Source organism: Gossypium hirsutum, chromosome A11 (assembly GCF_007990345.1).
Source record: "Gossypium hirsutum isolate 1008001.06 chromosome A11, Gossypium_hirsutum_v2.1, whole genome shotgun sequence".
Classification (NCBI taxonomy): domain Eukaryota; kingdom Viridiplantae; phylum Streptophyta; class Magnoliopsida; order Malvales; family Malvaceae; genus Gossypium; species Gossypium hirsutum.
In genome coordinates this window covers 99,183,605-99,255,693 of record NC_053434.1, presented here as the reverse complement: position 1 = coordinate 99,255,693, position 72,089 = coordinate 99,183,605, and the positions used below count along the sequence as shown (strand labels likewise).

Genomic DNA, 72,089 nt, shown 5'->3' with positions numbered 1-72,089 from the left:
ACAAGTTGAGAAGAAGAAACCCAATAAAAAGAGGGCAAGATCAAATGCTTTCTTTGTGACAGTCCACATTTATAGAAGAAATGTCTAGAGAAATTCGCGCTTTCTAAGAAGGACAAGTTGGAAGTAAGGCCGTGAGACTTGGTTTGAGCGCAAGAGGTGCCGAAGCCAAGGAAGCTAAAAATGAGAAGAAGCCAGTAGAGTGCTTCCTGTGTCATGGTCCGCATAGGTTGTGGAAATATCCAAGAAAGTCTACCATCAAAGGGAATGATGCATCAGACAAGGAGCCCAAGAAACTTAGTTCGAGTAACGGAAAATTCGAAGCTAATAAGGTAAAAAAGAGCAAAAAGAAGCGAGTAAAGTGCTTCTTTTACCGTGGTTCACATGAGTTGCAGAACTATCCAAAACAAGCTGTGTTCAAAGAGAAAGCAACATTGGAGCTCGTTGAGTCATCAGAAAGGATTCCACCCAAGAAAGAGGTGAACTTATCATTGGACTTAGGGGAAAAAGAAACAATAAAAAAAATTGAAGCTAGGACCAATGGGGCTCAATTAAAGGAAAGTGATAGAGTTTTTCGAGTTATCGGTGAAGCTTCCACCCATGAAAGAGGTGAGTTTAGCATCAGACTTAGGGGAAAAAGTAGTGATGCAAGCTTTCAAGTGAGGATCAATGAGGCTCACTTCTATTGATTCATCAGAAAAGGTACCACTTATGGGAAATGTGAGTTGTGCATCAAACTTTGGGAAAGTGGTGATGCAAGTTGGGCAGTTAACTCAAGTAAATGTAATTAGTAAGGTACATTCTAAACACCATAGTAGTGTTTTGTAGCTTGTTAGCTTCATAAGAACGTAGAGGCCCTTTCAATGTTCTTAAATAATGAGGCCAAAGGACTGGCAATTTGAGGTCAACTGGTGTAAATCAAATGGATCCAGTTCGAAGTGAGTTAGAATGTGGGCAAGAGAGAGCCGTTGCTTCTTGCTATTGAGATGTACCAATGAGTGAGATGGTTTGAGTTAAGAGATGATAAAAGTCGAGGAAAAAATTCTAAAAGAAGGGATGACCAGATATTGAGACTAGTTGAGAAAATGCTAAGGCGTTGAGACGAGATCGAGACGAATCAAGTTAGTGCCATTTTGAAGGCAAAATGAAGGCATTCTGAGAATGGGTGGGGGAGAATGTCACAGGCCGCAGTTCAAAGCCCATGACCATCGTACACAAGGTATCCCATGAAAGTCTATCATTGACATGTAAACCATTTTTCTCACAAGAGCTTGCCCGATTCAAAGAGCTATTGGAGAACCTTGTCAAATTAAAGCTTGGGTGGCCCAATAATAAAGTCATGGCAACATAGGCTACCTTGGTAAATAGAGAAACTAATGTTAGAAGATTGAATGGAATTATATTTTGTAAGATTAGATTGGATTTGATTATGTAAATTGATTATGTAATCTTGTAAATCCCTTAATTTAAGGGATAAACTAATCTCGTTCGTCGATGTAACTTAATCTAGACAGTTGGTTTTGAGAGAGCTCAACTATAAATTGCGAGCTTCCCCATCACTTGTAACTCACTTTATTCTTTTATTGTATCTTGTATTCTTTGAGAGAAAGTAATACAATTTAGAGTATTTACTCAAACACCCATCGTGCACAGTTGTCTATTGCTTTCTGTTCTTTTGTGCCTTCTTTTGGCTAAGTTGCTTCCGTTATATAAATTGGCGCATTGGAGGAATTCTTTGTGAATCATCAATTGTTTGGTGGTTAAGCTGACTTAAACGTGTTTGCATCGAAAGGATTGCCTAAGGTTACATGAAACACGAGACGAAAGTTGACACTTGTACTATGGACAACTAGAAGTCCATAGGAATCATACGAGTAATGACAAATAGACACCACTATGATAAAATCACCTTGTACGCTTATCGCATGTTGATCACTTAAACCTTCCGTAATCTTGCGAGTGAATAATGAAAAATAGACCCACCTCAATAACCCCACATCTCGCAAGCATTGCAGTGTTAATGACAAAAAGTCTTCCACAGCCGTGTGATCGCGTAATGCCAAATAGACCCACCATAATAATGTGACAACCTCGCGATTATCGACTACAATCCACAAATCTGCGCGAGTTCTTGCGTGTCTCTATGATGCGGCCCATGCCATTTAATTAATTCAAATCAATCCATCATATTTGTGAAAAGTAATTCACCTAAACATACTTTTTATCGAAAAAAGAATAAGCTACTTACCTTTTCATCTTTTTCCTTGATCTTAATTAATATATATGTTATCACAGAACCAAAATATTTATAATCTATCTTTTTCTTTTCTAGATTTAAAAAACTTGAGAAAGAAAAATATAAATGTTTCAAGTTGGATTTCAATTATTATTATTTAATTTGTCGGTAATGAGTGCAACAACCATTTAATTCAATTGGGAGTTATTTGATTCAAATGATAATTATACATTCATTTCAAAAGCACCAATCCTATAAGATAAACATAGTAGATTTTTGTAATTTACTATCTAAAGAGGCTAGCCTGAATGCAATTCATTCTTTCATGTAAACTTACATGTTTTTATAAAATTATAAATACAATATTCTGGCATGTGTTTAGCTTTTAATTTTCTATCAATATCTTGTTTGGTTTAACAATTGATTATTTTCTTTTACCAAAAAAAATATAATTCTTGCCACAACAATGCAGAAACAATAGATCATATTTTATAAAAATTAAAGATGCAATATTCATAAAGTAGTCTATTAAATAGATTAAAGTTCAGAGAAAATTGATTTAAGTCTTGATGTTGTCGATATACAATCAAGCTTTTAACAACCGAGATAGATTCAAATAATTTATATGAACTTACAGGTAAAGATCAAATGATATAAAAAAATGGAATCATCTTTTACCATATTGATGTACACACATGCAAAACACCACTTCCTGGTCATATATTGACAAAACTATAGCTTTAAGTTAAATATAAATATAAATAAAGAGATGCTGAAACTAAAATTTTAGCTCAGAAGGATAAACTCGAAATCATCGATAGGGAGGTTGAATTGGCCTTTGAGAAATTGTGGTGGAAGCAATGAAAAATATGCAACAAAGAACACAATTATTTATAGTGGTTCGGCCCCAATTGCTTACTCCACTACTTCAGCTTACCACTACTAAGGATTTTCCCAAATTCACTAATTTGGCAACCTTTGATGATAATGTTTAACCTTACAATCTATCTTAAGATTTACGGTCTAAAATCTTAAGATACAACTCCCATAAGGTTTCTATCCAAACCTTAAGAATTAACCTTTTCTCGAAGAGAAACAAATAAGCAAAAAAGGAAACAATCCTTATAAGATTGGGATGTTTGCCAATTAAACACAAATATAAAGAAGAACACTTCAGCTAAATGAATACAATGAAAGCTCACACATGTTTACAAGAAAATGCATGAAAGAATTAAGTTCTAGGTTGTTTTTATTGATATTTAAGATTTGCACATGTTTCTTGTTGTTGCGAAACCTTTCGAAGATGATATTTATACCCTCTAATTTATTTGCAACTGTTGTGGTTGTTGTATAAGTGAATATAGCTGTTGGGGATGAAATGCAAAGTCATTACTTCACCTGCAACAATGAGTATCAGTACCTACTAAAAGGGTATCAATATTTTTTGTAATTAATATTGATTTCAGTGACTATTGGAGTAGCAATATTGATACCTTAATAAAAGTACTAATACTGGATCAATACCTACCAGGGTTTGAAAATAGCAGAATGTCAATTTTGTATCAATATCTTGTAAAATATCGATACTTAAACAAAAAGTGTCGATACTTTTTTTGTCTTGGAGCAATTCTAATTCTTTTGAAAATGGTTAAAACATATTGAAAATATTTGACTTAATTGAAACCATTTCAACTTGATTTTTATGAAATTGCTCAACTTTAATTTTATTCAAAACACTTTAATTTGTTATATCAAAACATATTATCTAATAAGGCTTAGTTTAACAAAAAATTTAAAAAATTAGAAATTGAAGTAGTTAATGATGATTTTCTACATCGATACTCAATTCTATCAATTTCTTTCTCACCTGGATATGGATTGTAGCCATGTCCAGGGAAGAATGAATTTGAGATAATTGAGCATCAAATTGCAAAGCATCCACGATTATATATATAAACGAAGAAATTAAAGAAGCAATAGGGAGATATTGAGGACGAAGGTATTGGGAAAGCATTTGGATGTGGGAAGGAAGTCGGGAGTAGCCCTCCCCCTTTGTAGAACAAGAAGTTCTGATATCAACGTTGGTGAGGTGGGACTAGAGATGTTTCGGTTTCAAACACATGCCACATTTTTTATTTCTAAAAAAAATTAGTTCTGTTACTTTTAAATTTTTCATGTGACCATTTTAAATATAGAAAAAATTCACTTGGTAACCCATTTAACTAAAAAAAGGGCGTTGTAATAACCTAAATTTTAATAAAGTTAATAGCGTTACTAGTTGTTCCTGATTTTTAAAATCTAAAATGTAAAATGACCAAATTTCAAAAATAAAAAATACAATGACCAAATATATTTATTACTTAATTTTATTTGTCACTCTCATAATTGATGTGTCATAATGTAATAATATTATTTTAACTTAGGATTCTTGAACACAAGTTCTTTAAATCCAAAAGAAAATAAAAGGTAATTTGTTAGAGACAAATCTCAAAATTATACATGAACTTAGGATTATTTGCTATTGTTAGAGTTGTGTGACTCAAATTCTAAGAGATTGCTTGCAAGTCAAGTTAAACAAAATATATTTTCTTTTTAGAAGATTTAGTATTTATTAGTATAACACATTTAGCATTGATTAGCATAATTTATTTAACCTACGAATTTAGCTTATAAATAGGCTCTTTTACAACCTTAGAAAATATTTTGAGGGTTCATTAATTTCGAGTTTTAGGATTTAGTTTTTATCTTCATTTTTTGTATTCTTCGTTCTTTTCCCATTATAGTAAAATTATCTTTACTCGTGATTTTTATCCTTTTGAGGGGGTTTTCCACGTTAAATTTGTGTGTTCAATTTCTTAATTTCTTTCATTATTTGTACTTGTTCGTTACTTAATAGGTTAATTCCCAACAGGTGGTATCAGAGCTACTTTAATTCTTCATAAATCAGCCCATTTAGAAATGACAGCAATAAGGTTTGACATTGAGAAGTTCAATGGTGCCATAGATTTCAATCTGTGGCAAGTTTGGATGATGACAATTCTAGTTCAAACCAACTTGAAAAATATCATTACCAAGAAAAAACCTAAGAATCTAGATCAAATAAAATGTGAAAAGCTTGATAAAAAGGCCTTATCTGCAATCCAGTTGTGCCTTGTGAATAGGATATTGCAGGAGGTATTAATGGAGAAAACCTCATTTGCCTTGTAAAAAATGTTGAAACTCTTTATGCGACTAAGTCTCTAGCTAATCGTTTAGTGTTGAAACAACGTCTATTTACGTTTCGCATGAATGAATGTGATCTTATTAGAGATCACATTAGTTAATCTATTACTCTTTTGAATAATTTAAAGAATGTTGAGGTTAAGATTGAAGACGAAGATCAGGCTATACTATATTGTGCTCTCTATCCTCTTCATACAAGTTTTTTAGGGAGACCCTAATTAATGACAGAGACAAACTCTCGTTCGAGAATGTGAAGAGTCATTTGTTGAGTAAAGGCAAACTCAACAATGAGTTTGGTTCGGATAGTAAGGTAGATATGCAAGCTTCCATTTTGGTAGCACCAAAGAAGCGAGACAAAAGGTGTCACTATTGTAAGAAGTAAGGTCTTGTCAAAACAAATTGTTATAAACTGAAAAATAAAAGGGCTGCTAAAAGTAACTAGAAAGATGTAGCTGGTGCTAATTTGGCCCACGAAAGCAGTGATGATTTCCTGTTAGTGTCAACAAGCGATAGCTCCGAGCTCTGCATGTGTTCCAATAGAGAATGATTCTCCACAAACAGTTCGGTTGAAGGTGGAGTTGTACGCATGTGAAACGATTCATCCACTAAGGTAATTGGTATTGGTATTGTTAAAATTATGATGCACGATTGGATGATTAGACACTCTCAGATGTAAGGTATGTACTTGATTTACAAAAGAATCTCATCTACTTGAGTATTTTAGACTCAAAAGGTTGTAGAATCAACATTGAGTCAAGTAGCATTAAAGTGTCTCGTGGGGATCTCGTTTTCTTAAAAGGTAAAATAATAGACAATCTTTATATTCTGGAAGGTTCTATAGTGACCGATGAAACTGGATGTCCCTCATCCATTATGGAGTTGAAGTCAACTCATTTAGAGCGGAAGCAACTTGGTCATAGGAGGGAAAAATGTATGACTGTTTTGTTGAATAGAGGTTCTCTTTTGGATGCAAGTTTGGAAAAGTAAGGGCATTGCGTCTGTAAAAATTAGAGATGTGTTATTTTTGATTTGGCAATGCACAAGTCGAATGCTAGAAGTGTTCCAACTTCTAAGCACATATTTGACTTAGTTAATTCTATGCATAGTTTAAAATAGGCCCATGGCGGGCTTTGGCAAAGATGGTGTTGTGAGAATTCATGTCAAGGTGGAAGATTGTTAGAGTTGTGTGACCCAAATTCTAAGAGATTGCTTGCAAGTCAAGTTAAACAAAATATATTTTCTTTTTAGAAGATTTAGTATTTATTAGTATAATATATTTAACATTTATTAGCATAATTTATTTGACCTACGAATTTAGCTTATAAATAGGCTCTTTTACAATTTTAGAAAACACACCATTTAAAAGATTAGAACTCATAACACTTTTGGAGAATTTGGTGTTTAAGTTTTGAGGGTTCTTTCGGGATTTAGTTTTTATCTCCATCTTTTGTACTATTCGTTCTTTTTCCATTATAGTAAAATTATCTTTATCCGTGGTTTTTTATGTTTTTTTGAGGGGTTTTTCCACGTTAAATTTGAACGTTCAATTTCTCAATTTCTTCCGCTATTTTTACTTGTTCGTTGCTTAATCGGGTCAATTCCCAACAACTGCAATTGTACTTATGAAAATTTGATTGTGATTCAACTATATAAATGAAACTTTTATTTTGATTCAATTATACACATTTAAAGAAATAAATATATCAAATTATTTTTAGATTGGATAAACATGTCTATTTGTGTATACAATATATAAATGTAAATGATGTTTTATCAATATTTGTGTTAATAATTTGTTAGAATCAGATCAAATTAAAATTTCATATATAAAATTACACAAAATTAAAATTTATATATATACAGGGGCAAAGCTAGAAAATTTTTGAGGGGGGCTGAAATTAAATTGTATAATTTTACGATAGTAAAATATAAATTTACTATTTTAATAGTCTATATATTTATAATTTTTAAAGGATTAAATCAAATTTTTATCATTTAGAGTGTAAAGTGCAATTTTACCATTACAAAATAAAAATTTTAAGAGGCCTAAATGAAAATTTTTCATTTTAGGAGGGCTGGGCCCCTTGCTAGCCCCTAAATTCACCACTGATTATATATTAAATCAAAGTTAATGTATAATTTTAAAATTTATTCCTATTTAATCTTACTTTTGAATTGGACCCAACAACTTCATGGCAATCCTTCATACTAGTACTAGTAAGCATGAAGTTTTTCTCTGTTAACATTGTTTCTATAATTTGATTAGATCGATTGATCGAATTGAAAACCGACTTAAGTATTAGTCCAAAATAAGAGTTAAATTAATTGATTCGTGAACTGGTTGAATCGAGTAATCAAACTTATTGAACATATCATTGTTTCTATTTTTCTAATATTTTTATTTTTGAATTAATTATTTAATTAAACCGATTAAATCGATTGGATCGATAATTTGACTTATTTAATTACCGATATAATTTGGAAAGCCTTGTTTATTTATTTTGTTGTTTGGTTTATAGACTTATTTCAACATCAATTTTGTCAAATTAATCTTGCGTCATTATACATAGTAGGACATTTTAGACCAAGTTTACTACATGATAAATTTACTTATTAAAGTGCCTCATATTAATTATATTTTCAAAAATTTGCGACTTTATTTAAACTTTTAATTTTAATTCCTTAAAAAAAATAAACAAATTTAAATTGATATGCTTAATAAATTTTAATAAAAAAAATAGAAGAGGAAACACTAGGATTCATTCCTTAACACTCTGAACCCATTGCCATTTTTTCCACCTCATTTTATAAACTAAATTCTGTCTTCAATATATAGTAATAGTGTTTCCTCCCACCCAATCTAAAAATAACTAAAAAAGAAAAATCAAAAGTTGATAAAACCTGGATTCATAAATCAGAACACTTGTCTACAAGTTATTAAACTTGATGGTATCATTGCTTCGTAAAGCTTTTCTTATTCATGCTAAGGGTTTCAGAGATTGGAATTTAGGGATGAAACAAGGTGATCCTCAGCTTCAAAAACACCTAACATTCTCTTAATATAATCATTGATAATTTGGTCGTTTAAAGAGAGCATCCCATTCATTCTCTTCACCCGACCAACTTCTATTTCCATCTCTAGGATCGCACTTTCCATGATTGTTGTTTCCTCCATTATCCACTGTTTCAAGCACTTTGTATAGCCTTTCATTTCCGCAATCTCAACTTCTACCTTCCTAATTCTTTTCTTTGCTTTCTGTTTTGGACAAAATCCAAACATCAAGAACATTTCATATTATTAACCACAACATCATCAATCCATCTAACCTTGAATACTTTCAAGTTGTTTAGCTTTTTCTTTGAAATTCTGCCGCTGCTTTCCACCTTTTTCCTTATCTTTGTTTTTCCTCTTGGGTTCTCTGTATACATACAAATCTTTAGTTATATTAGCTGATCATTTGGTTTTCTATGTATCAAAGTTTTTTTTTTTTTAAAAAAGGTTTCGAGCACCAAATAAGAAATTGAAAACAAAAGAGAGAGGGGGAAGAAACCTCACCAGTTTTTGCCCCGAAAGATGAAGATTTCTTAATGCCTGCTTTCTCATCTCTTTCCGAAAAGCCCCCAAATGAACTGTAGCAATACAAGGAAAAAGCGGAGATGTTGCAAAGGCTACGGACATACAAGTTTCTTATAATGATTTTCTTACTAAAATCAAATAGAAAGTTCTTTTTTTTTTTTAAACTTGTAACGGAAGTAATTAAGGCTCTTCGGGGTTTAAGTAAATAAAAAAGGATCATTTTTATTTTCATTTTTAAAAAATGAAAATATTTAAAAAAACGTGTTTGATTATAAATTTTAAAATTAATATTGAAAAATAAAAAGTTATGCAAAAAATTAGAAAATAATAAAAAAGTTGTTTTTTGTTTTGTAAAATTCAAAATGATAAAAAAAAATTCTTTAAATTAATTGCTACTAATTCAAACCCACGTAATTATAATATATATTTTTTGTTTTTAATAATTTTTCAAATATTAAACGGAGTAAGCTAATTTAAATTTATATAATTCAGAATTTGTTTTTATTTATTTCTTACATTTTTAATATAGAAAAATATGTATCAAATTTTTTTTATTATTACAAATTTTTGTGTTTATTTATCAAATATAATTTCCAATTTTAGTAAAAAAATATTTTAGAAACAAACGAAGAAATTTATTAAGTACTAGATTGGACAAAGAAATTTACAATTTGGATTGATGTGACTTATATAATTATATAATGTAATTTAGATTTAAATATAAAATTATATAAAAATTAATATAAAAATTATTATTATTATAGTAAACAATAATTAAGTTTTTAGATAGAGCTAAGTTAGGAAAAAAATTTTAGGGCGTTAGAATTAAATTGTATATATTTATAATAATAAAAATATAATTTATTTATTTTAATAGTTTATATTTTTATAATTTTTAAAATATTAAATTAAAATTTTATAATATTTAGAGAGTAAAATATAACTTTATAATTATTAATTTAAAATTTTAGAAATTATAAAAAAATTTAAATAAAAAAAAATCTATTTTATGGTGTTGTCGACTGCTTCCAGGCCAACAGACTAGAAAACTAGAAATTTACATGCTATGCTTCAGTCCCACCTGTAAATAGCGGTGGTTTTGTTTTATTAATAATTTTAATATAAGTTAAATTTTATATTAATTATTATTTTTCTCATATTGTTATGGTCTTTTGGATGGATGTTTTTGTGCAGTTAAAAAATTAGTGTCTGAAAAGTTGTGATTAAACCACACTGTAAAGAATAGTAAAATGTGTATCACTGCCGAGGGAGACATAACTTCTGTATTGTTTTTCAAAAGTATTTTTAGCTCTAAAAACACTTTTGGAAGAAAAACTGTACAGAACAAATTGTTTTTGGTCGAAATTTTTAGCTTTTCAGAAGTGCTTTTTAAAAACACTTCTGAAAAGGAGAAGCTAAAATTTTTAGCTTTTTCTCTCCCAAAAATACTTTTAGTGCTTAATTACTTTTTCACCCCTTCAATAATATAGTACTTCTCTTTTTTTTTCTTGGTACTTAATTACAAATGTGTTAAAATCATTAATTAAAAATAAAAATATTTTTTAAAATACTAATTATAAATATTTAATAGTTATATTTAAATATTTAAAATATAGTTTATATATTCTAATTAAATTTTATAAATAATTAATATTTATTACTTAAAAATATTTAAAATTTATATTTTATATATTAAAATATTAACAAGAAGTTATAACAATTTTTTTATATTCTTACTAAAATATAATAATATTAACTAATTTAAATATTATTTAAATGTATATTTGTTACTTGACAATAACATGTTTAAAATGGACATTTTATTTCTCAAAAGTACTTTTTGACAGCAATACTAAACACTCAAATGTTAAACTAAATTTTTTAAAAGTACTTATCAAAAGTACTTTTCCACAACACTTTTTAAAAGCATTGCCAAACTAACCCGTAGTACTCTAACCTTCGCTGTTTCTGACGTGGCTGTTCCTCCACCATTTGTTCATCTGCCTTCATTGTTCTCATCTGACATTAAACAAAATTTAACAAACAATATCCTACATTTAAAAACAATTATTAAGGGTATGAGGGCAAAAAATTAAATTAAATCAAATTATCATTTACATTTCTAAGAAGTTTGAGTACAATTTTAAAAATTAAAATGAAAATAAAATACCTGGTGATGGTTTTTGAGGGTAATGGGAGAATGGGGTTTATTAAAAGGAAGAGCAAGGGGAGACTAGGTTCGGCTAAGCACTGCAATCACCTTTTTCCTCTCACTTACTTGTAACTTTCGCCCGCTTTCGGGCTGTACTCGCGATATCGCGCAATGTCGCGCGAGAACCCAGTTTTTTTCTGCGTCAAACGCTTATATCGAACGATTCTTCTCCTTTATTATTATTATTTACATTTGACTCATTTTAGATTGCATCTTTCTTTTAAACATCTTTCTTTTAAAAATGTTAATGAGGTGGAAAATTAATTTTTATATAATTTTACTGAATTGATTACCATTTACCCAAAATTTATATTTTTAAAAAGTTTAATAACTGTTTTATATTTTTAATAATTAAATTTTAATTTAAAAATATTTTTTATTAGCCGAAAGCAAAGATGACCCCCAACAGCCCAAATCAAAGATACAGGCCCGAGTAAATAACTATTAATCTATATTTTTCTTTTCATATATTTCAACAGCAGTCTATCAAAAAGAGAGAGAGAGTAGAAGATTGGTTACCACGTTTTTTAAAACCATTCAAACATGTGTGTTCTTACCACATTCTTTAACTGGGTTCAACCGAGTGGAACAAACGGGTTTTGATTTTAAAGATGAATTATATAAATGGGTAATCGTAATTCACTTGATAAAATTATTTTTATCTTATTAATCATTTACATTCAAAAAACAATTATATGATTAGTACTTAATAGAAAATTTTGATGAAATATTTATCAAAAGGATTATTTTACTCCCAAGGAGTTAATTTTTCCAATAAAGAACTCAAAAATACAATCTAATATATAGTATATAAGGGCTTTTATAGTGTTTTTTTATTGCTATTTTCCATTTTAATTTGTCTAAAAATCTGATTTTTCTTACCTAGTTGGTTTTTGAATTTGTATTCTTTCACATACTTTGGTACTTTTACACTATACCGTTAATTTGTGCTTACATGATATTGATAACCAATCACATGGTGACATGTGACAACTTATCATTATGACATGTAATAGTCATAAATAAATAATATTTAAAAATATTTAAATTAATAAAAAAATATATTTTTTCACATCAAGAATGAACTTGAATTATCATTTGTCAAGATTCATTCTAGTTGTGTTATTTCTAACAATTTTATATATATTTAATTTTTTTATAAATATTAGGTTACTTATATTATTATTTTGAAATTATAAAATATATAAAATTAAGAATATATAAGTTAACAAAAGAGTAAAAAAATTCACATCAAGAGTAAACCTAAACAAACTGTCATATTCAAATGAATTTAAACAACCATTTGTTCAATTTCATTCAAACCATGCTTTTTAGTAAATTTATAAAATCATATAAATTTATAAATTATAAATTATAATTTTTATACATTTTTCAAAATAATATTTATAAAAAAAGAAAATATATAAAATTACTAAAAACACATCTAGAATGGACCCAAACAAATATTTGTCTAACTTTATTTGAATCTAGATAATCATATTTGTCCAAGTTCATTAAATAATTTTTATATTTTTATTAATTATATTTTTATTTTATATATTTTCAATTTCAGAATAATATTATAAAAATGATATTTTGTAAAAAAAATTAAAACATATAAGTTGATAAAAGTAAATATGAAATGGATCTAGTTTCACTCTTAGATGTAAAAGTATATATATATTTTTATTAATTTATATATTTTAAAGATTTATTTTATTTATGTCTATGATATGCTATAATGAGAGTTTATCATGTGTCACTATGTGATTCACTGTTAGTGCCATGTCAACATAAACTAATGGTGTTAGTGTGGAAGTACTAAAGTGTGTGAGGGGATACAAGTTTAAGTACCAACTAGGTCTAGAAAAATAGGTGCCAACTAAATACTTTTAGATAAGTTCAAGTGATAAATTACATATTAATAATTATTTATTTATTTTGACATGATAGAAAAATTATTAAAAGAGACCAGTATTACACAAAATGATTTTTAGGTTGCATTTTGTTCATCAAATATAGCATTCCACTTATAATGTTATATTTTGGAATAATATTAAATTATTTGGATTCTCAATATTGTGGTCATCCCTTAATTTAATATTTTCAAATAGTGTAATATGTTAAAATATAGAGTGTAATCTCAACAACATGCATTCCTTAAATCATCCAATATTATAGGTGTAATCTAAAATTTTAATTAACTCTTTATTTTTATTATTTTAATCAGTTTCATCTGTTTTTCAAATAAAATTAAAATCTAATTAAAAATAAAAATCTTTCGTATTTTGAATAGCGAAATAGTAAATGTCATATTTTAAAATTATAATGATTATATTTATTCTAGATATTTATTTATTAGTCTATTAATTATGATTATAATTATAATTTTAAAATTATAGTTGTTGATGCAGTCACTTTTCATAAATTAATTAAAAGTTTAATAGTAAAGGCAATTTAATAAAAGATCACCACAACAAAAGTGAACTTTAACGGCATTTTGTTCGTGAGGGTTCAACAAACTAACGGCTGGCTTACAAAAAGAAAGGAATCAGTTTTACTTGGGCCAACGAAAAATGCCATCAAAAGCCCAATTTTTAAGCGCATTTTGCGCCCATTAAAATGAAAATACCAATAATTAGATAAATAAAAATTCAATTCAATTCTCTTTGTTTCATATTAAAATGAAAAACAACAGTAAGATTCTCTCCGTTGTTGATTTTCTCTATCCAATCGTATTAAATTAATCAAATCCGCCTTTTTTTAATTTGCTTCCAGATTGCTTTTTATTTATTTATTTGCTTTCAGTTTGCTTTTACATTTTTTATATGCTCATGATGTGTTGCTACAATTGATTCAATTCTTTCACTGTGTGTGCCACATGGCTGTGGGGCAGCCTGTGCCCCAGGTCGTGTGTATAAAAAATCAGCCAACATCATGTTTTTTTCGCTCCTAAATGCTTAGGTACCTAAACATACTCAATAATTCATGATTTCAAGGCTTAAAAATACATTTCAAAACATTCAAAAGCATGTCAAATAATCAACCTGAGGCCTAACCAATATGCCATCGATGACACCACAATTCAAAGACTTAAACAATTCATTACCTTAGCTAGATGCTCAAGCTACTAACACACTTTTTAAATGACTTACATTCATTTCCAAAGCACCATTCATGACTTCATGCTAAACTTACCATTTCAACCCATTCATTCACTCTACTTTAGCTTAACTATAGTCTAGCCATTCACATATAGCATGATTTAATCGAAAGAATAGAGAATTTGTTGTGGCCAAAGTAGGAAAAATAAAAAAGTTAAGAGTTACATAGTAGTGGTGGAAAGGAATGAAGGATTAAGAAGAAATTTAACCAAAGTAAAGTATGAGTCATCCTAGGAATTATAAAAGATGAAGAAAGATAAGACAGTAATTTTCCAAGTAGATACTTTTTGGACATAATGATTAGGGCTAAAGTGAAAAGATGGATAACTTAAGGACTTATTAGCAATTTGAACTTTTAAATAAAAAAGATTATATATATTTTATGGAATGGTGTAGAAAGTGGGAGAAAATATGAACATTTTCATCTTTTCAACAAGCTCACCGTCAATCATTCCCCAAGTTTCCATCTGATGGTCGCTAAACTAACTAAAAATTTGACTAAGGCAAGCGCACCTATCGAACAGTAGTATAGTTATGGTGAGACCGGAAATATCGTATCCACAAGGACTAAAAGTACTAGTAATTATTATCTTTTTATTATCTAGCCTAAGAATTAACGGAGGTTTTAAACTAAAACTAATTATTTAATTAACTAGGATTACGACAGAGATTAAAATTGGAAAATACTTTTGGAAAACTAATGGAGAAGATAATACCCAAGGAAGAATCCACCTAGACTTCACTTATTACTTCTAAATTAGAGGATTTATTCACTTGACTTAATCCGTAGAAATCCCTGATTTAGGTTAATATCTCTTTTGAGACGAAAAACAACTGACTCTAGGTTGATTAATTGAAATCTCTTTCTAATTAAAACCCCTATTGTCGCATTAACTCACTTTATGGCTTCCTTTATTAGATTTGACTCTAATCCGGCAGATTTATGTCGTCATATTTCTAGGATTGCATGCAACTCCGCTTAATTATGGGGATCTACTCTTAAACAGGGACTTTTGCTCCTCTAAATAAGCACATCAAAACCTGAATTAATACCTTGGAATATTAAAACAAGAATATAAAACTCACAATTAAGAATAAGAACAAGTGTTTATCATATAATTCAAATAGTAATAAGATCCGTCTTATGTTTCATCTCCCTTAGGTATTTAGGGAGTTTAGTTCATTATAATGGAAAATATATCAAAATTTGGAAAACAACAAAACATAAAGAATGTAATATCCTGAATTAGGGCTTAATCGGAATAGTGGTTTCGTGACCACAAATCTGAGATAGAAATAATTATTTTACAATGATTTTGATGTTTATGATATGATTGCATGATTGTGTGAAAATTTCGTGATGAAATTCTATGCCTAAAGTGCTTAAATTGAAAGTAGGGACTAAATCGAATAAGTTGCAAAACTTGCATTTTAGAAGTTTTTAGTATGAAATTGTTTTGGAATATTAATGAGGAGGTCTTAAATAGCAATTTGACCAATTTTAAGTTCATGGACAAAATTAGGACATGGAAGGAATTTTTGGAAAGTTTAGTAGTAAGGGTATTTTGGTCATTTAGTTATTAAAATGAATTAAAAACAAAATTAAAAGCCAATTTTTGTCCATCTTCTTCATTAGGCAGAAATTTCAAGGGTTCTCCATAGCTAGGGTTTGTTTCAAGCTTCCAAGCTCCATAGTAAGTGATTCCAAGCCCCGTTTTTAATGTTCTTTACGTTTTTGGAATCCCGGAAGCTCGATTAAGCTTATGCTAGCAATAATTCAACCTAGGGTTTATATTTGGAAAAATGCCTATATGTGAAATTTGTGTATTTTGATGTTTTATGATAGAATATGGGGTTTTAAATTATGTTAGACAACTTGTGCTACTCTGTTTTTAATGAAAACGAGTAAAAGGGCTTAATTGGCAAAAATACCTAATAGTCACAAGTATATGTTAGAGAGAGAATTTGATGTTTCCATAGAAGGGAAAAGTGATCAGCATGTTATAAAACATAAGAATAAGGAATAAAGTTTAATTCCTGAGCCTAGGGGCAAAAGTGTAATTATGCAAAAGTTTAAGGGAAAAGTGTAATTTTTTAAAGTTCGTATTAAATGCTGTTTTGATAAATGTATGTATTAAATAAGATTAATTTGGTATTATAGATCAAGAAAAACGAGATTCAAGTCGTGATCGAGGAAAAGAAAAGATTGTAGACTAAATTGCAAAATCTTTATATTTTGGTACCAAGGTAAGTTCATGTGTAAATAATGTAGCATAAATGTTATTTTTAAGTTATTAATGTTAATTATATGATATGCTGATTTTCAATCGTGAAATATTATGCTTTGTGGTTAATGTTGAGTAATATGCAAATTATGTTTACTACTTGATAAATATGAATTGCTACCGAGTATCGGTTCCGATATTCCATGGAAGACGGAAAATGTGGGATCGAGGGAAAAAGCCCGTTTGAACCGTAGGAATAGATTAGGATACAAGTGACATGTCACTAGGATGGTTGAGCATCCGAACTCGTTGAGTTGAGTCCGAGTTCACTTATGGATGCAAATGTCCGAACTCATTGAGTTGAGTCCGAGTTCGTGAGATGTAACTAGGCATCCGAACTCGTTGAGTTGAGTCAGAGTTCATTTATGGATGCGAACGCCCGAGCTTGTTGAGTTGAGTCCGAGTTCACTTAGGGGTGGGTTACATGATTTCTTGATTACATATGTGGCACTTATGTGCAAATTATCCATGCATCTTAGTTATATTCCGATGTGTTCAACGGGTGAAATTTCTAGTTTAATGGAAGAGCACTTAAGATATAAGTGACGTTTTGGGTAAGTGTTGTGAAATGGACACTTTGGACAGGTATGTTCTTAACCCTCGGGTTGAAAATAGATACAACAACGATAAGGTGGTAAGATGATGAATGATGTTTAAAGATGTGATATATGTTTTGGTGGTACCATGCTAAAGTTGTTTGGTATATTTGTATTGTTATGTTACTTGTTATTTACATATGAACTTACTAAGCATTTATGCTTACTCTTTCCTTTTCATTCACTGTAGTTTTGAACAAGCCGGCTCAGGAATCGGGACAGGTCGAAAGTTCGACACACTATCCAAAGGACTTTTATCTTGGTAAATGGCTTGTACAACTACTTAAGTATGGCATGTATAGCAATATACCTATTTTGTGTAAATAATTTTATGATATGGCCATGTTTGGTTGAGAAAATGTTTGATATTGATAAGTCATGGTGATGGCTAATTTAGATCATGTTTGATATCATGGAAGTTTAACAGGTTATCTAGTTCATAAAAATTCATGGAAAGATGAAACTTGCCTTAAAACAGAATATTGCTGCAGCAATGACATGAATTTGAAAAATCACTAAAATAGTATAAATAGAACTAAATGATGAGTAAGTTATGAAATTGAAGCTTAATGAGTATATTTTCATATGGATTGAACAAAACAGGAATATAAATTATGTTTTATGAGATATTTAAACTTTTACGAAACAGGACCAGAGTGATTTCTGGATCCCCTATTATGACTTTAAAAATTCATAATAATTTTTACTAAAATAATTAGAAGTTTTTATTTATATGTACAGATTCATTATTGAGTCTAGTTTTAATAGAAACAAACCTCATAGTCATTGAAATTTTGTATAGAGATATATCTGATTCGTAATACACAGAGGTCAGAGTAGTCAAACCCTGAAATAGGGGATAGTTTAATTAATAAACTGTACTAATTTTCCCAATAAAAAAATTCTAGAAAAAAATTAGTAAATATATATATGAGTCTAGATTCAGGAAAAATTTACGGATCTTGATTTCGAGTTTCGTAACTCGAGATATGATTTTTCTTGTAACTGTGACGCGAGTAGCTAGAAAGCTGTGAATGTAGAAACAAATGATTTGAAGTTCTTAAATTGATAAATTATGTTCGGTAACCCCTCAAGCTCGACTCCGGTGATGGTCTTGGGCGTGGGGGCATTACATTTAGTGGTATCAGAGCAGGTTTAGTCAGTTCTCGGACTACGTGTTGTATGTACGGATTTTGCTATACATGCCATATGTATGAATTGTGATAGTGTGACGACTTCTGACCTTTTTAAATGATTTTTATATAGTAAATGGATCCCGATCCAGCTGTGGCAGATGAAGTAGAGAGTAATTCGCCAGCTCCGGCTGAAGGGGCAGCGCCGATTGAAAACCCACCTCCTACTGTTGGTCAGGGAGGAGGAGAAAGGGATCGGGAAGCCTTTCTCCAAATGATGAGTGCATGGTACACTGAGTTCGTTCGTACGAACCCAAATGTACGACCTCCCCCACCTCCCCTAATTCCTCAACCTATGCCTCTAATGCCTCAAGGAGTGGATATGATAAAATTTCACAGAACCCCCGTTGATAGAATTCATAAACAAGGGGCTGAAGAATTTAGAGCAAATATTGATGATGATGCAGAGAAAGCAGAGTTCTGGCTTGAAAATTCTATCCGGGTATTTGATGAATTATCTTGTACACCTGAAGAATGTTTGAAATGTGCTACATCTTTGTTGAGAGATTCAGCCTATAATTGGTGGAAGACTTTGATTTCGGTGGTACCGAAAGAGAGGTTAACCTGGGAATTCTTTCAAGAAGAGTTTCGGAAGAAATATATTAGTGAAAGATTTATTGATCAGAAATGTAAAGAGTTTCTTGAGCTGAAGCAAGGTAATATGACAGTCTCAGAATATGAAAGAGAGTTTGTTCGATTGAGTAAGTATGCCAGGGAATATGTTCCTACAGAAGCCAAGATGTGCCGACAATTTGAAGACGGGCTCAACGAAGACATTAAAGTATTTGTCGGGATCCTTGAACTGAAAGAAATGGTAGTCCTAGTTGATTGAGCTTGTAAGGCTGAAGAACTACTTAAAGAGAAGAGGAAGGTAGAGGCTGAGACACGAAATTGGAAGAAAATGCCAATGAGTAAGGCACCTTCACAGCAACCCGGAAAGTCATGAAATATGAATCCTCGTTCCCAAGTTTCAGCTGGGCAATTATATGGAAATTTTAAGAAGCAAAATGTGGGTCCTAAATCTCAGAATACTTCTGCAGCCAGTGTAGGGAACTCGAGATTTGTTAAACCCGAGTGCCAGCGGTGTGGTAGAAATCATTTTGGTCCGTGCAGAGTAAATGAATGTTTTCGATGTGGTTCTCCGGATCATTTTATTAGAGACTGCCCAGAGAGAGCTGAGAAAGAAAAATTTCAGAGTGTAAAAGCTAGTGGTGCAAACTCGAGGGGAAGGTATTCGAGAAAAGCTGGAAGTGAAACAAGCAGTAAGAATGTAGCCAGAGATGCAGCAGTTAGATCTGAGGGAAGAGCTCCGGCTAGAACTTATGCTATTAAAGCGCGTGAAGATGCTTCCTCACCCGATGTGATTACCGGTACATTTTCTCTTTATGATATTAATGTTATTGCTTTGATTGATCCTGGTTCTACTCATTCATATGTATGCATTAAACTGGTGTCTAGTATGAATATACCTGTTGAGAACATAGAATTTATGATTAGAGTGTCGAACCCGTTAGGCAAATGCGTGATAGTTGATAAAGTAAGCAAGAAATGCCCTTTAATGATTCAGGGTCATTACTTTCCGGCCGACTTGATGTTGTTGCCGTTTGATGAATTTGATGTTATTTTGGGTATAGATTGGTTGACATTGCATGATGCTATAATAAATTGCAAAGAAAAGGTTATAGAATTAAAGTGTGAAAGTGGTGAAATTCTGCGGGTTGAGCCAGACAAATTAGAGGCATTATCTAGTATGATTTCTTCGATGTTGGCTCAGAGATATTTGAGAAAGGGTTATAAAGCTTATTTGGCGTATGTAATTAATACAAAAGAAGTTGAAAAGAAAGTTGAATCAGTGCCGGTTGTGTGTGAATTTGCGGACGTATTTCCAGAAGAATTGCCGGGTTTGCCTCCAGTTAGGGAAGTAGAATTTGGTATTGATTTAATACGGGGAACACCTCCGATCTCGATTGCTCCATATAGAATGGCACCAACGGAGTTGAAAGAATTAAAGTCGCAGTTGCAAGGGTTGACTGATAAAGGCTTTGTGAGATCGAGTTTTTCACCTTGGGGTGCTCCCGTGTTATTTGTGAAAAAGAAGGATGGTTCTATGAGATTATGTGTTGATTATCGGTAGTTAAACAAGAGGTGACAATCAAAAACAAGTATACGTTGTCAAGAATTGATGATTTGTTTGATCAGCTAAAAGGATCGACATGGTTTTCAAAGATTGACTTGAGATCTGGGTATTATCAGCTGCGAGTAAAAGAGTCAGATGTGCCTAAAGCTGCTTTTAGAACAAGGTACGGTCATTATGAATTTTTAGTTATGCCATTCGGGTTGACAAATGCTCCTGCTGTGTTTATGGATTTAATGAATTGCATATTTCGGCCATACTTGGACAGATTTGTTGTGGTGTTTATAGATGATATTTTAATTTATTCAAAAGATGAGACAGAGCATGCTGAGCATTTGAGGATAGTTTTGCAAACTTTGAGAGATAAGCAGTTGTATGCTAAGTTTAGTAAAAGTGAATTTTGGCTTCAAGAAGTTGGATTTTTGGGTCATATTGTTTCAGGTGATGGTATACGGGTTGATCCTAGTAAAATTTCAGCCATTGTTGATTGGAAACCACCGAAAAATGTAACTGAAGTTAGAAGTTTCTTGGGGCTAGCTGGGTATTATCAGCGGTTCGTAAATGGATTTTCTATAATTGCTGCTCCTATGACTAGACTACTCCGAAAGGATGCTAAATTTGAATGGACGGAAGAATGTCAATAGAGTTTCAAAGAATTGAAAAAGTTATTAACTGAAGCACCAGTGTTGATACAACCCGAATCAGGTAAAGAATTTGTGGTGTATAGTGCTGCTTCTCTAAATGGTTTGGGGTGTGTACTCATGCAAGAAGGAAAAGTGGTGGCTTATGCTTCGAGACAGTTAAAACCTCATGAGAAGAATTATCCTACTCACGATTTGGAATTGGCTGCGGTGGTATTTGCTTTGAAGATTTGGCGACATTACTTGTATGGTGAAAAGTGCCGAGTATATACCGATCACAAAAGTCTTAAATACTTGATGTCACAAAAAGACTTGAATTTGAGACAGCGAAGATGGTTGGAGTTATTGAAAGATTACGAGCTTGTTATCAATTATCATCCAGGAAAAGCGAATGTGGTTGCCGATGCTTTAAGCAGAAAGTTGTTGTTTGCTTTGAGAGTTATGAACACTCAGTTGAAAATTTCAGATGACGGTTCGATTCTAGCAGAGTTAAGAGCAAGACCGATGTTTTTACAAGAGATTTCTGAAGCTCAAAAAAATGATCAAGATTTGCTAGCCAAAAGAAAATAGTGTGAAGCTGATACGGGATCAGATTTCAGAATCAGTTCTGATGGTTGTTTGATGTTTAAAAATCGGATTTGTGTACCGAAAAATGATGAGTTGATTCAAAAGATTTTGCATGAAGCACATAATGGTTGTTTAGCGGTTCATCCGGGCAGTACGAAGATGTATAATGACTTTAAGAAAATGTACTGGTGGAGTGGAATGAAAAGAGATATTTCCGAGTTTGTATCAAAGTGCTTAGTTTGCCAACAAGTGAAAGCTGAACACCAAGTACCTTCGGGATTACTCCAGCCTATTATGGTTCCTGAATGGAAATGGGGTCGGATTACTATGGATTTTATATCAGGGTTGCCGTTAACTCCAGGGAAGAAAAATGCCATCTGGGCAATAGTTGACAGACTGACTAAATTGGCTCATTTTATTCCGGTACGTACAGATTATTCTCTTAATAAGTTGGCTGAATTGTATATCCGAGAGATTGTTAGACTTCATGGGATACCTTTGTCAATCATTTCAGATAGAGATCCGAGGTTTACCTCACAGTTTTGGCAAAAGTTGCAAGAAGCATTAGGTACAAAGTTAAATTTCAGCACTGCCTTTCATCCACAAACTGATGGACAATCAGAGAGAGTAATTCAGATTCTTGAAGACATGCTCAGATGTTGTGTTTTGGAATTTCAAGGTAGTTGGGAAAAGTATTTACCGTTGGTAGAATTTGCTTATAATAATAGTTATCAGACAAGTTTGAAGATGGCACCTTATGAAGCATTATATGGTCGTAAATGTCGGACGCCATTGTATTGGACTGAACTCAAGGAAAATCAAATTTATGGAGTTGATTTAATAAAAGAAACCGAAGAAAAGGTGAAAGTGATTCGAGATTGTTTGAAAGCTGCTTCAGATAGACAGAAATCTTATGCGGATTTGAAACGAAAGGAAATGGAGTTTCAAGTTGGTGATAAGGTATTTTTGAAAGTGTCTCCATGGAAGAAAGTCCTTAAATTTGGACGAAAGGGCAAGTTAAGTCCGCGTTTTATTGGACCGTATGAAATAATTGAAAAAGTTGGACCGGTAGCATATCGGCTAGCGTTACCACCCGAATTAGAGAAGATTCATGATGTGTTTCACGTATCTATGTTACGTCGGTATCGTTCGGATCCTTCACATATAATTTCACCGACAGGAATTGAACTGCGACCGGATATGACTTATGAAGAAGAATCGATTAAGATTTTAGCTCGAGAAGTCAAACAACTAAGAAATAAAAGTGTTGCACTTGTAAAAGTGTTGTGGAAAAAACATGGGGTAGAAGAGACTACATGGGAACCTGAAGAAACTATGAGAAACCAATACCCACACCTGTTTACTGGTAAGATTTTCGAGGACGAAAATCCTTAAAAGGGGGGGAGAGTTGTAATATCCTGAATTTGGGCTTAATCAGAATAGTGGTTTCGTGACCATAAATCCGAGATAGAAATAATTATTTTACAATGACTTTTATGTTTATGACATGATTGCATGATTGTGTGAAAATTTCGTGATGAAATTCTATGCCTAAAGTGCTTAAATTGAAAGTAGGGACTAAATCGAATAAGTTGCAAAACTTGCATTCTAGAAGTTTTTAGTATGAAATTGTTTTGGAATATTAATGAGGAGGTCTTAAATAGAAATTTGACCAATTTTAAGTTCATGGAAAAAATTAGGACATGGAAGGAATTTTTGAAAAGTTTAGTAGTAAGGGTATTTTGGTCATTTAGTTATTAAAATGAATTAAAAACAAAATTAAAAGCCAATTTTTGTCCATCTTCTTCATTAGGCCGAAATTTCAAGGGTTCTCCATAGCTAGGGTCTGTTTCAAGCTTCCAAGCTCCATAGTAAGTGATTCCAAGCCCCGTTTTTAATGTTCTTTACGTTTTTGGAATCCCGGAAGCTCGATTAAGCTTATGCTAGCAATAATTCAACCTAGGGTTTATATTTGGAAAAATACCCGTATGTGAAATTTGTGTATTTTGATGTTTTATGATAGAATATGGGGTTTTAAATTATGTTAGACAACTTGTGCTACTCGGTTTTTAGTGAAAACGAGTAAAAGGGCTTAATCGGCAAAAATACTTAATAGTCACAAGTATATGTTAGATAGAGAATTTGATGTTGCCATAGAAGGGAAAAGTGATCAGCATGTTATAAAACATAAGAATAAGGAATAAATTTTAATTCCCGAGCCTAGGGGCAAAAGTATAATTATGCAAAAGTTTAGGGGAAAAAGTGTAATTTTTTTAAAGTTCGTATTAAATGCTGTTTTGATAAATGTATGTATTAAATAAGATTAATTTGGTATTATAGATCAAGAAAAACGAGATTCAAGTCGTGATCGAGGAAAAGAAAAGATTGTGGACTAAATTGCAAAATCTTTATATTTTGGTACCAAGGTAAGTTCATGTGTAAATAATGTAACATAAATGTTATTTTTAAGTTATTAATGTTAATTATATGATATGCTAATTTTTAATCGTGAAATATTATGCTTTGTGGTTAATGTTGAGTAATATGCAAATTATGTTTACTACTTGATAAATATGAATTGCTACCGAGTATCGGTTCCGATATTCCATGGAAGACGACAAATGTGAGATCGAGGGAAAAATCCCGTTTGAACCTTAGGAATAGATTAGGATACAAGTGACATGTCACTAGGATGGTTGAGCATCCGAACTCGTTGAGTTGAGTCCGAGTTCACTTATGGATGCAAATGTCCGAACTTGTTGAGTTGAGTCCGAGTTCGTGAGATGTAACTAGGCATCCGAACTCGTTGAGTTGAGTCTGAGTTCATTTATGGATGCGAACGACCGAGCTCGTTGAGTTGAGTCCGAGTTCACTTAGGGGCGGGTTACATGATTTCTTGATTACATATGTGGCACTTATGTGCAAATTATCCATGTATCCGAGTTATATTCCGATGTGTTCAACGGGTGAAATTTCTAGTTTAATGGAAGAGCACTTAAGATATAAGTGACGTTTTGGGTAAGTGTTGTGAAATGGACACTTTGGACAGGTATGTTCTTAACCCTCGGGTTGAAAATAGATACTACAACGATAAGGTGGTAAGTGATGAATGATGTTTAAAGATGTGATATATGTTTTGGTGGTACCATGCTAAAGTTGTTTGGTATATTTGTATTGTTATGTTACTTGTTATTTACATATGAACTTACTAAGCATTTATGCTTACTCCTTCCTTTTCATTCACTGTAGTTTTGAACAAGCCGGCTCAGGAATCGGGACAGGTCGAAAGTTCGATCACACTATCCAAAGGACTTTTATCTTGGTAAATGGCTTGTACAACTACTTAAGTATGGCATGTATAGCAATATACCTATTTTGTGTAAATAATTTTATGATATGGCCATGTTTGGTTGAGAAAATGTTTGATATTGATAAGTCATGGTGATGGCTAATTTAGATCATGTTTGATATCATGGAAGTTTAACAGGTTATCTAGTTCATAAAAATTTATGGAAAGATGAAACTTGCCTTAAAACAGAATATTGCTGCAGCAATGACATGAATTTTAAAAATCACTAAAAATAGTATAAATAAAACTAAATGATGAGTAAGTTATGAAATTGAACCTTAATGAGTCTATTTTCATATGGATTGAACAAAACAAGAATATAAATTATATTTTATGAGATTTTTAAACTTTTACGAAACAGGGCCAGAATGATTTCTGGATCCCCTGTTATAACTTTAAAAATTCATAATAAATTTTACTAAAATAATTAGAAGTTTTTATTTATATGTACAGATTCATTATTGAGTCTAGTTTTAATAGAAACAAATCTAATAGTCATTGAAATTTTGTATAGAGATATATCTGATTCGTAATACACAAAGGTCAGAGCAGTCAAACCCTGAAATAGGGGATACTTTAATTAATAAACTATACTAATTGGCCCAAAAAAAATTCTAGAAAATAATTAGTAAATATATATATGAGTCTAGATTCAGGTAAAATTTACGGATCTTGATTTCAAGTTTCGTAACTCGAGATATGATTTTTCTTGTAACTGTGACGCGAGTAGCTAGAAAGTTGTGAATGTAGAAACAAATGATTTGAAGTTCTTAAATTGATAAATTATGTTCGGTAACCCCTCAAGCTCGACTCCGGTGATGGTCTCGGGTGTAGGGGCATTACAAAGAAACCCAAAGAACTTCTAGGAAATTGGATGGAAATCTTCAGTCTTGATGTAAATCCTGCTTCCGAGCTGATTCCGATGGCTGTCCTTAGGTATTTTTTGCCTTCTACTTTGCGTGTCCCCCCTTAATCCTCTTCTATGGTGTTTAAATAGACTTGGGAATGCCCAAAATAGCCCAAAATTAGCGTTGTCTGAATAGAATTGGACTTAGGTCTAACAGGGGCACGGCCGTGTGCCACGCCCATGTGCAAGTGCTCAGGCTGTGTGCAATTCTAACTTGTTTTAATGTTGACACGACCATGGCACGGGCATGTAGATTACTAGTGTGGCATTGCCTAGGCCGTGTGAAACACTGAATTAGGCCCATTTTGTCCTTTTTTGGTCCGTTTCTTGCTCTTTTCGCCTTCCTACTCTCACCTAAGTATAAAACATGAATTTTAAAGGATTAGTAGCATCGAATTCAATGAAACCAAGTAAAAATCATCCATAAATATGCCGAGCATGGGGTAAAAATATGTATATATTATGGTTTATCAAATATCCCCACACTTAAGCAATTGCTTGTCCTTAAGCAAAATCCTCAACTCACAATTAAAGTAAATTCTTTTCAACTTATAATTTTTATAAATTATGTTTCGAGGTAATCCACAAGTAATCATACATTGAGAATTCAACTAAAAGAACATTAAAGTTTCAAATAATCCAAGTTGAGTATTTCAATCATAAAATTATAGGTATCCCCATTTATCTAAGTAATTACCTTTTATTCCAAATTAACAAGGTTGACATCCTCACTAATGATTCACTCAAAGCACTCAAAGTGTTTAAGATTCCATAATTAAGCACTCAATAGCCAAACATGAAAGGTTATTATTATAGGCTTGTATGAAAATCCCATCTCCACCACTATAAATGAGTTGATACACAGATCAAAAGGTCTTGAACAGGGTTGTAATAGGGCTTGGGTTAAAGGTGTGGATAAAGGCTGAAAGAGGAGGTTAGAATCAAGATTAATTTAAATAAATTACCGAACTTAGAAGAATGAAGCTAATTGCTAAATTACAAGAAAGTGCTAGAATTCAAACTATCCAAAGCAAATGATGTGAGCTTTTTTTTCTCAATATAATAAATTTACTTAATCAAGCTTTTTATAACAATAAATAATTGTAAATGTACGGTTTTTTGTAAGAATAAGAATAAGAATGGAGAATACATAATACGGAAAAATTCAGCAACTGAAACGAACGAAAATAGTTTGGTAACTAATTAAATCAAGTCTCAATAAAAAAGGGAGTCAATAAAGAGAAAAAAATTCTTAATGAATCAAAAAGAGTTACATTATGGTTTAGCATTAAGGGGAAAATCAAGAAACAATGATTAAGGCTCAAGGGGGTAACTAAGGGTCAAATATGTGGGTAGGCTTTTTATGGCGTAAGTGGGTTAAAAACTAAGTGCCTTTATCATATCAGTATATCAAATCAAAGGTGTGGTCTTGACATGTATAATCGAAGCAAGTTCTAGAATAATAAATCAATGTTGACACACTCATAACCAATAAAATAAGTAAGCAAGAAAGATATATGCTCTAAAAGGATCAAAATCTCACAAAAATTATGGCTATTTAATGTCAATCCTATAAATTCAAAAATTCAAGATAATACCTTAATTCAAGGAAATAACCTAGTAATTTTAATTCTCAAAAGTCAACTTATCATGTTTGATTCTCTATTATCATAAAGTTTAAATAATCAATGCACAATTACCTATGTTTTAATCTAAAATATATTAATAAAAATCATAAACCAATCAAAGTTTATACTAATAGTAACATGAGAAAATTATTTGAGAACAAGATATAATTCAAGGATTTTCTGATGATCATATAAATAACCTCCCCACACTTAAGATGTACGTTGTCCTCAATGTACAAAGTTAGATAATAACAATATAAGTATAAGAAAAGAGATGAAGGAGTGAAACTCCCTGAATTCGGATGTAGTAATTAAAATCGCGAAAGTTGATTTATAGACATTAGAAAGGTATTGAACGTGTAACTAGGCAGAGGTAAAGATGGGGTAGGATACTCCAGTGGTGGTAGAGGTTAGGTTTCCACAATCCCAGCACCATGCGAAGAGGTTATCGTGGTGGTCGAGGTCGTGGTGGCTATGGTTGTGGTCGAGCAGGTCATGGCAGTCATGAAGGATTGTTTGTATATTCCTAAGTAGCACCAACTGACTGAACCTTTTGAAACTGCGATGTCACCAGTAATGTTTTAAGGAGTTATATCGATGGAGTTGTTATAGTTAGGCATAAGGAGACAGCTAGATAAAGAAAATTTCAAATTATACTAATAAAAGTCTTTTAAAAGCATGAAAGATAAAATAGAAATAAACCTAAAAATAAAAATAAAATAAAAGGTAAAATTAAGTGAAAAATAAATGGACTCAAAGGTCCTCATCGATAGCTAGATCGTGAGGTGGTGGTGTTGGAGGCGATATGTGAAAATGTTGGTATATTTGCTATAGAGTTGCCTCGATACTGTCGAATTGCTGAGTGCAATATTGCTCAAAGCGATGAAGGTGGTCAGAAACGTTAGACAATGAAGCAACCGCATGAACTGGTCGGTGACTCGGTGGTGGCTGAGAAGGTGGGTCCTACTAAAATGAAGGGATATCATCAGGAATATCCTCGGGGTCATCCTCTTCGGTAGCTCGTGCTAGTCGGTATTGAGAAGGGTCGAACCCATGACGACGCTCTATCATCCTCATATGGAGCATACTTTAGATGCCCTGTGGGGAAATCTGGCCAATGAGTGTGAGTGATGAGGACTGCGCCACTGTATTCAGGAGCCCAAAATATCGCGTTAGACGACTCACATATGGGCCAATGCTGATGACTCCCTTCCAGTGTCGTTCTGTCTGATGGCGAAAGGCAAGGGCGACAAAGTATGCTAGATCAAAAATATGGCCTTGCCTCATGCTCCAGAGGAAGTATGCATCGTGAGTGTTGACGACGCCAGTGCTCTCTCGCCTCTCCTTTAATGTGTGTGCCAAAAGGACGTGAATATAGCGCAAAGATAGAGCTAGAGCCGATGCCTTTGAACTGCTGGGGTCATAGATGCCTGTGGCAGGCATGAGGTCTATCCAACAAGATGAAGGTGGATGATGGATGTGGCAGTGGAGGTGGGGAAAATTTTCAGCCTCCATAAACTCGTCTGTATAGATTCCCAAGGCAGCTCCAAATTATGGGACACTCAATTGCCGTACTAGACCCCTAAGGCAGAATTGGACTGTTCCTGGGTTATCGTACTCCGCCATCACTGTCTGTAACTAAAAAGTCGCGCCGAGTTCCAATGTGAACTCTAAATACGTCAGCTCGATGATATCAAAGAAGCGATCCTACGAAACGGTGGCGAGTAGGGCCCGAACCAAATCAGCTAGGTGGACCTGCTCTAATGCGGCCCAATCAATGCAACGGCCCACACCCAAGGGTTGGGCACGAAGAATCTGAACCAATTCCTCTTGGGGCCCTAGTGGAAATTGGAGGAATGAATGTCGTATCTCAGTGGTGGGACCTGAGGAAGATGTGTCTCCTTTCCGTTTTTTAGAGGCGGGAGCCGCAATTTTCTTGCCTTTTGGGTTCGTCATAATTTCCTGTGAAAGTAATCACATAATTAACATAGCAACCAAGAGAATAAGAACAAACTTCTAGATGCAACTTAATCAGGCGGACAAGATAAGTAGAATCATAATGGCTAGTGGAAAACTAACTAGTTGAGTACTAAATATGTATAAAAAGATACGAATCAACTCAACAAGGCAGATGACCTTAAAATTTATGCAGCACTTTGCAAATATCCAAAATTTTCGTAAACATAAAATGAATAAACTGTAACTAAGCAAGAATCACAATGTCAATAAAGTAGTAGAAAGAATAACATGGAATCAGTCAAATAAGAATGAAATAAAGTAGTGATAAAAAATAAATAAATAATAATAGTAACAAACAAAATATTAGTAATGAGTAGAGTAGTAAAGATGAGTTAAAGGTGCAAGGGATGAAACCGAGAGTGGTGGTTGGTGGTGGGGTGCGGTGGCGTACGGCAGCGCGTGATAGTTAGAGGGAGAGGGGAAAAAGAGGTAGAAAAGAGAAAGAGAAAAGAGAGGGAGAAGGAGGAAAGAAGAGAAAAGGAAAAGAAAGTATAAAGAAAATTGGAGGAGGGTAGAGTGTTGGTCGTCGGAAGTTCGTCAGAAGATGGTGGCCGGAGTGGAGAAGGAGAATAGTGGGGAAGATAATGAATAGTGATAGGGGTTTAAATAGGAAAGAGGGAAAAATTAGGGTTAGGAGATGGGGATAAATGGAGGCCACGATCGTGTAAGCCCCGTTTTGGGTCACACGGTCGTGGCACACACCCGTATGGTGTATTCCTAGCCTGTGTTTTCGTGAAATCTTGTCAATGTCGCAGACGGTCCCTTTGACACGCCTGTGTCTCTAGGCCGTGTGGTGCACATGGCTGCATCGCGCGGCCTTGTACATGTTCATTCACTTCTCCCACGCCCGTGTTTGGTACACGATGCCCGTGTTCATGACTTCTGCTTATTGTATGATGTTTTAAGTCAGTATAGCACACGGCCCGTGGACACGCTTGTATATATAGGCCGTGTAACCCACACGGCCACATCGCATGACTATGTAGTGCTTCCTTCGTTTTTCCCACGCCCGTGGCAGGTCCAATACGCCCATGTCTAGTAATTAGGATTCGGCATGGCTTTCGAGCATGGCCGTGTCATCATCCCGTGTTTTACCCCGACTTGTTTGAATGTTTCAATCTTCGTGCAAGTTTCCACACAGCCATAAGCACGTCCGTATGCATGACCATGTGGCGTCTAGGGCTGCATCGTACGGCCGTGGTGATTCAAAGAATACCGTGCCTCTGTTAATTTTTTTGGGAAATTAAAGTGCAATTTCACCACGGTCTAGGATACGCCTATGTCCCTTAACCGTGTGGTGCACACGGTCATATCGTACGGCCGTGGCTATTTATCGTAGCCCTTGTGCCATCCTGTCTTGGGAAAAATATTTGTCCTGTTTTAGCACGGCCATGGACACACCCGTGGTCCCACCCGTGGTGCTTCCACGGCCTAAAGTACGCTCGTGTGCTAGGCCGTGTGTGCCAAAAATATCTGCAGTTAAATTATAAAACAAATGGAAAAACAAACTAAGTTACTTAGTAGGGTTAATACTCGGGTTACCACCTGAAAAGCTCTTATTTAGAGTCTAAACTCGACTTTACTTTGTAAGTATGTTTAGGTAGGTTCATGGAGCCGTAGCTCCTCTTCATTGTCTTTAAAATTCTCACCATTATAAAGTTTAAGACGATGTCCATTTACCTTGAAAGTGCATTGAGTTGGGTGACTTACTTCTACTGTGCCATATGGAAAGATAGTTTGGACTACGAAATGACCTGACCATCGTGATTTAAGCTTTCCAGGAAACAATTTTAGCCTTGAGTTGTATAACAGGACGAGATCTCCAACTTCAAATTGCTTGCGTTGTTTTAAACGAGCATCGTGGCGGCGTTTTATTACTTCTTTGTATAATCGTGAGTTCTCATAGGCATTAGCTCGCCATTCATCTAACTCGTTTAGCTGCATCAATCTCTTTTCACCCGCAAGTTTGGGATCAAAGTTTAGAAATTTTATAGCACAGAATGCTTTATGTTCTAATTCAAACAGTAAATGACAACTTTTCCCATAAACAAGTCTATAAGGAGATGTTCCTATGGGGGTCTTAAAGGCAGTTCTATAGCCCATAGAGCATCATCTATTTTCTTTGGCCAATCCTTCCTATTTGACTCTACAGTCTTTTCTAGGATACGTTTAAGCTCTTAGTTAGTTCAAAGGGTAAATTCCAATCAGGTGCAACTACAATCGAAGCATTAATTAATTTATCCTTAAGAGTGTTAAATGCTTCTAAACATTCCTGACTGAAATTGAAAGGTATATCTTTTTCTAGTAAATTTGTTAAAGGCTTAGCTATTTTGGAAAAATCTTTAATGAATCTTCTGTAAAATCCTGCATGTCCTAAAAAACTTCTAATAGCCTTGACTGAGCTAGGGGGAGGTAGATTCTCAATAGTTTTAATTTTTGCTTTATCAACCTTAATCCCCTAACTAGAAATTTTGTGTCCTAACACATTCCCTTCACGAACCATGAAATGACATTTTTCCCAATTTAGCATAAGATTCGTTTCCTCACATCTCATTAGAACTCGTTTTAAATTTTTAAGGCAATGATGGAAAGAGTTATCGAATACCGAGAAGTCATCCATAAATACCTCTATAATGTCTTCCACGAGTTTATCAAAAATGGCCAACATGCATCGCTGAAAATTAGCAAGAGCATTACATAATCCAAAAGGCATTCGTCGATAAGAAAACGTGTCGTATGAACATGTGAATGTCATTTTCTCTTAGTCTTCAGGAGCTATTGGGATTTGGAAGTAACTAGAGAGTCCATCTAGGAAGTAATAATACATATGCCCAGATAATCTTTCCAACATATGATCAATGAATGGTAAAGGGAAGTTATCTTTTCTTGTGGCATCATTCAACTTCATATTTGTGCGTGTTGGAATTAACTCATTCTTCTTATTGGCTACAACAGTCATGCCTCCTTTCTTAGGAACAACCTGCACATAACTTACCCAAGAACTGTCAGAAATAGGATAAATAATTCCAGCATATATGAGTTTAATTATCTCAGCTTTTACGACTTCTTTCATGTTAGGATTCAGCCGTCTTTGAGCTTGCACGCAAGGTTTAAATTCATCTTCTATTAAAATTTTATGTGTGCAAAAAGAAGGACTAATCCCTCTTATGTCACAAATTTTCCAAGCTATAGCTCTTTTATGCTCCTTCAATACTTGAAGTAATTCATCATTTTCGGTTGACTGTAAATCTGAAGCAATGATCACTGGTAATATGGAATTATTTCCAAGAAAAACATGTTCTAGGTGATTTGGTAGTTGCTTCAATTCCAATTTAGGAGGTTCTTCAACAGAGGGTTTTAATTTTAATTCATTATTTACCTCAATACCCTCATAACTTTTCTGTCTCAGTGAAGGCTCATTAGAGTTTAGCTTAGCTTTTGTCTTTCTTTCCTATCGTAGAATCATCGTCATGTACCTCCTCTCCTTGGGCAAGACACAGTTCCAACGTGTCCTTATGTATGATTTCCTTTAAAGAATCTTGAGTAGCATGATCAATAGAATCAATAAAATAACATGAGTCATCTTGTTCTCTAAAAAATCTCATGGCATCATAAATTTTAAAAATAGTCTCTTCGTCACCTACCCTAAGCACAAGTTTACCGTTACCCACATCAATAATAGCCCTAGTAGTGGCCAAAAATGGGAGACCTAAAATTAAAGGCACCTCAACATCCTCATCCATGTCAAGCACAACAAAATCAACAGGGAATATGAACTTATCTACCTTTACGAGTACATCTTCAATAATTCCTCTAGGGTATTTAACAGATCTATCAGCTAGTTGAATACTCATCCTAGTGGGTTTCAGTTCCCCGAGACCAAGTTGTTTGAACATTTTGTAAGGCATCAGATTAATGCTAGCGCCTAAATCAGCTAGTGCCTTTTCAACATTTAAACTACCAATTAAGCAAGGAATAGTAAAACTTCTTGAATCTTTCAGTTTGGTTGGCAGTTTATTTTGGAGTATGGCCAAGCATTCCTCGTTGAGTGCTACTATAGACAACTCTTCAAAATTTCTCTTATTTGTTAGAAGCTCCTTCAAAAATTTTGGATATGTAGGCATCTACGAAATAACTTCAACAAAAGGTAAGTTAATATGCAACTGTTTAAAGAGTTCAAGAAATTTACCAAATTGTACATCCATGCGGTCTTTCTTTAACTTTGCTAGATATGGGATTGGTGGTTTATATTCCCTTGGCACTGGATTTTCATTATTTTCAGGTTTTACCTCTTCTTTTTCATTTCTGTCAGCTTCTTGTGGTGGCTTCTTTTTAGATTCAGCTAACTCTTTCCCACTCCTTAATGTAACTGCTTTTACATGCTCTTTTAGATTGGGTTCGGTGTTACTCGATAGACTCCCTGGTGGTCTCTTTGAAATCATCTTAACCAGCTGTCTAATTTGATTCTCAAGCCCTTTAATTGATGCTTGCTGATTTTTAAGTGTAGTTTCAGAGTTCTAAAAATGGGTTTTCGCTACTAAAATAAACTTTTTCATCTTCTCCTCAAGGTTCGCCTTTTTCTCTTGCTGGTAAGGTTGTTGTTGGAAGCCTGGAGGGGGTGGTGGCCTCTGATTCCCTTGGCCTCCCCATGAGAAATTTGGGTTATTCCTCCAACCTTCATTGTAAGTGTTACTATAAGGATTATTTTAAGGCCGAGGATTATTACCCATATAGTTCAATTGCTCGTTCTCCATGTTGGGGTCGTAGGATAGATATTCTGGATTACTCATTCCACCTCCACTTGCATTCCATTGCATTACTGGATGTACCTGTTTAGAATTAAATAAACCATCAATCTTTTTATTCAAGAGTTCTACCTAATTTGAAAGCATGATAATCGAGTCGACGTTAAAAATGCCAGCTGCTTTTGTCGGCTTTGTCCTCATGACTTACCACTGATAATTGTTCAGTGACATCTCCTCTATAAACTCATAAGCCTCTTCAGGTGTCTTATTATTGATAGTTCCACCAGCAGCTGTATCAAAAATTTATCTAGTTGAGGGATTCAAATCGTTGTGGAAAGTTTGAACATGTAGCCAAAAGGGTAACCCATGGTGAGGGCACCTTCTCAATAAATCTTTGTATCTCTCCGATGCATCATAAAGTGTTTCTAAATCCATCTGCACAAAAGAAGAGATATCATTCCTCAATTTAGCTGTTTTAGCCAGCGAAAAATATTTCAGTAAATATTTTTCGGTCATTTGTTCCCAAGTGGTGATTGACCCTCGTGGTAACGAGTTCAACCATTGTTTAGCCTTATTCCTCAATAAGAAGGGAAACAACTGAAGGTGAATGACATCGTCAGAAACGCCATTGATCTTAAAGAAGTCACAGAATTCCAGAAAATTAGCTAAATGAGTGTTTGGATCCTCGTCCTGCAAACTATCAAACTGAAAAAACTGTTGTATCATTTGAATCATGTTAGGTTTTAGTTCAAAAGTATTTGCAACAACAGTAGGTCTAACTATACTCGATTCGGTTCCTGTTAAATTAGGTTTAGCATAATCATACATATTACGGGGAGCAGGATTCTGATTTACTGGATTTGCAGCAACCATAGGAGGTAGCGGATTATTCTGATTGTCAGTCATCTCCTCGATTGTATTATGGATATCGTCCTCTTGCTCTTCCTCTATGTAGTAGGCTTCACCTTATTTCTCATCGGTTTCTACGATCTGTGCTCTCGATCTCAGTGTCAAAAAGCAAAGGTCTTGACGGGTTCCTCTTAGTCATAAACTACAGACACCTGCTAGAAGCAAACAAAAAAAATTAGAAAAGAAAAATTAAACTAAAAACAAAAAGTAAATTGCAATAAAATTAAAAATGGCTAAAGTAATAAAAATTAAATGCTCCTAATATCTTAGTCCCAGACAACAGCGCCAAAAACTTGATGGTCGCTAAACTAACTAAAAATTCAACTAAGGCAAGCGCACCTATCGAACGTTAGTATAGTTATGGCGAGACCGGAAATATCGTATCCACAATGACTAAAAGTACCAGTAATTATTATCTTTTTATTATCTAGCCTAAGAATTAAGGGAGGTTTTAAACTAAAACAAATTATTTAATTAACTAGGATTATGACAGAGATTAAAGTTGGAAAATACTTTTGGAAAACTGATGGAGAAGACAATACCCAAGGAAAAATCCACTTAGACTTCACTTATTACTTCTGACTTAGACGATTTATTCACTTGACTTAATCCATAGAAATCCCTGATTTATGTTAATATCTCTTTCAAGACTAAAAACAACTGACTCTAGGTTGATTAATTGAAATCACTTTCTAATTAAAACCCCTATTGTCGCATTAACTCGCTTTATGAGTTCCCTTATTAGATTTAACTCTAATTCGGCAGATTTAGGTCGTCCTATTTCTAGGATTGCATGCAACTCCGCTTAATTATGGGGATCTACTCTTAAACATGGACTTTTGCTCCTCTGAATAAGCACATCAAAACCTAAATTAATACCCTGGAATATTAAAATAAGAATATAAAACTCATAATTAAGAATAAGAACAAGTATTTATCATATAATTCAAATAGTAATAAGATCCGTGTTAGGTTTCATCTCCCTTAGGTATTTAGGGAGTTTAGTTCATAATAATGGAAAAGATCTCAAAATTTGGAAAACAACAAAACATAAAGAAACCCAAAGAACTGCTAGAAAATTGGATGAAAATCTTCAGTCTTGATGTAGATCCTGCTTCCGAGCTGATTCTGATGGCTATCCTTAGGTATCTTCTGCCTTCTACTCTGCTTGTCCCCCCTTAATCCTCTTCTATGGTGTTGAAGTAGACTTTGGAATGCCCAAACTAGCTCAAAATTAGCCTTTCCGAATAGAATTAGACTTAGGTCTAACAGGGGCACGGCCGTCTGCCACGTCCGTGTACAAGTGCTCAGGCCGTGTGTAATTCTGACTTGTTTTAATGTTGACACGACCATGACACACGGGCATGTGGATTACCCGTGTGGCATTGCCTAGGCCATGTGAAACACTGAATTAGGCCAATTTTGTCCGTTTTTGGCCTGTTTCTTGCTCTTTTCGCCTTCCTATGCTCACTTAAGTATAAAACATGAATTTTAAAAGATTAGTAGCATCGAACTCAATGAAACCAAGTAAAAATTATCTATAAATTTGCCAAGCATGGGGTAAAAATATGTATATATTATGGTTTATCACTATCAAACTTTTCTTTTATTTCCCTTTGTGTCCTTCCTTCATTGTTGAACCAACCAAGCTCAAAACCTTCAGTTTTCTTTGGTATTTCTATTGTAAAAACTAAAAATATGGTTAGTGGACATCTTAATCTCATGAGAGAACCCCCCATAGGTGTGTTAAAGGAGAAAAAAAAATAAGATTTAAGGGTTTGGGTTTTCAAGGAGTTAAGGAAAAGATGAAGAAATTACCATGCCGTACATGTTTATTTTCATAGTCTAGCATAGAAAAGTTATTTGATTTTAGTTTTAAATTATAAAGGTTATATGTTGCTATGAAATTGAACACAAAAAAAAAAACAGAGGGGAAAATATCAAATTGAAGAAAAAGGGAAAGAGAAGGCCAATGAGTGAGAAGAAGAGAAAATACATCATCTCAACCCTTCTGTTGTAAGTACTACAAGGAATTAAATTTATTTTCTTTAAATGTTAATGGTTTTAGTATAGAAATTATTTATGATAGAAATGTAAAATAAATATATATATAAATATTAAAAAAATGATTAATTTGTGAAATTATGAATTATGTATAAAAAATTATAGGCGAAGAATATGAAATGGTATAATTGTTTGAATACTAAGTAATGATTTTGGAAAAGAAATATATGTGTGAAAAAGGTATTATACATGTAATTTATTTATTAATGACTAAATTGTGAAATAGGGAAAATGTTGAATATTTTTTGAGACATTTATTATGAGAAATTGTACTAAATTCGGTTTTTAATGCCCAAGTAAACAAAATTTAGAACTACTAGGATATCAGTGGCATGCCATTAAAGGACATTAGTTTGCTTTCTGATTATTGGCACTGTTAGAATTAAGTGACCCAAATCCTTATTTAAATAAAATACAGTGGTAAAATAAAATAAAAGAAGAATCCATATATAATTACACTTCTTTTATTTTATTTTTAGAATAAGGTTTTTTAAACCTTATTAAATACCGTCTATTTGATATTGATTAGAATAAGGTGTTTCAGTCTTACTAGAATATGGCTTTACAAGCCTATAAATAGACATAGTCTATTCCTCTTGTAAATAATTTTCGAATTTGACATAGTGAATCTTCTTCTCTTCTGCCCGTGGTTTTTTCCCGAAAGGGTTTCCACGTAAAAATCTGTGTGTTCTTTATTTTATTTTATTTTATTTTTTTCACAAATTGGTATCAGAGCTTTTGAGTTTTTTCATCTCTATCATGGTAATGGTGTCTTTGAAGTATAAAATTCCGCTATTGGATCGCAACACCAGATTTGAGTTGTGGTAGATTAAGATGCAAGCAGTTCTTGCGCAGATGGATCTGGAGGATGCCGTGCTAGGGATAGATAAGATGCCTTCAATATTTACAGATGAAGAGAAGAAGCATAAGGATCGAAAGACGTTAACAAAATTACATCTACATTTGTCCAACGAAATTTTGCAGGATGTGATGAAAGAGAAGACCGCCGCTGCATTATGGAAGAGGCTAGAACAAATATGTATGTCGAAAACTCTAACAAGTAAGTTGCATATGAAGCAGCGTCTTTATGCTCATCGTTTGGAGGAAAGTGCGTCTGTATACGAACACTTAACAATGTTTAAAGAAATTCTGTCAAACTTGGAGGCCATGGAGGTTTAGTATGATAAGGAAGATTTAGGGTTGATTTTACTTTGTTTGTTGCCCTTGTCTTATTCAACCTTTAGAGACACAATTCTAGATAGCCGCGAGTCTCTCACAGTTGATAATGTTTATGATTCTTTGACCTCGTATGATAAGATGAAACATCTTGTGGTTAAACCTGACTCTCAGGGAGAGAGTCTCATTGTTCATTGGAGACAAGATAGAAATGCTGATGATAATCGTGAAAGGACACAGGAATGGAATCTTGGCAGTAAATCTAAGGGTAGATCAAAGTCTGGAAATAGAGGTAAAACATGTAACTTCTGCAAGAAGAAAGGGCACATTAATCTGAGTGCTATAAGCTACAGAACAATTTTAAAAGGGAGGCTGCGAATCAAAAGGGAAAACAACCAGAAAATTTCGGTGAAGCTGATGTTGTAGAAGACTACAGCGATGGTGAACTTCTAGTCGCTTCTGTCAATGATTCTAAAGTAAATGAATAGTGGATACTTAATTTAGGCTACACCTTCTACATGAGTCCCAATCGAGATTGGTTTACAACCTACGAAACAATGTCTGAAGGTGTTATTTTGATGGGAAATAATGCTTCATGTAAAATCACAGGTGTTGGAACAATTAAAGTTAAGATGTTTGATGGAGTTGTCAGAACACTTAGTGACGTGCGATATGTTCTAAAATTGAAGAGAAATTTAATTTCGTTGAGTATTGTTGATTTAAAAGGGTACAGATACACAGTTGAAAGTGGGGTTTTAAAGATTTCCAAAGGTTCCATTGTTGTAATGAAAGGGCAAAGAAAAACTGTCAAGTTATATGTTTTGCAGGGTTCTACTGTTACTGGTGATGCAACTGTCACTTCCTCTTCCTTGTTAGGTGATGATATTACTAAACTTTGGCATATGCGCCTAAGACATATGAGTGAGAATGGCATGGTAGAATTGAGCAAAAGAGGACTTCTTGATGGGCAAGGAATTTGCAAACTAAATTTCTGTGAGCACTATGTTTTTGGGAAGCAAAAGAGAGTTTGATTCACTAGAGGAATCCATAACATGAAAGGAACATTGGAGTATATTCATTCTGATCTGTGGGGGGCCATCCAGAGTACCTTCAAGAGGTGGAGCTAAATATATACTAACCTTTATTGATGATTTTTCCAAAAAAGTTTGGGCGTTCTTCCTGAAGTAGAAAAGCAATATGTTTTCTGCATTTAAGTCTTGGAAAATTATGATTGAAAAATAGACGGGAAAACAGATAAAATACCTCTGCACAGACAATAGCTTAAAGTTTTGTTCTGATGAGTTTAATAGATTGTGCAAGTCAAAAGGGATTGTGAGACATTTGACTGTTCACCATACTCCACAACAAAATGGCGTTGCAGAACGAATGAACAGAACGATCATGGAGAAAGTTCGATGTATGTTGTCAAATGCCAACTTACCAAAGTCGTTTTGGGCAGAAGCAGCCTCTACTGCATGTTTTTTGATCAATCGATCTCCATCTGTTGCCATTGAGAAAAAGACTCCACAAGAGGTATGGTCTGGTAATCCTGCTAATTATTCTGATTTAAAGATTTTTGGGTGTCCTGCGTATGCTCATGTTGATATTGGAAAATTGGAACCGAGATCCATTAAATACGTTTTTCTTTGTTTTAAAGCTGGTGTAAAAGGGTATAAGTTATGGTGTCCTGAAAATAGAAATGTTGTGATTAGCAGAGATGTTGTTTTTGATGAAACTACTATGCTACCTAACTTATCTCTTAAAAACTCTTCCAATAAAGAAAATCAAATATAGGTGGAGCATCAGATTAATACAGAGTCAACTCCTCAAGCCAGTACAAAAATTGAGAATAGAGTTGCTTATTCACCGCAATACTCTATTGCCAAAAACAAAACTAGAAGAGAAATTAAACCTCCAAAGAAGTATGCTTAGGCTGATCTAGTTACTTATGCTTTAAATGTGGCTGAAGATATAGATGCAAATCAAGAGCCATCTAATTATTCTGAGGCGGTTAGCTGTAAGACTCAGAAATATGGATGTTTGCTATGCAAGAGGAGATGGAATCACTCCACAAAAACAGAACATGGGATCTTGTGATACTTCCTAAAGGTAAAAAGGTTGTTCGTTGTAAATGGGTGTTTAAAAAGAAATAAGGGACTCCAGGAGTTGAAGAACCCAGATATAAAGCAAGGCTTATTGTAAAGGGTTACAGTCAAATTCCAGGAGTGGACTTCACATATGTGTTCTCCCCAGTTGTTAAGCATAGTTCGATTCGAGCTTTGCTTGGTATTATGGCCATGCATGATTTGGAGCTTGAATAGTTAGATGTAAAAACTGCATTTTTGCATGGAGAACTTGAGGAGGATATTTACATGCAACAACCAGAGGGTTTTATAGCCTCAGAAAAAGAGGACTATGTTTGCTTTCTGAAAAAGTCCCTTTACGGTCTGAAACAATCACCAAGACAATGGTACAAGAGGTTTGATTCCTTTATGACTTCTCATGATTTCAAAAGAAGTAGTTTTGACAGTTGTGTTTACTTTAAGAAAAACAGTGATGGTTCTTTTGTGTATCTACTTCTTTATGTTGATGACATGTTGATAGCATCAAAAGATAAAGGAGAGATAAGAAAGGTCAAAGCCCAACTAAGTAAAGAATTTGAGATGAAAGATTTAAGACCAGCAAAGAAGATACTTGGAATGAAGATTCTCAGAGATAGAAAAGCAAGTAAATTATACCTAAGTCAGAAGGGGTAGATTAAGAAAGTTCTTTATAGGTTCAATATGTAGAGTGCTAAGCCTGTTAGTACTCCTTTAGCAGCCCATTTCAGACTTTCATCGGTTTTGTCTCTACAATCAGATGATGAGATTGAGTACATGTCACATGTTCCATACTTTAGTGCAGTGGGATCTCTCATGTATGCTATAGTTTGTTCATGTCCAGATTTATCATATGCAGTCAGTGCAGTTAGCAAATACATGGCGAATCTCGGTAAAGAACACTGGAAAGCAGTTCAACAGTTTGTAAAAACTAGAGATGGAGTCATTGGGTATGTTGATGCTGATTTTGTTGGAGACCTTTGATAGAAGAAGATCACTCAAAGGTTATGTCTTTACAATCGGAGGTTGTGCAATCAGTTGAAAAGCCACTTTGCAATCTACAGTCGCTTTGTCTACCACTGAAGTTGAGTACACGGCGATTACTGAGGCTTGTAAAGAAGCTATTTGGTTGAAGGGACTCTTTAGTGAACTCAATGAAGACCTTTAAACCAGCAAAGTATTTTGTGACAGTCAGAGTGCCATCTTTCTTACAAAAGATCAAATGTTTCATGAGAGAACAAAACACATTGATGTTTGGTATCATTTTGTTCGTGACATTATTGCTCGTGGTGATATTGTTGTAAGCAAAATTAGTACTCATGAAAATCCTGCAGATATGATGACTAAGTCACTTCCTATAACCAAGTTTGAGCATTGCTTAGACTTGGTTGGTGTTCATTGTTGAAGTTAAACCCTTAAGGGGTTTTATAGAAGAGGTGGAGAACTTGTTCGTTGAGAGTTCGCGATGAAGAACTTGTTCATTGAGAATTCGTGTCAAGGTGGAGATTGTTAGAATTAAGTGACCCAAATCCTTATTTAAATAAAATACAGTGGTAAAATAAAATAAAAAAGAATCCATATACAAGTACACTTCTTTTTTTTAGAATAAGGTTTTTTAAACCTTATTAAATACCATCTATTTGATATTGATTAGAATAAGGTGTTTCAGTCTTACTAGAATATATAAATAGACATAGTCTATTCCTCTTGTAAATAATTTTCGAATTCGACATAGTGAATTTTCTTTTCCTCTGCCCGTGGTTTTTTCCCGAAAGAGTTTCCATGTAAAAATCTGTGTGTTCTTTATTTTTTTTTCACAAGCACATTAGTGCTTTCCATTTAACACACTTGTGCTCTTTGTATCGCGCCGTAGTGTTATCTGTTCATTAGTGCATATTAATCCACCTCTGTATTTATTCCTTATATCCAGTATGTTCTATAAAATTCTACTATGGGCTAAGGATATGAAATTGTAACACCCTAAACTCGACCTAGATGTTATGGTTGAATCTGTCGATGTCACATGGAATGGGATTTGAAAACGAGTTTGTCAAATTAAAACCGTTCTCGTTATTTAACCTCTATCTTAATTTGGAGTAAAATGCATATTATTTGTTATGTCTAAAATCGTATCTTTTTAGCAGAAGCTTTGGAAACGTTTATTTTTTTGAAAACCATTCGTGTTGAGAGAAACCTTTGTTTTTAGCAAAAATTGAGTTTTTACCGTCTAGCCGTAATAAAATCGTAAAGCAGTTAAAAATACAAAATTCAAAACCAATCAGTCCAAAGTCCCAAAATGACACAATAAATACCCAAAAATAATGCAAATTCAAAAATTGAAATAAAGTAATACGAAACATTGATGGTTACCGTCGAGTCCTCCGCCGCACCGATCCGTCTAAGACTGGGGATTACCTGTACAGATTAAGAGAAAAAGGGTGAGTTTTGTAAACTCAGTGTGTAATCCCCACAGAAAACATGCATACAGTTACACATCAGAATACAGTCAAATACAGTCTGGGCCAGAGCCCATTACAGTTTCAGTTTGGGCTTTAGCCCAATTTGATACAGTCTCAGATATAAATTAGGGCATTGGCCCATCTCAGGTACAATATGCGGTAACAGAAATAAAAAATCAAAATCCTACCCACCAGCCTCTACACACCATCTCCGACCATCCCTACAAACCATGTGGGGTTTAAAACACCCATACATCCCTACACTTCATGGTGTACCGAAATACGGCACATTATTAGAAATTTGCAACTGAGCTGCCAGATAACTGGCTTAAGAGCCTTTTAGAACACTTCTTCCAAATATCATCAACCCATACCGATGCAATGCGACATACAAGAGATGTCATGCTATTATGCAGTTAATAGTCTATACATTCAGATCAGCATATATGCTCAATATAGAAATCAATCAAACACATTACATATTTAGGGGTCTAAGTAATGCTTATCGACCCTGTAGTAGGTCCACAGTCGACTTGGGCGACCCATGCAACCTTAGAGAACTTCTAAGAAAAATGGGCTTACACGCCCATGTGGCCTGCCTGTGTAGGCCCACATAGCCTAAGTCTGTTTAGCCCGTGTGTCGCACACGGCCTACCTGGCCTTGATAAACCGTGATTTATACATATTTTAACCCCATGCTTAACGCATTTTATGGATGATTTTTCCTTAGAATTGCTGGATTTGATGCTCCTAATGCCTTACTTTCATGTTTTATACTTAGGTGAGCATAGGAGAGCGAAAGGAACGAGAAACGGGCCAAAAACGGAGAAAATGGGCCAACATACAAAATTAACACGGCCTAGACTTCCTCACACGGGCATACCACATGGCCGTGTCAATTTGGCAAAATCGAAGCACGACTCACACGGGTAAAACACACGCCCATACCATTCTAACAGGCTCCAGCACGGCCTGAAGTAATCACACATGGGTGTGTCATACGGGCGTGCCCTTACCGAGCTCAAGTTGATCCAATTCGGAAAAGGCCAATTTTGAGGGCTTTTAGGCATTCGAAAGCCTATAAATACAACCTAGAAGAGGAAAATAAGAGGAGGCACAGGGAGGAAGGAAACAATTACTTGAAGAAAGTCGATTGATCCATCTCAGTAGCCGGATTCATCATCAAGACTGAAGATCTCCTCTCAGTTTCCCTTCAGGAGTTTTGGGTTTTCTTTATGTTTTATATCCATTATTCTTCTGAGATGTTTTCATTTTTAGTTATGAACTAAATCCCCTAAATACCTAAGGGGAATGAAACCTAAGACGAATCTTGTTATTATTTTCTGAATTGTATGATAAATATTTAACTTGTTCTTAATAATGTGTTCTTAATTCTTCTTTTGATATCCCAGGATACTGATTCAAGATAAGCTCTTATTCAGAGACGGAATAGACCCTGTATAAGAGTACATTTGTCATAATTAAGTGGAGTTGATTGCATGCCTAGGGATAGGGTGACAAGATTTTTTCGGATTAGGGTGAAACCTAATAAGGGGATCCATAGATCGAGTGAATGCAACCCTAGGGTGTTAATTAGAGAAAAGTCTTAATTATTCAATCTAGGGATTAGACGTTATTAGTCTTGAATAGGGACAATAACATAACTTAGGGATCTCTACGGAACAAGTTAAATGAATAAATCGTCCGATTCGGAGTCAGAATAAAAAGTGAAGTCTAGGTGGATTCTTCCTTAGGTATTGTCTTAATTCAATCGTTTTTCCCAAAAGTAATATAATTAGTTAGTTAAAACAAAACCCTCTTATTCTTAGGCTAGATAATAAAAAGATAGTCATTACTAGTACTTTTAGTTCTTTTGGGTTTGACAATCCGGTCTTGCTAAAACTACACTATTGTTCGATAGGTACACTTACCTACATCGCGACAATAGTTAGTTTGAATTAATTATAAATTTATAAAAGTTATCACACAAAATCACGCGATCAAGTTTTTGGCACCGTTTCCGGGGAACTAAGATATTAGGAAAACTCGATTTTTATTACTTTAGCCATTTACTTTTACTGCAATTTAAATTTTTATTACTAATTTACTTTTCCTTTCTCTTGGCAAGTTCTTATAGTTTACGACTAGAAGAAACCCTTCAGGATCATTACTTTTTGATAGTGAGATCGATCACACAGTTCGTAGAAACCAAAGAGAAATAAGGCGAAGCTTAAGATACACAGAGGACGAGTAAGAGGACGATACTTCAACCACCACCGAGGAGATGGCTAAAAATCAAGAAAACCTGAAACCTCCTGCGATTGTTGTTAATCCAGTAAATCAGAATCCTGCTCCGCGTACTATGTATGATTATACTAAACCTTCTTTAACGGGAACTGAATCTAGCATAGTTAGACCTGCTATAGCTGCAAATAATTTTGAACTGAAACCTAACACAATTCAAATGATACAAGATTTTTTTTAGTTTGATGGTTTGCTGGATGAGGATCCAAATGCTCATTTAGCAAATTTCCTGGAATTCTGAAATACGTTTAAAATCAATGGCGTTTCTAATGATGCCATACGTATTCGGTTATTTCCAATTTCATTGATGAACAAGGCTAAACAATGGTTGAACTCGTTACCATGAGGATCAATCACTACTTGGGAACAAATGACCGAAAATTTTTTATTAAAATATTTTCCACCTGCTAAAACAGCTAAATTACGTAATGATATTTCTTCTTTTGTGCAGATGGATTTAGAGACACTCTACGATGCATGGGAGAGATACAAGGGTCTCTTGAGACGATGCCCTCACCGTGAGTTACCACTTTGGTTACAGGTTCAAACCTTTCACAATGGCCTGAACTCTTCGACTCGACAAATGGTTGGTGTAGCTACTGGTGGAACCATCAATAATAAAACACCTAAAGATGCTTATGAGTTTATAGAGGAGATCTCACTGAATAACTATCAATGACAAGTCATGAGGAAAAAGCCAACGAAAATAGTCGGTGTTTATAACATCAATTTGGTCACCATGCTCTCTAATCAGGTAGAACTCTTGAATAAGAAAATTCATGGTCTTCTTAGTTCTTCACAAGTTCACCTAGCACTGCAGCGCGAAGCAAGTGGAAGTGGATCAAACAGTTCAGAATACCAACCTTATGGCCACAATATGGACAATGAGTAGTTAAATTACATGGGTAATAATCCTCAATCTCAAAACAATTCATATAGTAACACTTACAATGCAAGTTGGAGGAACCACCTAAATTTCTCATGGGGAGGCTAAGGAAATCAGAGACCACCTCCAGGCTACCAATAACCACCCTATCAAAAGAAAAGAAACCAAACCTTGAAGAGATGCTTACAAAGTTTATATCGATTTTAGAAACTTGTTTTTAGAATACCGAGACAGCACTTAAGAATCAACAAGTATTAATCCAAGGGCTCAAAACTCAGATAGACTAGCTGTCCAAACTAATTTCAGAAAGACCACTAGGAAGTTTACCTAGTAACACCAAATCAAAAGGGCATGTAAAAGTAGTTACAATAAGGAGTGAGAAAGTGTTAGCGGAATCTAAAAAGAAGCTAACACAAGAAGCCGTGATAAGCAAAAGGGGGGAAGAAAAACCCAAAAATAGTGAAAAACCGGTGCCGAAGGAATATAAATCACCAGTTCCATACCCAGCAAAACTGAAAAAAGACCGCATTGATGCACAATTCGGTAAGTTTCTTGAACTTTTTAAGCAATTACATATCAACTTACCTTTTGTTGAAGCCATCAACTTACCTTTTGTTGAAGCCATCTCGTAGATGCCTACATACGCAAAATTTTTGAAGGAGCTTCTAACAAATAAAAGGAAGTTCGAGGACTTATTTACAGTAGAACTCAACGAGGAGTGCTCAGCCATACTCCAAAACAAACTGCCAACCAAACTAAAAGATCCAGGAAGTTTTACTATCCCTTGCTTAATTGGTAGTCTGAATGTTGAGAAAGCACTAGCTGATTTAGGCGCTAGCATTAATTTGATGCCATATAAAATGTTCAAACAATTTGGTCTTGGAGAACCTAAACCCACTATGATGAGTATTCAATTAGTCGATAGATCTAATAAATATCCTAGGGATATTATAGAAGATGTACTTGTGACAGTAGATAAATTCATATTTCCTGTTGACTTTGTTGTGCTTGACATGGACGAAGATGTGGAAGTGCCTTTAATTTTAGGGCGCCTATTTTTAGCCACTGCTAGGGCTGTAATCGATGCGAGTGATAGTAAATTGGTACTTAGAGTAGGTGACAAGGAGGTTATCTTTAAAATTTAGGATGCTATGAGATTTTCTAGGGAACAGGATGATTCATGTTATTTTATTGACTCTATTGATCATACGACTCAAGACTCTTTTCAGGAAATTATATAGAAGGACACGACGAAACTGTATCTAACTTAAGAAGAGGAGACAGATGATGAACTTAATGAACATTCTTCAAGACAAGTAGAACATGAGGGCATTAAGATAAACGATGAACTTAAGCAAAAACTCTCTATTGAAGAGCCTCCCAAACTGGAACTTAAACAATTACCAAACCACTTGGAATACGTATTCATTGGAAATAATTCTACATTACCAGTTATTATTGCTTCTAACTTGCAACCCAAGGAGAAAGAGGAATTAATCCAAGTATTAAAAGAACATAAAAATGCCATAGCTTGGAAAATTTTTGACATTAAAGGAATCAACCCTTCTTTTTGCACCCACAAAATTTTGATGGAAGATGAATACAAACCGCGTGTGCAAGCTCAAAGACGGCTGAACCCCAACATGAAGGAAGTTGTTAAAGCCGAGGTAATTAAACTTCTAGATGCTGGAATTATTTATCCTATTTCTGACAGTTATTGGGTAAGTCCAGTGCAGGTTGTCCCTAAGAAAGGAGGCATGATAGTTGTGACCAACGAGAGGAATGAATTAATCCCAACAAGGACAGTCACAGGATGGAGAGTTTGCATTGACTACAGGAAACTGAATGATTCCACAAGAAAAGATCACTTCCCCTTGCCATTCATTGACCAAATGTTGGAAATATTATCTGGGCACATGTACTACTACTTTTTAGACAGACTCTCTGGCTACTTCCAAATCCCAATAGCTCCTGAAGATCAAGAAAAGACGACGTTCACATGCCCATATGGTACGTTCACTTATCGTAGAATGCCTTTTGGATTATGTAATGCTCCTGCCACTTTTTAGTGCTGTATGATGACTATCTTTGATGAACTCGTGAAAGATATCATGGAAGTATTTATGGATGATTTCTCAGTATTCGGTAACTCTTTCCATCTCTGCCTTAAAAATTTAAAATGAGTTCTAATAAGATATGAGGAAATGAACCTTGTACTTAACTGGGAGAAATGTCACTTCATGGTTCAAGAAGGTATTATATTAGGGCATAAAATTTCTAGTAAAGGGATTGAAGTGGACAAATCTAAAATAGAAACAATAAAAAAATTACCCCTCCTAGTTTGGTTAAGGCTACTAGAAGCTTTTTAGAACATGCTGGTTTTTATAGAAGATTTATTAAGGATTTTTCTAAAATAGCTAAGCTTTTGACTAAATTGCTAGAAAAAGATATACCTTTTGATTTCAATCAGGAGTGTTTAGAAGCATTTAATACTTTAAAGGATAAATTAATTAATGCTCTAATCATAATTGCACCTGATTGGAACTTACCATTTGAATTAATGTTTGATGCGAGTGATTTAGCAGTAGGTGCAATTTTGGGACAGCGAAGAGACAAGCATTTTCAACCTATCTATTATGCTAGCAAAACTTTGACAGCTGCACAAGAGAATTATACTATTACGGAAAAAGAATTGCTGGCTGTGGTTTTTGCATTTGATAAATTTTGATCATATCTCATACTGTCTAAGGTTGTTGTTTACACTGACCATTCCGCCCTTCGCTACCTTTTAACTAAAATTGATGCAAAACCTCGACTCATTCGATGGATTCTCCTATTGCAGGAATTTGACTTGGAAATTCAGGATAAGAAAAGAGCTGAAAATCTTGCGGTTGATCATCTGTCTAGGCTTGAGAACTCCAATACCAAAGAACTTGATGAAGTTGAAATAAATGATTCGTTTCTTGAAAAATAATTTTTCACTGTATCTGACTTCGAGGTACCTTGGTTTGCAGACATTGCAAATTTTTTAGCCGCTAACATCATCGCAAAAGGGTTAACACACCAGCAAAAGAAGCGATTCTTTAATGATGTGAAAAACTACTTTTGAGACAACCCCTTTCTTTTTCGCAAAAGTGCAAATCAAGTCATTAGAAGATGCGTTACAAGATCAAAAACATTAAAAATATTAGGACATTGCCACTCAGGGCCAACTGGAGGACACTATAGTGGAACTAAGACTGCACATAAAATACTTGAATCAGGTTTTTATTGGCCCTCGTTATTCAAAGATGCTAACAGGTACATTAATTCATGTGACAAATGCCAACGGACAGGTAACATATCTAAACGTGATGAAATGCTTCAAATGGGTGGAAGCCCAAGCTCTACTTACTAATGATGCTAGAGTGGTAGTACGTTTCCTTAAGAAACTCTTCTCAAGATTCAGAACACCTAAAGCAATTATCAGTAAACTCTTAAGAAATACGGAGTTCATCATAGAACAGCCACCCCATACCATCTTCAAACTAATGGACAAGTTGAAGTGGCAAACCGAGAAATCAAACGGATCCTTGAAAAAATAGTAGAATCAAATAGAAAAGATTGGGCAATGAAAGTAAAGTAGATGATGCCTTATGGGCTTACAGAACTGCTTTTAAGACTCCCATAAGGACATCACCTTACAGACTTGTTTATGGAAAAAGTTGTCATCTACCATTCGAACTAGAGCATAAAGCTTTTGGGGCTATTAAATTTCTAAACCTTGATCCTGAACTTGCAGGAAAAAATAGGTTGATGCAGCTGAACGAGCTTGATGAATGGCAAGCCAATGCATACGAAAACTCACGCCTATACAAGAAAGCAACAAAGAGGCACCATGACACTCGTTTAAAGCAACAGAAACAATTTGAAGTTGGAGATCTTGTCCTACTATACAACTCAAGACTCAAATTGTTTCTAAGGAAACTTAGATCACGATGGTCAGGACTTTCGTAAATCAATCTATTCTTCCATATGGCACAATAGAGGTAAGTCACCCATCACACGGTACTTTCAAAGTAAATGGACATCGTCTCAAACTTTATAATGGTGAGAATTTTAAAAATGATGGAGAGGAGCTACAACTCCACAAACCGCCCTGAATAAATCAATAAGGAAATAGTCGAGCTTAGACTATAAACAAGCGCTTCTCGGGAGGCAACCCGAGGACTAACGGTTTTAAATTATTTAAATTGTAATTTTTAAAACATCTAGGTCACTAATAGAGTCTTTGAGCACAAGTTCCCAACTCCACACAGTCGATCACATGGCCGTGCTTTAGGCCGTGTGACAACCACGGACGGAAACACGGCCGCACGATACGGCCGTGCGAAAACAGGGTAAAAGTTATCTTTCCCAACATGGGATGCGATAAGTGGCCACGGATGTGCGACCTGTCCTGTGTCAAATCTGTCAAATGAACACGGGCGTGCGACAAGCCCGTGTTTAGCACCTGTGGATAACACTGCCAAAATAACATGGGCGTGCGCAGAGCTACACGACCGTGGGAGAAGCGAACCACATCACATACGGTCGTGTAACATGATCATGTAGCCATATGGCCTAGACACATGGGCGTGCCCGAAGGCCGTGTGACGACATCTCACTTCGCGACAAACACGGGCGGGACACAATCCACACGGGCGTGTGAACCGGCCGTGCCACTTGAAAAATTAGATTATCTATCTTATTTTATTTTACTTTTATTAATTTTTGAAGATTATTTTATTTTTAAACATGGCTTATCTTTATGATTACTATCAAATTATTCCCCCAATTCTCCTTTTGTCTTTCAGAATCATGTTTGTCCTCCAGCTTTATTTCCAACAACTCGCTTTCGCTAATCAAGGAAATTCATTCATCACTTAGGAAATTTCACTTCTCTCCCTAACTTGTTTTTATATTCTTTTCTATATATCTATCTTTGTACATTGAGGATAATGTACATCTTAAGTGTGGGGGCAAGGGTATTCATTTCATTAGCAGAAAAATCCTTGAATGATTGCCTTGCTCTTTTGAAAAGCTCTCATATCATGTTTAGGATAAATTTTGATTGATTTATGATTTTTATTGATATATCTTGAATTAAAACATAGGCATATATGTATTGATTATTTAAACTTTAAGACATTTGAAGAATTAAAAACTTTTAGGTTGTTTCCCTATGTTTAGGTATATTTTGAGTTGGAATTCACAAGTTTAAATATCAAAAAGCTATAATTTTTGTGAGATCTTGAGCCTTTAGAGCATCTATTATTTTTTTCATGCTCACTTTCATTATGAGTGCGTTAGTATTGAATTGTTATTCTAGAACTTGCTTGATTATGCATGTCAAGACCACACCATTTGATTTGATATGTCAAAATGATTGAGGCACTTAGGTTTAACCCACTCACTCCATAAAAGCTTACCTTCACAATTAACCCTTAGTGAACCCCCTTGAGCCTAACAATCCATTCATTGATTTACCCTTGATATTAACCCATAACTTATTATTGTTGAAATCCCCCAAATTAATTTGATCTCTTTTTTTGTCGAGATCTGAGTTGGAATAGTTGTTTAACTATGTTTTATTCTATTTTGTATTTATTTAACTTGTTCTAAAAAAAAACATGTTTACATATTAGTAACAGTGATCTTGTGAGCTAAAGAAGTTAAATTCCATATTATGAGAAAAAGCTTTGTTTTAAATTCCATATTATGAGAAAAAGCTTTGTTGTATACAATTGATGACTAGTCATTTTTTCTAGTTAGGCAATTTTTCAATTCGATCTCGATTGTAACCTTTTCTTTTAGCTTGTGACTACACCCCTTAACCAAGCTTCGTTATAACCCTCTAAAGACCTTTTAATTGATGTTTCAACTCAATTTATAGTGGTGGAGATTTGATTTTCATGCAAGCCTATGGTAATGACTTTTCATTATTGACTATTGAGTGCTTCATTTATTGTCCTTAAACACCTCGAGTGATTTGAGTGAATCTTTAGTGAGGATGTGAAACTCTGTGATATTCTAGATCAAAGGTAATTACTTAGATGAGGGGAGACACCTATGTTTTCAGGATAAAATGCTCAACTTGGAATGTTTGAAACTTTGATGTTCTTTTAGTTGAATTCTCAATGTATGATTACCTGTGGATTATTTTGAGATATTTTCGATAGAGATTATAAATTGAGAAGAATTTATTTTGATTATGAGTTAAGGATTTTGCTTGAGGACAAGTAAATACTTAAGTGTGGGGGTATTTGATAAACCATAATTTATACATATTTCTATCCCATGCTTAGCATAGTTTATGGATGATTTTTCCTTAGATTTAGTCAATTCGATGCTCCTAATGCCTTAGTTTCATGTTTTATACTTAGGTGAGTATAGGAGAGTGAAAGGAATGAGAAACGGGCCAAAAACAGAGAAAATGAGCCAACATATGAAATCAACACGGCCTGGACTTCCTCACACGGACATACCACACAGTCGTGTTAATTTGGCAGAATCAAAGCATGACTCACACGGGTAGAACACACGCCCGTGCCATTCTAACAGGCTTGAACACGGCTTGAAGTAATCACACACGGGTGTGTCACACGGGCGTGTCCCTATCGAGCCCAAGTTGAGTCCAATTCAGAAAAGGCCAATTTTGAGGGCTTTTAGGCATTCCAAATCTTATAAATACACCCTAGAAGAGGAGAATAATAGGAGGCACAGGGAGAAAGGAAGGAATTACTGGAAGAAAGCTGATTGATCCATATCAGAAGCCTGATTCATCATCAAGACTGAAGATCTCCTTTCAATTTCCCTTCAGGAGTTTTGGGTTTTCTTTTTGTTTTGTATTCATTATTCTTCTGAGATGTTTTCCTTTTTAGTTATGAACTAAATCCCCTAAATACCTAAGGGGAATGAAACCTAGGATGAATCTTGTTATTATTTTCTGAATTGTATGATAAATATTTAACTTGTTCTTAATTATGTGTTCTTAATTCTTGTTTTAATATCCCAGGATACTGATTCAAGATAAGCTCTTATTCAAAGGAGGTATAGACCTTCCATAAGAGTACATTTGTCATAATTAAGCGAAGTTGATTGTGTGACACCCCTAATTTGACCCTAGTCGAAAGTGGTTTTGGAACCCCAAAACCGAGTCACAAAAATAATCAGATGTTATATTCTGTGCTTATTGAATGTGGAATTTGTATGTGCGAATATTTCGTGCCTTGATTTTTATCAAGGCGGTGTTAATTTATAAGAAAGGACCCATGTGATAAGACTTGAAAATGTGATAGGTGAAATTTAAAGTGGCCAAATAATGCATGAGTTATTGACATGAGGGACTTGCATGTCAAATGGACCACTTTTAATTAGTGGCCGGCCATAATGATAGTTGATAGATATTATATGCATTTTATTTTAGCATGATAATAGTTAATGGCTTTATATTATGGAAGAAAGAATAATTAAAAGAAAGGAGGAATAAAATAAGAAAGCAAGAGAAAGTCTTCATCTTCTTTCTTTTCTTGAAGTGCCGTGAGCTAGGGAAGGAGGGGAGACTTCATTGTTTTTGGGTTCTAGCCGAAACTAAAGAAAGAAAAAGGGGAAAGTGTTTTGGGAATGTTCGGTCTTTTGGAGGCCAATTTCTAAGGTAATTTCATTGTAATTTTGTTAAATTTTGATGAATACGAGCTTCACTTCTTTATCTAGCTGAAACCCATTTGCTAATTTTGGTCTAAGTGGCGTATTAAGTTCGGTTCATGTGTTTTTGAGCTAGGGATTTGTTTTTAAAGTTAAAAGTTGCTGGATAAGTGTTGGATGGACTTGATAATGTTAAAATTATTGAGTGTGTAAAGTTATAAGTTTAGTTTATGATTGGGAGCTTAAATTTAGCTCAAATTTAACTCAATTTCTTATATTAAGCATTTCGGCTATGGTGTGGATTGCATAAAATTTGAAGTATTTGATGTTTGAGAGTTCTAAATAGTTAATTATTAAGTGAGGCTTAGTAATTTTGTGTTAAAGATGAATTTCATTACTAAAAGTGGTATTCGGCTATGTGGCATTGTGTTAAATTTTGGATGTTGTTTTTTTTAATTTTAAATTGACTATTAAGTAAGCTTTAAGGTTGTTAAATGGTAAAAAGAGACTTGAGAGTGATGTTTAGGTAGCTTTCGGCCTTATAGTGAATTATGATTGTTAAAGGATGGACTTAAGTTGTGTATATGGGATTTAACCTTGCCGATTATGTGTTAACAAGGTGAAAATGGTTATGTTGCGTTAATAGAGTGCCGAATGTGAATTTGGTGTTAAGCTATATTTGAATACTTTGTTGAATGATTTTTGATATACCCGAAATAAGGTGCATGAATTATGGATTAGTAATGATTTGAATTTGTTTAAATCTAGCTCAAGAACAAAGGACACCAACTTCGGATAGGGGAAAAGAGAAAGTAGTTTAATAGCCGATTTGTACTAAGTCGATCAAATTCAAGGTAAGTTCTTAAGTATTTGAGTTTGATTCCTTTGTAAGTTTTAAGTGTTTAAACGTTGAGTAAATTCAATTATAATAGGACATGATGTGTTGATTTAATAAGATATGATGTGGCCATGATATGTTCTAAGCTCAAATGGTAAGTTCTTAAGTGTTTGAGCTTGGGAATTTAAGGGTAATTTGAAATAGTCTGCTTCGGACAGCAGCAGTAACTTGACTTTAGAAAATCACCATAAATATATGGACTTGAATTAGAGGCTGAATGAGACATGAAATTAAATCTTAATGAGTCTAGTTTCTTATAAAAGAAACCGTGTAAGCAAAGGAATTTCCGATAATGAGATATTTAAAGTTGTGTGAGACGGTGTCAGAATGACTCCGAAATCCCCTGTTCTGTTTTTAGAAAATCATTATAAATTGTACAAAAATTGTTATAAGATAAAATTTATATGCTTAGACTCCTTAATGAGTCTAGTTTCAAATGAAATCAAATACAACACATTTTGAATTCTGTAAAATGAGAAATCTGATTCGTAGTGAAGAGTGGTCAGATTAGTCAAACAGTGAAACAGGGGAAACTTTAAGAAAAATCCGGTATTGATTGGCCAAACCTAAAATTCTGGAAATTTTATGGATGGAAGATATACGAGTCTATATTCAGGAAAAATTAACGGAAAGTGATTTGGAGTTTTGTAGCTCCAGTTATAAATTATTTAGTGACTATTGCTCAGGAAAAACAGCTTGTGCTGAATTTGAGATTGTGTTGTAAACCTTGATAAACTTGTTCTAGTTGCTCATAAGCTATTGATTAAACCCATGCGTGAATTCTAAATTGTGATATTGGAAAATGATAGATGTAGATTCAGCCAAGACAGTGTATATATGTGATAAGGCCTAATGGCCGATGTGATGAATGTGAAAGTGTATATGTGTGATAAAGCCTAATAGCCGATGTGATGAATGTGAAAGTGTATATATGTGATAAGGCCTAATAGCCGATGTGATGAATGTGAAAGTGTATATATGTGACAGGGCCGAGTGGCCAACGTGATGGATGTGAAAGTGCATAAATGTGATAAGTCCCGAAGGGCATTTGTGTCAGTACTATATCCGGGTTAAAACCCAGCAGGCTTTATGCGAGAATATTATCACTGATTAATGTCCGTAAGCTACGTGCTCGTACTATATCCGAGCTCTAAAGACCCGATGACTACGTGTGGGAATTTTGTCCGGGTAAGACCCGATAACTTCGTGTGGAGATTATGTCCGGGTAAGACTTCGTAATAAGAATTGCTTATAAATATATTCAATGCGAAAGGTTAAACAGGTATGTACTCCAAGTTATATGTGAGCTTGATTTGCACTAAATCATAAGGTAGTTATGTGATGCATACGAGAGCAATCTATGAGACTATTCCTATGATTATGTGACATCGGATCAGTGTGAGAGGTGATGTGAAATCATACGATATATCTATGTCACATGAGCTCACTTTTATGTGAAAGTTTATCTGCCTATTGTATATGATGAGATGTGCATATTCGGTAAAGGGATGGTGTGCCCGAAGGAAGAGTGAAATAAAAATACGAACAACTATGTTATAATTTGATTGTTATCTGTTGACACTGCTTAAAACTTACTAAGCATTGTAATGCTTACTCCGTTTACTCTGTTTCCTCTGTTTTATAGATCTCATTGCGAAGCTACAGGCTCGGGGATCGTCAGCAACTAGCCACACTATCACTATCCACTGTTTGGTACTGCTATGTTTTGGATTATCTTATGGCATGTATAAAATAGACTAGTGGCGGAAGAATATTTTGGTTAATGTATGTAGCCATGCGAAAATGGCTTATATATGTTTCAGCATAATGTTATAATCATTTGGTATGGAATGGTTAATCACTATCATAATTTGTGCTATTTATGCTAAAAGGGCTAGTTGAATCATGGAAACTATGAAATAGGTAAAGTCTACCTTAAAGGCAGATGCTGGTAGCAGCAGTGATGTAGATTTGGAAAATCACTAAAAATAGTAGGATTGGAATTAAATAATGAATAAATTAGTTAAACGAACCTTGATGAATCTATTTTCATAGGAAAGTAATGAAACAATCATATGGACAGTATGTTAAGAGATATTCAGGTTCTCGTGAGACAGGGCCAGAACGGTTTCTGGATTCCCTGTTCCGAATTTGGAAATTCATTATAAATTAACCAGAGATAATTAGGAGTCATGCCATATATGTATAGATTCCTCTCTGAGTCTAGTTTCTATAGAAACAAACGGCATCAGTATTGAAGCTCTGTGCAGGGAGATATCCAAGTCGTGATGCGCAAAGGTCAGTGTAGTCGATCCCTGTAACATGGGAGACTTTGACTAATAAACTGTACTAATTGGCCCAACCAAAAATTCTAGAAAAAAATATGTAGATGGGCATATGAGTCTAGTTTCAGGGAAAAATTACGAAACTGATTTTTGAGTTGTGAAACTCAAGATATGATTTTTAAGGTGACAGTGTCGCAGTTAGCCAACTGCCTGGAAAATTTTAAAATGGACTACGATAGTAAGCGAATTTAGTCTGTGAACCCCTCGTGTCCGACTCCGGCAACGGTCTCGGGTACGGGGTGTTACAAGTTTATTGGTATCAGAGCTACGGTTTAGTCGATTCTAGGACTAACGTAGCACGCGTGAGTCTATTTATACATGCCATAAAGTGATAAAATGATGGTGTGATGATTTTTGGCTATTAAAATGTGTTTGCTGTATTGTAATGAATCTTGATCCCGATCGAGCTGTAGCAAGCTTCTGACTATGAGAATTTGCGATATAACTTCATTTAGATATGCCTAAATTATTAAGTTGATCAGGTACGTATCATGTACTCGTATTTGAATTTCGATTTGGATTGAATTATAAGGGTATAAGTGATGCAATTTTGAAGGAGTGTTATGACTATAAATGTGATTTTTGTATGTGGCTATGGAACTGGAAGTTGAATGGTCGATAAGCATGTTGTGTTTGTATTCAAGTAATGTAAATGATATACTAATGTGTATTGCTATATGTGTATATGTATGTAGAGACGAAATTGTCGAATGTAAAAAGGCAGTGAAGCGTATAGAGTGGTTGGTTTTCAGCACTAAGTGTGCGGGAAATAAGTGTTCACGGTTGTGAGATTGGCACTAAGTGTGCGGGCTTGAAATGCATGGCACTAAGTGTGCGAGTTTAAAGTACATGGCACTAAGTGTGCGTGGTTGATTATTAAGCACTATGTGTGCGAACCCACTATATATATATTTTCTATCAATTATTTATATTAAGGGTGCGACCTTACCAAGTCGATTTCGGACAGCGGAAAGGGGTAAGTTCTTGAGTAATAGAGCTTAAATTAGATCATGTTTTAAGCAAATCAAAATCATGCTCTTTGTGTGTGGCTATTGAGCCGAAATTGCAAGAATGATAAGTGTCTTGTGTTTGAGTTTTGCTAATAAAAATGAAATACGAATGTGTCATGATTTATTGTTAAATGTGCATGGTTATTCGAATGATGTCCGGGCTAAGTCCCGAAGGCTTTGTGCTAAGTGACCATATCCGGACTAAGATTCGAAGGCATTGGTGCGAGTTACTAAATCCGGGCTAAGTCCCGAAGAGCATTCATGCTAGTGATGTATCCGGGCTAAGTTCCGAAGAGCATTCGTGCTAGTGATATATCCGTGCTAAATCCCGAAGAGCAATCATGCTGGTGACGTGTATTTGGGCCTTCGTGCCTAGTAGGCTTCGTGCCGGTAATTTGAGCAAAGTTTAAGTGCTCATTACTCTACAAATTCAAATTTAAATGAGATGATATGTTTAAAAGTGTACATACATGATGTTTATAGACTTGGTTAAGTCATATCAATGTGTATTAACGAATGAATAAGAGCGCTATGTATGTGAATAATTAGAGGCACTGTGTGTGTGCGAATTTCTTTAACCGAGCACTATGAGTGCGAGATCGGTCAGTGGGCACTAAGTGTGTGAAGTGGAATTCATGTAAGACCTCGTTTGGGACGAAGGCATTGATTTGAGATAGTGTGCAAGACCATGTCTGGGACATGGCATCGGCTCGATATGTGAGAATATGTAAGACCATATCTAGGATATGGCATTGTAAAAGCTATATGTGCTATTGCTGAATGGACACTATTTTGTTAATCTTGTTCAAGAAATTATTTTGGTTAAGTTTCGACATTCGAAAGTTTGAAAGAATTTTTGATGAATGTTGATAATTTTGGATATACGAGTTATGCGCTAGAATAAATCTCATGCCAGTGTATTATATTAGGCTTTATGCCTATTCGACTGTATACGGGTAACGTTAACTATGATTGAATGTGCTAAATGAACTAAATGTTCAGGTACGTGGAAGTTGACTTTTCTTTTGGAAATGAGTTTAGTTGAATATTGAGACGTGATAAAGTTATAAAGGATATTTATTGGGATGTTTGAGTATATGTGTACTTTCGGCTAGGTTACAGCTTATTCATGAATGAATATGTGGGTTGACGATGTGAATTATACATGTTAATATGTGCCTAATATGTGTTTGAAATGCATTTGTGAATTAAATTAAGTGATTATTGCTTATGAAATCAAGAAAATGAGATATATGTGCATACTTGTAGAAATGTTTATGTATTTGTTTTAAGATAAGAAAATGATTCTATAGATCGATGCGAAATCAGTAATGAATTACAATTGCTATCGATGAGCTAATGTTTTATGGATATAATTCAATAAGAGGACGTTATCCTAAACTATGCATCAGTAGAAATTTTCGAGGACGAAAATCCCTAAAGGGGAGGAGAGTTGTGACACCCCTAATTTGACCCTAGTCGAAAGTGGTTTTGGAACCCCAAAACCGAGTCACAAAAATAATCAGATGTTATATTCTGTGCTTATTGAATGTGGAATTTGTATGTACGAATATTTCGTGCCTTGATTTTTATCAAGGCGGTGTTAATTTATAAGAAAGGACCCATGTGATAAGACTTGAAAATGTGATAGGTGAAATTTAAAGTGGCCAAATAATGCATGAGTTATTGACATGAGGGACTTGCATGTCAAATGGACCACTTTTAATTAGTGGCCAGCCATAATGATAGTTGATAGATATTATATGCATTTTATTTTAGCATGATAATAGTTAATGGCTTTATATTATGGAAGAAAGAATAATTAAAAGAAAGGGGGAATAAAATAAGAAAGCAAGAGAAAGTCTTCATATTCTTTCTTTTCTTGAAGTGCCGTGAGCTAGGGAAGGAGGGGAGACTTCATTGTTTTTGGGTTCTAGCCGAAACTAAAGAAAGAAAAAGGGGAAAGTGTTTTGGGAATGTTCGGTCTTTTGGAGGCCAATTTCTAAGGTAATTTCATTGTAATTTTGTTAAATTTTGATGAATACGAGCTTCACTTCTTTATCTAGCTGAAACCCATTTGCTAATTTTGGTCTAAGTGGCGTATTAAGTTCGGTTCATGTGTTTTTGAGCTAGGGATTTGTTTTTAAAGTTAAAAGTTGCTGGATAAGTGTTGGATGGACTTGATAATGTTAAAATTATTGAGTGTGTAAAGTTGTAAGTTTAGTTTATGATTGGGAGCTTAAATTTAGCTCAAATTTAACTCAATTTCTTATATTAAGCATTTCGGCTATGGTGTGGATTGCATAAAATTTGAAGTATTTGATGTTTGAGAGTTCTAAATAGTTAATTATTAAGTGAGGCTTAGTAATTTTGTGTTAAAGATGAATTTCATTACTAAAAGTGGTATTCGGCTATGTGGCATTGTGTTAAATTTTGGATGTTGTTTTTTTTAATTTTAAATTGACTATTAAGTAAGCTTTAAGGTTGTTAAATGGTAAAAAGAGACTTGAGAGTGATGTTTAGGTAGCTTTCGGCCTTATAGTGAATTATGATTGTTAAAGGATGGACTTAAGTTGTGTATATGGGATTTAACCTTGCCGATTATGTGTTAACAAGGTGAAAATGGTTATGTTGCGTTAATAGAGTGCCGAATGTGAATTTGGTGTTAAGCTATATTTGAATACTTGGTTGAATGATTTTTGATATACCCGAAATAAGGTGCATGAATTATGGATTAGTAATGATTTGAATTTGTTTAAATTTAGCTCAAGAACAAAGGACACAACTTCGGATAGGGGAAAAGAGAAAGTAGTTGAATAGCCGATTTGTACTAAGTCGATCAAATTCAAGGTAAGTTCTTAAGTATTTGAGTTTGATTCCTTTGTAAGTTTTAAGTGTTTAAACGTTGAGTAAATTCAATTATAATAGGACATGATGTGTTGATTTAATAAGATATGATGTGGCCATGATATGTTCTAAGCTCAAATGGTAAGTTCTTAAGTGTTTGAGCTTGGGAATTTAAGGGTAATTTGAAATAGTCTGCTTCGGACAGCAGCAGTAACTTGAATTTAGAAAATCACCATAAATTTATGGACTTGAATTAGAGGCTGAATGAGACATGAAATTAAATCTTAATGAGTCTAGTTTCTTATAAAAGAAACCGTGTAAGCAAAGGAATTTCCGATAATGAGATATTTAAAGTTGTGTGAGACGGTGTCAGAATGACTCCGAAATCCCCTGTTCTGTTTTTAGAAAATCATTATAAATTGTACAAAAATGGTTATAAGATAAAATTTATATGCTTAGACTCCTTAATGAGTCTAGTTTCAAATGAAATCAAATACAACACATTTTGAATTCTGTAAAATGAGAAATCTGATTCGTAGTGAAGAGTGGTCAGATTAGTCAAATAGTGAAACAGGGGAAACTTTAAGAAAAATCTGTTATTGATTGGCCAAACCTAAAATTCTGGAAATTTTATGGATGGAAGATATATGAGTATATTTTCAGGAAAAATTAACGGAAAGTGATTTGGAGTTTTGTAGCTCCAGTTATAAATGATTTAGTGACTATTGCTCAGGAAAAACAGCTTGTGCTGAATTTGAGATTGTGTTGTAAACCTTGATAAACTTGTTCTAGTTGCTCATAAGCTATTGATTAAACCCATGCGTGAATTCTAAATTGTGATAATGGAAAATGATAGATGTAGATTCAGCCAAGACAGTGTATATATGTGATAAGGCCTAATGGCCGATGTGATGAATGTGAAAGTGTATATATGTGATAAGGCCTAATAGCCGATGTGATGAATGTGAAAGTGTATATATGTGACAGGGCCGAGTGGCCAACGTGATGGATGTGAAAGTGCATAAATGTGATAAGTCCCGAAGGGCATTTGTGTCAGTACTATATCCGGGTTAAAACCCCGCAGGCTTTATGCGAGAATATTATCACTGATTAATGTCCGTAAGCTTCGTGCTCGTACTATATCCGAGCTCTAAAGACCCGATGACTACGTGTGGGAATTTTGTCCGGGTAAGACCCGATAACTTCGTGTGGAGATTATGTCCGGGTAAGACTTTGTAATAAGAATTGCTTATAAATATATTCAATGCGAAAGGTTAAACAGGTATGTACTCCAAGTTATATGTGAGCTTGATTTGCACTAAATCATAAGGTAGTTATGTGATGCATACGAGAGCAATCTATGAGACTATTCCTATGATTATGTGACATCGGATCAGTGTGAGAGGTGATGTGAAATCATACGATATATCTATGTCACATGAGCTCACTTTTATGTGAAAGTTTATCTGCCTATTGTATATGATGAGATGTGCATATTCGGTAAAGGGATGGTGTGCCCGAAGGAAGAGTGAAATAAAAATACGAACAACTATGTTATAATTTGATTGTTATCTGTTGACACTGCTTAAAACTTACTAAGCATTGTAATGCTTACTCCGTTTACTCTGTTTCCTCTGTTTTATAGATCTCATTGCGAAGCTACAGGCTCGGGGATCGTCAGCAACTAGCCACACTATCACTATCCACTGTTTGGTACTGCTATGTTTTGGATTATCTTATGGCATGTATAAAATAGACTAGTGGCGGAAGAATATTTTGGTTAATGTATGTAGCCATGCGAAAATGGCTTATATATGCTTGAGCATAATGTTATAATCATTTGGTATGGAATGGTTAATCACTATCATAATTTGTACTATTTATGCTAAAAGGGCTAGTTGAATCATGGAAACTATGAAATAGGTAAAGTCTACCTTAAAGGCAGATGCTGGCAGCAGCAGTGATATAGATTTGGAAAATCACTAAAAATAGTAGGATTGGAATTAAATAATGAATAAATCATGTAAACGAACCTTGATGAATCTATTTTCATAGGAAAGTAACGAAACGATCATATGGACAGTATGTTAAGAGATATTCAGGTTCTCGTGAGACAGGGCCAGAACGGTTTCTGGATTCCCTGTTCCGACTTTGGAAATTCATTATAAATTAACCAGAGATAATTAGGAGTCATGCCATATATGTATAGATTCCTCTCTGAGTCTAGTTTCTATAGAAATAAACGGCATCAGTATTGAAGCTCTGTGCAGGTAGATATCCAAGTCGTGATGCGCAAAGGTCAGTGTAGTCGATCCCTGTAACATGGGAGACTTTGACTAATAAACTGTACTAATTGGCCCAACCAAAAATTCTAGAAAAAAATATGTAGATGGGTATATGAGCCTAGTTTCAGGGAAAAATTACGAAACTGATTTTTGAGTTGTGAAACTCAAGATATGATTTTTAAGGTGACAGTGTCGTAGTTAGCCAACTGCCTGGAAAATTTTAAAATGGACTGCGATAGTAAGCGAATTTAGTCTGTGAACCCCTCGTGTCCGACTCCGGCAACGGTCTCGGGTACGGGGTGTTACAGATTGCACGCCTAGAGATAGGGTGACAAGATTTTGCCAGATTAGGATGAAACCTAATAAGAGGATCCATAGATCGAGTGAATGCAACCCTAGGGTGTTAATTAGAGAAAAGTATCAATTATTCAATCTAGGGATTAGACGTTATTAGTCTTGAATAGGGATAATAACATAACTTAGGAATCTCTACAGAACAAGTTAAATGAATAAATCATCCGATTCGGAGTCAGAATAACAAGTGAAGTCTAGGTGGATTCTTCCTTAGGTATTTTCTTAATTCAATCGTTTTTCCCAAAAGTAATTCCCCAATTCTATTTTCTGTAAATTCTTAATTTAGATACTTAGTTAGTTAAAACAAAATCCTCTTATTCTTAGGCTAGATAATAAAAAGACAGTCATTACTAGTACTTTTTGTTCCTTTGGGTCCGACAATCTGGTCTTGCTAAAACTATACTACTGTTCGATAGGTACACTTGCCTACATTGTGATAATAGTTAGTTTCAAGAATGATTAATTATAAATTTATAAAACTTATCACACAAAATCACACGATCACTGATCACATGGTCGTGTCCCCTCACACAGCCTACCACACGGGGGACCACACGCCCGTGTGACATCAATAGAATGTTTTTTTGGCTTTCGCTGAATCCTGTTTTCTGTGTTTTTTGGTACACACCTCAATTCAATTTTCTACAAAAAACTATTGAGCACTCCCAGGACTAAAACCGAGATATCCAACATTAGTTTAACGGATTTACTAGCAAATTTGAATATCGAGATTGAATAGAGACTTGACTTACCACCACTGAAACACTATTCATTAACAACGCTGGACCAAAAGATACGTAATTCACTACACAAAGCCTCCTCCTACGACATTATTTGCAGAAGAACACATTACTAGAATAATCGTTACAAAATCCTGATAGGAAAAGAGGAGAGGACTTACCAACTCGCGTAAAAGCAACCAAAGAAGCAGAGACAAGAGAAAGGAAAAAGGTTTTCAGAAAAATGAAAAAAGAAAGAGAGGGAACTCAAAGAAATTTCGGCAGAGGAAAGGAAACAAGATAAGAATAGAAGAGAAGAAAAAAAACGGCGTCAGAAGATTTTTGGGAGAAAGGAATCCGAAATTTGCAAATGCCAAAATAAAAAATAGATTTCCCAATAACCCCCACTAGCCACAATCCCTAAATTTTCTCCTCTACTTTCCCTTACATTCCCACTACTCAGAAACCCAGTTCAGCACAACTCTAGCCGAAATTAAGAGAAAAAATACTATCCCTTGCCTACACAGAAGATCAAACACAAGACCTCCATCACACCAACACTCCACTTATCCACTAGACCAGTAGGCCCATTCTGATATGTTTCTACAAATAATCAAATAAAAGCCTACTGAACAGAGATAGGGCTTTATTCATAAAAATACCAAAATTTAACCCAAATAAGACTTGAACTTGAGACCTCACACACACACTCAGAAGATTTAACCACTGAAGCAGACACACAGTTATGTCCTAAATAAATCGAACAAAAATAAATATTTTTGGGGGGGGTTATAGAAATGTTAACAAAAGTGAATCATCAAAGTGTTGGGGTAAGTTTAGTAACTTTCAAAGGTAAGTTAAATTTTGTTAAAGTAATGTATAGTTGTAGAAATTTGTATGTGTGTAAGTATGTAATAATTAAATAAGTTTAAACATTATGCTATGATTCATTTACCTATTTACTCTTGTAGTGCTTACTAAGTCTTTACCGGCTTAACACGTTTATTTTAAAGCATAGGTACAGTTAGACATGAAGAGCAAGATTCGGGCTAGGAGACCTGTCATCTCATCACATCTTCAAGAGGCAACAAGTGTAGGTACTATATTTTGAGTTAAATGGCAAATACATAGATAGTCTAAACGCGTTCCCAAGTGTTAGGGACTAAAATGAAAACTCTTAAAACTTTATCTATTTTGGTATTTTAAATTGAAGTATTTTGGTTCTACATGAAATGAATTATTGATGATCATATGTATGCTTGCGTTTGTGATTTGATAATGTGATATGTAATACCCTGATTTATTTAACTTTGTCTTTTGTGAATTCTGTCATAAATGAGTATCTGCTTCAGTGACTAAGTGTTCTGATTGTGTGTTTGAGGTCTTAGGTTCAAGTTTCACTTTTGAAAATTTATGCTATTTTTTGATCCTAGCCTTATCTTTTGTGGTTTGGCTTATATATTACTTTCGGTCAACTCATATCAGAATGAGCTTGTTGGTTCAAGTGATAAGGTGTTAGCTTGGCTTAAGGTCTTGTGTTCGAACCCTTGTGTAAGTGAAGGATGTTAAGTTTTGTTTCTGTGAATGTCTGTAATAGTAGAATTCTGAGGTAGTTGTATGAGAGTAGTGGATCAGTTTTGGTGGGGTTGTTGGTTAGTGAAGGAAGTTGGGATATGGTTTTATTTTTATTTTTATTTATTTTTATTTTGTTTCCCTAAAATCTTTCTCCCCTTTCTAACATTCTTTTTCCCCTTTCTCTACAAAATTTCTTTTCTTTCTTGTTTTGATTCTATTCATGAATCATTCACTCAATCATTGCAACTTGGATTTTTTGGGTTCTTCAGTCGGTTTGGTAAGTAGAGTTTTGTTTATCTTTACCGTTTAGAATTATTGGATGCTAGCCATGTTAATTTGTAGCCATTAATTATTGGGTTTTGCATTTAGGAGAAGGTTGTGAAGTAGAGGATTATGCTTCAACGACCTAATTTGTGTGTGATTGTGTTCGTTGGTGGTAAGTTCATGTGCGTTGTTCGGTTTAGTCTTGTTAAATTGTAAATTGATTGCTAAAATAGTCGTTGGAATGCTATTTCTTAGGTTTTGGAAGTATTGAGATTTCTTTCACATTAAAAAATGAACCAGGTGTGTAACGAAAATGCGAGAAAAAGGTTATTGGCAAAAGCCAAAAATCTGGTCTATTGATGCCACACTGGCGTGTGCCCGACTGTGTGGTAGGCCATGTGTGACACACGACCCGACTGGGTGTGTTTAGCCGTGTGCTTGTAGGTCACATGGCCTAGTTCAATTTGGGCGTGTGGGCCATGAACCAGACCGTGTAGGTCACGAGGGTAGAGCCAATTTGGGCGAGTGGGCCACACGGGCATGTGGGCCCAAAATTTAAAATTTTTCCCTAGGGTCGTATACGTCGTTCTGATTGACTGTGGGCCTTCTGTAGGGTCGGTATTGGTTAAAAAAACCTTAAACTTGAGACATGTCACTTTGTTAGACTGAAAATAGTTTAAATAGTGTTTATATGAGATTTATGGGATATAGTATGTATGATTTGTTCTATCACGCTTATGCGTGTATAATGTCTGTTATGTATAAGCATGCATATTATCTGTTATTCTATTTATTTGTATCTGGGTATGGGGTGAGTTATGTATATATGGAGGAAGTATTTTGTGAGACGATATTTCGCCAATATAGTGGCAGCATGGCTGCGATTTATTCTGATAAGTGTTGTACGGGCACTATATGGTGTGTAGGGCTGGGTGGGTGTTTTATACCCTACGTGGTGTGATGGGATGGTCGAAGTTGGTGTGTAGAGGATAGGGGTAGGACTATGCATATATGATTCTGTACGATTCTGTCGATAATCTAATTCTGTAAAGAAATTATATTTGTATTTGTTCTGCTCTACGATAAAATCTAAATTTATGTTTCCGTTGAGTTACACACTTAGTTTTTAAAACTCACTTCCGTTTGTCTATTCTATTCAGGTAATCCTCAGGTAGAGGCAAGTCAGTGCGACAGAGGCTCAGTTGTGACCACTTGTTCGTAAACTGTATTTACTTAAAAATTTATTTGATTTTTTGGTTTTCTTTTGAGAGTTTTGTAATTTTGGGACTCTCTGGACTTTTTGGTTTTATTGTTTATTTTGGATTTGATTTAAGTTTCTTACGACGCTCAACAAAACAATTTACGGAAACAACGTTTTACGCAAACAAATGTTTTTTAGAACATAAACTCGGTTTTCAAAATATAACACCGTTAAACTTCCATTGCAAATTACCGTTAACTTGAAAGAGCAAACAAATAATGGTTTCATTAATCAGTATAACGACATATTCTTCAAAATAAAGAGGTACGATATTTTTAAAGGAAAAGACGAATTTCTAACTTTTCTTCGTAACAACTCCAAATTCGGCCATAACGTCTAGGCCAGGTTTGGGGTGTTACATAATAACTTGGTTGATTCAGAGTTGTTTAAAATTGCTTTAAGGCACTTTGAAATGGTTTTAAGAGTTGTAAAGAATCCAAAGCTTTACAGGGGATTTTTAGCAAAATTTACAACTGATTTTTATGAAAATTTACCTAATGTATTGACACCAAAGGTATAGGTATCAATACCTATGCTTTGAAACTTAAAACTTTCAAAATAGAATGTAATTTTGGTATCGTTTTTTATATTGCTATCGACACCTTCATCAAAATTTGAGTTTTTGGAGTTCCAGAATGTTATTTCAGTATCATTTTTGTGCAGTGGTATAGATACCTTTTAATACCTTTTGTTTAAGTAATAATATTTTGCCCTTGTTTTGAGTAAAAAATAAAATTTAAATCATTTCCAAATGCAATAGAACAACCATTAATTACCTCGAATGTTTATAATAATAAATGTTGGGTTAAATAAGTTAATACACTATGTTTAAATGCTTAAATTACTCAGTGCCTAGCCAAACCGCTTTGGCACCAAATGTAATAATCTTATACCGTGTCATTACGGTTGGACCAGGTATAGGGGTGTTACAGTTTGTCCTAGTGGATCTGCTCCATTCCCTAAAGTGAATCCAAAAATGCATATTAAATATGAAAGACGTAATCTTGGATGTGGGCTTGATAAGTTGCTTTATAATGCTAAAAAAATATGGTTATAATAATTCTTCTCACCACCAAAAGTGAAAAATTGAAGATAATGTGAAGATTGTTAATAAGATTGATGTTGAAATTCATATTCATAGTTTCATACTATATTTCAATGTTTAATTGTTATGCATTTACAGTATGATCATGCACATTGCTTAATTTTTCAGATATATCTGTGCAAATAGAATTTTCATTTGTGCGAATTTTGTAAATTGATAAATTTTAATTATAATAATTTTATATGGCTTTGGTTTTGATTTTATTGTATTGAGACTAATATTTTATATTTGAATGCTTCAAAGATGGCATTCAAGAATTTTTATGTTTGATATTTATAACTACCTCCGGACTTATTAATTTGATGTTTTCTTGGATACAATACTATTATATATATTTGCATGGTACTACCTAATTATCTAATTACTAATAAGTATATAAGGTATGTTATTAAAACTGGTGTTAGATTTTTTTCCATTATGTTATTATTATGATTGAATCATATTAGACCATCTCTATCAAAAATAATGCAACAAGATGAAAATTTACATGGATATTTATTAGAAAGTTTGAAAACTTTTCATTTTTCAAGTGTAGCTTGTTCTCAAAGATAATGATTTATTAAAACCTCACTAGCAAAAGTTGAGATTGAATCTATTATATTTTTTAAAGATATTGGCTCATTAATCCAACAAGTGAATTTTTTGATATTTTGGTATATTTACCTACAAGTTATCGCATGTGTGTTATCAACCTGCAACCTATCGTTTGCGAGATTGCTTGTTTAATGATTTGTTTAAAAACAAAACTTTCAGATTACACAATTTATGATAATTCTTGCTAATGTTGATGAATTTATTTTTAAGGCTTTTAATGATTATTGTAAGATATATTGTCGATGTGAGCAAGTATCACAAAGTCGAATGTTTATGTGTATAAAATGGTTTAGCAAAATTAATGATTCAATGCCTCTAGTTAGTAGCTAAACCATATCTTTTGAGACTAAAATTTTTTGTATATGTATAATGATATGATCTTTTACATGAATCAACACTAGTAACATCAAGCAATAAGTTGTGGTAAATACTCCCTGTTACAATTAGCTTTTGATCAGAAGCCAAGTACAACCCATTTTAAAATTTTTTAATGTTTGATATATGTTCAACTTGCTTCACCACAATGCATGAAATGGACAATTCAAATAATATTGAGAATATAAATTAATTATGAGTCTCATTGTATTGTTAGATATTTTGAATGAATTGAAAATTCAATTATGACATGAGTTTATTACTATTTTGATTTGACAGTTTTCCCAATATTAGGGGGGGAGAAATAACAGTTGGAGGGAAAATTACTTAAAATAAAATATCATTATTTAGATCCTCGTATAAAGTGATTTGGATTAGAAGTTCAAAAGACAATTCACTTTATTGCATGTTAACTACCAAATGCATTTATTAATCTGATAGGAATAACCAAATGTTATATAGCAACTGATGTTTTGAAGTCCCAATAACACAATCTGTTAGAATAAATGAAAGCAATGCATGCTTGAAGCATGATTGATTGTTTGGTTCTAGATATGAAAATTCTCGTACAAGAAAATAATAAATATAGATAATCATATAGTGGAGGCGAGTGCTTTTGAAGAGACCCAAGACGTAACAAATTATCAAAATTCTAGAAGAGATTTAAGTACTTGAAGATGGAAATAGCGAAAATAAAGAGATATTAATAAGCTATGTTAATATAAGAAGATATAGAACCATGGCAAATAGAAAGTTGTCGACAACAATTTTGCATACAATAATATTGTTGAGAAAATGAAAGAAAATGAGGATATTGGCTAAACCTATTGAGAAACATAGACATGAAGTAGATTGGCCAAAATGGAAAGGCACAATTCAAATAGAATTAAATTCGTAAAGTTTCTGGATTCGGAGTCCAAACTTCTAAACCTATAAAGCAAGTGAGTAGTACTGTGAAATCAAATAAGAAAAATGAAGTTTTTTTGCTAAGTCCTAGCAATGGTTATGAAAATATATAATATTCTTTTGTATTTGATGCAATAATATTTAGATATCTTTTTAGTTTAGTTGTTCATGAAAGATTTGATATGTGACTAACCATGGTTGCTACAAATTCTTATATGAATCACTATATAATTGAAGTTTATATTAAAATCGTTGAAGGAGTTAAAAGCATATAAAAATTTTTGAAAAATTGTTCAATACCTTTATGTGAATATTTATTAAATTAATTTAAACATATGTATTTTTATAAAAAGATCATTATCAAAATTTATTATGATTATTGATAAAATTCTTAAAGAAATCAAAATACATTTCCTCAAAGTTCTTCACTCATAACTTTCAAACTAAAGATAATTAATTCATATTGGTCTCTTTGATTTAATATTTCTTTTGTTTTTACTTTATTTTATTCTTTAGTTTATAAGATATATATATATATATCAATTTTTAGTATTTTAAAATTTTAAATATACATTAAAAATAATCCATGTCACAGTTTGTTATCCACATGTACCGCTACATGTTTAAAATTTTGGCACATTTAATAATCAAAATAGTCAATTAGGGCTGTGAACCATTTCCTCGTTACTAAATATATTTCGACCTGGAATACCTACAAAATATTTTCTTGGCTACACTGAACTCTAATTTTCCCACAACCAATTTTTTTATCTTATCTTTTCCGGCAATCTCATGATTCTGTATTAAAAAAAATGAGTTTTTAATATAACAAAAACATTTCAGAAAAACTGACTATATGTATATCTCATACGTCTTAAATATTTATCCAAATTTAAGTGATATAGTAATTACTATTTAAACTTTTAAGGGAAAAGAGATTGAAAATTAAGCATGAAAATGTAAACAAAATTGGGGGAAATCAAAGCTGGATGACGAAGACATCCTCAGGGATGAGCGACACAAAAATAAATTGCTTGTTATTGGTCTTGCTTGAAAAATTAGTTGATAGTTGATTGATGATTGTAGTGATTGATTTGACCAAACTGATTCTATTAATTGTTTATTTAAAAATATTTGGTAAAATTTAGTTGATAGCTGAAAGCTGATATGTGTAAAATGACAAATAAGGGCATATTACATTTTAATGTTAAATATTTATTTGTTTATAATACTTTAACATTTATTGAGTGAAATTATTGAAATAAAACACTATTACCAAAGAATTAAAATATCTGTTATGAAAATTAATTAGTGAATATTTTTGAAAATTTAAATAAACAAATTTCTTAAGTTTCTTATTTGCAAATATTAACCTTGTGGAAATTGATAAATATTATTAGTGTATCAATATAATTGTAAACTATATTCCTAGTGATAATTTTGTTATGTTCTTAGTATGTAAATTAGTAATAATTATATTACGCTTTGAATAAATTTGTCAAGTAACATATTTCAAT

At 33.8% G+C, this 72,089-nt stretch overlaps 1 protein-coding gene and 2 non-coding genes across 7 annotated transcripts; 1 reads left to right on the top strand and 2 right to left on the bottom strand.

Moving 5' to 3' along the window:
• Nucleotides 1–8,346: 8,346 nt before the first annotated feature.
• On the bottom strand, nucleotides 8,347–11,434 carry LOC107904940 (uncharacterized). 5 transcript variants are annotated; one of them, XM_016831502.2, is made up of 5 exons: nucleotides 11,203–11,434; nucleotides 10,990–11,051; nucleotides 9,012–9,085; nucleotides 8,783–8,874; nucleotides 8,347–8,711 (listed from the first exon to the last, which is right to left on the bottom strand). In XM_016831502.2, the coding sequence occupies exons 2-5, from the start codon at nucleotides 11,049–11,051 to the stop codon at nucleotides 8,448–8,450; spliced, it is 492 nt and encodes a 163-aa protein (XP_016686991.1). In that variant the 5' UTR covers nucleotides 11,203–11,434; the 3' UTR covers nucleotides 8,347–8,447. The 5 variants fall into 5 exon arrangements, with proteins under 5 accessions (XP_016686991.1, XP_040937856.1, XP_040937857.1 ...); XM_041081922.1 differs by having other exon boundaries at nucleotides 10,975–11,083; nucleotides 11,203–11,399; XM_041081923.1 differs by having other exon boundaries at nucleotides 10,990–11,083; nucleotides 11,203–11,399.
• A 23,399-nt stretch (nucleotides 11,435–34,833) lies between these two features.
• LOC121210335 (small nucleolar RNA R71) lies at nucleotides 34,834–34,940 on the top strand. Its single transcript, XR_005905449.1, has one exon. It is a non-coding gene; the product is annotated as a small nucleolar RNA R71 (small nucleolar RNA).
• Nucleotides 34,941–45,901: 10,961 nt separating this feature from the next.
• Nucleotides 45,902–46,008, bottom strand: LOC121210352 (small nucleolar RNA R71). Its single transcript, XR_005905466.1, has one exon. It is a non-coding gene; the product is annotated as a small nucleolar RNA R71 (small nucleolar RNA).
• Between the last annotated feature and the right edge of the window lie 26,081 nt (nucleotides 46,009–72,089).

Bases quoted from the DNA above. Each gene is read 5' to 3' on its own strand.
- LOC107904940 (XM_016831487.2), bottom strand. From the start codon at position 9,264: ATGAAAATAAAAATGATCCTTTTTTATTTACTTAAACCCCGAAGAGCC. The intron at 8,875-9,011 runs GTGAGGTTTCTT...GTATGTATACAG, and splicing joins ATCTTTCGGGGCAAAAACTG to AGAACCCAAGAGGAAAAACA. The intron at 8,712-8,782 runs GTTAGATGGATT...TGTCCAAAACAG, and splicing joins ACAACTTGAAAGTATTCAAG to AAAGCAAAGAAAAGAATTAG.